Source organism: Rattus norvegicus, chromosome 1, assembly GCF_036323735.1.
Source record: "Rattus norvegicus strain BN/NHsdMcwi chromosome 1, GRCr8, whole genome shotgun sequence".
Lineage (NCBI taxonomy): Eukaryota > Metazoa > Chordata > Mammalia > Rodentia > Muridae > Rattus > Rattus norvegicus.
In genome coordinates this window covers 246172885-246244973 of record NC_086019.1, presented here as the reverse complement: position 1 = coordinate 246244973, position 72089 = coordinate 246172885, and the positions used below count along the sequence as shown (strand labels likewise).

At 40.5% G+C, this 72089-nt stretch overlaps 1 protein-coding gene and 1 pseudogene across 2 annotated transcripts; both read right to left on the bottom strand.

The window, feature by feature from the left end:
• Positions 1-33528: 33528 nt before the first annotated feature.
• Cyp2c11 (cytochrome P450, subfamily 2, polypeptide 11) lies at positions 33529-69758 on the bottom strand. 2 transcript variants are annotated; one of them, XM_008760364.4, is made up of 9 exons: positions 68541-68690; positions 67633-67795; positions 67327-67476; positions 59391-59551; positions 56212-56388; positions 49973-50114; positions 38311-38498; positions 34819-34960; positions 33529-34076 (listed from the first exon to the last, which is right to left on the bottom strand). In XM_008760364.4, the coding sequence occupies exons 1-9, from the start codon at positions 68568-68570 to the stop codon at positions 33865-33867; spliced, it is 1365 nt and encodes a 454-aa protein (XP_008758586.2). In that variant the 5' UTR covers positions 68571-68690; the 3' UTR covers positions 33529-33864. The 2 variants fall into 2 exon arrangements, with proteins under 2 accessions (XP_008758586.2, NP_062057.2); NM_019184.2 differs by lacking the exon at positions 68541-68690 and adding an exon at positions 69571-69758 and having other exon boundaries at positions 33532-34076.
• A 617-nt stretch (positions 69759-70375) lies between these two features.
• On the bottom strand, positions 70376-71667 carry Rpl27a-ps13 (ribosomal protein L27a, pseudogene 13; annotated as a pseudogene).
• Between the last annotated feature and the right edge of the window lie 422 nt (positions 71668-72089).

The window sequence follows — 72089 nt, the reverse complement described above, 5'->3', positions numbered from 1 at the left end:
GATTTATTTGAGTTAATTTTGTACCCAGTCATTTTGCTGAAGGTGTTTATCAGGTCTAGTAGTTCTCTAGTGGAACTTTTGGGGCCACATAAATATACAATCATGTCATCTGCAAATAGTGATATTTTGACTTCTACCTTTCCAATCTTTATCATTTTGATCTACTTTCGCTGTCTGATTTCTCTGGCTATGAATTCCAGAACTTATATTGACTAAGTAGGGAGAGAGTGGGCAGTCATGACTACTCCCTGATTTTAGTGGGATTGCGTCCAGTTTCTCTCCATTTAGTTTAATGTTAGCTACTGGTTTGCTTATATGGCTTTTACTATGTTTATGTATGGGCCTTGAATTTCTGTTATTTCCAGGACATTTATCATGAAGGGGTGGTGAATTTTGTCACATGATTTCTCAACATCTAATGAAATGATCAGGTGGTTTTATCTTTCAGTTTGTTTATATAGTGGGTTAAGTTGATGGTTTTTCCATATATTAAACCATCCCTGCATGCCTGAGAGGAAGCCTACGTGATCATGATGGATGATTGTTTTTGATGTGCTCTTCAATTCTGTTTGCAAGAATTTATTGAATATTTTTGCATCAATATTCATAAGGAAAATTGGTCTGAAGTTCACTTTCTTTGTTGGGTCTTTGTGCAGTTTAGGTATAAGAATAATTGGTGCTTCACACAAGGAATTTGGTAGCCCTTGGTCAGTGTCAATTTTGTGGAATAGTTTGGATAATATTGGTATGAGGTCTTCTATGAAGGTCTGATAGAATTCTGTACTGAACCCATCTGGACCTGGGCTCTTTTTGGTTGGGAGACCTTTAATGACTGCTTCTATTTCTTTAGCAGTTATGGGGTTGTTTAAATGGTTTATCTGTTTCTGATTAACTTTGGTACCTAGAATCTCTCTAGGAAATTGTCCATTTCCTCCAGATTTTCAAGTTTTGTTGAATATAGGCTTTTATAGTAATATCTGATGATTCTTTGAATTTCCTCTGATTCTGTAGTTATGTCTCTCTTTTCATTTCGGATTTTGTTAATTTGGACGCACTCTCTGTGTACTCTGGTTAGTCTGGCTAAGGGTTGACCTATCTTGTTGATTTTCTCAAAGAACCAACTTTTGGTTCTGTTGATTCGTTCTATGGTCCTTTTTGTTTCTACTTGGTTGATTTCAGCTCTGAGATTGATTATTTCCTGCTTCTACTCCTCCAGGGTGTATTTGCTTCTTTTTCTTTTAGAGCTTTTAGGTGTGCTGTCAAGCTGCTGATATATGCTCTCTCCTGTTTCTTTCTGCTGGCACTCAGAGCTATGAGTTTTCCTCTTAGCACAGCTTTCATTGTGTCCCATAAGTTTGGGTATGTTGTACCTTCATTTTCATTAAATTCTAAAAAGTCTTTAATTTCTTTCTTTATTTCTTCCTTGACCAGATTATCATTGAGTAGGGCATTGTTCAACTTCCATGCATAAGTGGGTATTCTTTCCTTATTGATATTGAACACCAGCTTTTAGTCCATGGCGGTCTTATAGGACACATAGAACTGTTTATATCTTTCTGTATCTGTTGAGGCCTCTTTTGTGCCGGATTATATGCTTAATTTTGGAGAAAGTACCATGAGGTGGTGAGAAGAAGGTATTTCCTTTTATTTTAGGATAGAATGTTCTATAAATATCTGTTAAGTCCATTTGGTTCATGACTTCTCTTAGTCTGTCTACATCTCTGTTTAATTTCTGTTTCCATGGTCTGTCCATTGAAGAGTGTGGGGTGTTGAAATCTCCTACTATTATTGTGTGAGGTGCAATGTATGCTTTGAGCTTTAGTAAGGTTTCTTTTATGTATGTAGGTGCCCTTGTATTTGGAGCATAGATATTTAGGATTCAGAATTCATCTTGGTGGATTTTTCCTTTGATGAATGTGAAGTGTCCTTCCTTATCTTTTTTGATGACTTTTAGTTGAAAATTGATTTTATTCGATTTTAGAATGATACTCCAGCTTGCTTCTTCAGACCATTTGCTTGGAAAGTTGTTTTCCAGCCTTTCACTCTGAGGTAGTGTGTGTCTTTGTCTCTGAGGTGTGTTTCCTGTAGGTATCAAAATGCTGGGTACTCATTACATATCCTGTTTGCTAATCTGTGTTTTTTTATTGGGGAATTGAGTCCATTGATATTGACAGACATTAAGGAACAGTGATTGGTGCTTCCTTTTAAATCTTTGTATTTGGAGGTGAGATTATGTTTGTGTGCTTCTCTTTTCTTTATTTTGCTGTAAAACAATTAGATTCTTGCTTTTTCTACAGTGTTGTTTGCTTCCTTGTGTTGGGCTTTACCATTTATAATTCTTTGTAGGGTTGGATTTGTAGAAAGATATTGTGTAAATTTGGTTTTATCATGGAATATCTTGGTTACTCCATCTATGCTAATTGAGAGTTTTGCTGGATACAGTAACCTGGGCTGGTATTTGTGTTCTCTTAGGGTCTGTATGACATCTCTCCAGGATCTTCTGGCTTTCGAAGGCTCTGATGAGAAGACTGGTGTAATTCTCATAGGTCTGCCTTAATATATTACTTGACCTTTTCCCCTTAGTGCTTTTAATATTCTTTCTTTTTTCGTGCATTTGGTGTTTTGACTATTATGTGACAGGAGGAGTTTCTTTTCTGGTCCAGTCTATTTGGAGTTCTGTAGGCTTCCTGTATGTTTATGGGCATCTCTTTCTTTAGGTTAGGGAAGTTTTCTTCGATGATTTTGGTTTTGTTGAAGATATTTACTGGTCCTATGAGCTGGGAGTCTTCACTCTCTTCTCTACCTCTTATTCTTAGGTTTGATTTTTCTCATTGTGTCCTGAATTTTCTATATGTTTTGGGCCAGTAGCTTTTTTCGTTTTACATTATCTTTGACAGTTGTGTTAATGATTTCTATGGAATCTTCTCCTTTTGAAATTGTCTCTTCTATCTCTTGTATTCTGTTGGTGGTTCTTGTATCTATGGCTCCTTGTCTCACCCTTTGGTTTTCTATATCCAGGGTTATCTCCCTTTGGGCTTCCTTTATTGTTTCTATTTCAATTTTCAATTCCTTCACCTGTTTGATTGTGTTTTCCTATAATTCTTTCAGGGATTTTTGTGTTTCCTCTCTAAGGGCTTCTACTTCTTTACTTGTGTTTTCCTGCATTTCTCTAATGGAGTTCGTTATGTCTCTCTTAAAATCCTCCATCATCATGATCAAATGTGATTTTAATGACAATGGAGGACTTCAAGAAAGACATGTAGAATTAACCAGACTGATACGGCCTCTGGGTTCCCGTAGAGGAGGGCCCAGGAGCAGCAGGTCCCCTGCGTCTGAGACACCGCCAGAACCTGAAGGAAACGACCAGGTAAACAGTTCTCTGCACCCAAATCCCATGGGAGGGAGAGCTAAACCTTCAGAGAGGCAGACATGCCTGGGAAACCAGAAGAGACTGCACTCTGCACACATTACTGATTCCAGAGGAAAACACCAAACGCCATCTGGAACCCTGGTGCACGGAAGCTCCCAGAAAGGGTGGCGCATATCTTCCCGGTGGCTGCCTCCGCGGAGAGCTCATAAGCAACATCCCATGAGCAAACTTGAGCCTCGGGAGCACAGGTAAGACAAACTTTTCAGCTGCAAGTGACCTGCCTGGTGAACTCAAGACAAAGGATCACAGTAACAGCTGAAGACCTGTAAATAGGAAAAACTACACGCCTGAAAGCAGAACACTCTGTCCCCATAACAGGCTGAAAGAAAACAGGAAAACAGGTCTACAGCACTCCTGACACACAGGCTTATAGGACAGTCTACCCACTGTCAGAAACAGCAGAACAAAATAACACTAGAGATAATCTGATGGCGAGAGGCAAGCGCAGGAACCCGAGCAACAGAAACCAAGATTACATGACATCATCGGAGCCCAATTCTCCCACCAAAGCAAACACAGAATATCCAAACACACTGGACAAGCAAGATCTAATTTCAAAGTCATATTTGATCATGATGCTGGAGGACTTCAAGAAAGACATGAAGAACTCGCTTACAAAACAAGTAGAAGCCTACAGAGAGGAATCACAAAAATCCCTAAAAGAATTCCAGGAAAACATAAATAAACAAGTAGAAGCCCATAGAGAGGAGTCACAAAAATTCCTGAAAGAATTCCAGGAAAACACAATCAAACAGTTGAATGGATTAAAAATGGAAATACAAGCAATCAAGAAAGAACACATGGAAACAACCCAGGATATAGAAAACCAAAAGAAGAGACAAGGAGCTGTAGATATGAGCTATACCAACAGAATACAAGAGATGGAAGAGAGAATCTCAAGACCAGAAGATTCCATAGAAATCATCGACTCAACTGTCAAAGATAATGTAAAGCGGAAAAAGCTACTGGTCCAAAATATACAGGAAATCCAGGATTCAATGAGAAGATCAAACCTAAGGATAACAGGTATAGAAGAGAGTGAAGACTCCCAGCTCAAAGGACCAGTAAATATCTTCAACAAAATCATAGAAGAAAACTTCCCTAACCTAAAGAAAGAGATACCCATAAGCATACAAGAAGCCTACAGAACTCCAAATAGATTGGACCAGAAAAGAAACTCCTCCCATCACATAATAGTCAAAACACCAAACGCACAAAATAAAGAAAGAATATTAAAAGCAGTAAAGGGAAAAGGTCAAGTAACATATAAAGGTAGACCTATCAGAATTAACCAGACTTTTCGCCAGAAATTATGAAGGCCAGAAGATCCTGAACAAGTGTCATACAGGCCCTAAGAGAACACATATGCCAGCCCAGGTTACTGTATCCTGCAAAACTCTCAATTAGCATAGAGGGAGAAACCAAGATATTCCATGACAAAACCAAATTTACACAATATCTTTCTACAAATCCAGCACTACAAAGGATAATAAATGGGAAAGCCCAACATAAGGAGGCAAACTATACACTAGAAGAAGCAAGAAACTAATCGTCTTGGCAACAAAACAAAGAGAAGAAAAGCACACAAACATAACATCACATTCAAATATGAATATAACAGGAAGCAATAATCACTATTCCTTAATATCTCTCAACATCAATGGCCTCAACTCCCCAATAAAAAAACATAGATTAACAAACTGGATACGCAACGAGGACCCTGCATTCTGCTACCTACAGGAAACACACCTCAGAGAAAGACAGACACTACCTCAGAGTGAAAGGCTGGAAAACAACTTTCCAAGCAAATGGTCTGAAGAAGCAAGCTGGAGTGGCCATTCTAGTACCAAATAAAATCAATTTTCAACTAAAAATCATCAAAAAAGATAAGGAAGGACACTTCATATTCATCAAAGGAAAAATCCACCAAGATGAACTCTCAATCCTAAATATCTATGCCCCAAATACAAGGGCACCTACATACGTAAAAGAAACCTTACTAAAGCTCAAAACACACATTGCACCTCACACAATAATAGTAGGAGATTTCAACACCCCACTCTCATCAATGGACAGATCATGGAAACAGAAATTAAACAGAGACGTAGACAGACTAAGAGAAGTCATGAGCCAAATGGACTTAACAGATATTTACTGAACGTTCTATCCTAAAGCAAAATGATATACCTTCTTCTCAGCTCCTCGTGGTACTTTCTCCAAAATTGACCATATAATTGGTCAAAAACGGGCCTCAACAGGTACAGAAAGATAGAAATAATCCCATGCGTGCTATCGGACCACCACGGCCTAAAACTGGTCTTCAATAACAATAAGGGAAGAAAGCCCACATATACATGGAAATTGAACAATGTTCTACTCAATGATAACCTGGTCAAGGAAGAAATAAAGAAAGAAATTAAAAACTTTTAGAATTTGATGAAAATGGAGGTACAACATACCCAAATTTATGGGACACAATGAAAGCTGTGCTAAGAGGAAAACTCATAGCGCTGAGTGCCTGCAGAAAGAAACAGGAAAGAGCATATGTCAGCAGCTTGACAGCACACCTAAAAGCTCTTGAACAAAAAGAAGCAAATACACCCAGGAGGAGTAGAAGACAGGAAATAATCAAACTCAGAGCTGAAATCAACCAAGTAGAAACAAAAAGGACCATAAAAAGAATCAACAAAACCAAAAGTTGGTTCTTTGAGAAAATCAACAAGATAGATAAACCCTTAGCCAGACTAATGAGAGGACACAGAGAGTGTATCCAAATTAACAAAATCAGAAATAAAAAGGGAGACATAACTACAGATTCAGAGGAAATTCAAAAAATCGTCAGATCTTATTATAAAAGCCTATATTCAACAAAACTTGAAAATCTGCAGGAAATGGACAATTTCCTAGACAAATACCAGGTACTGAAGTTAAATCAGGAACAGATAAACCAGTTAAACAACCCCATAACTCCTAAGGAAATAGAAGCAGTCATTAAAGGTCTCCCAACCAAAAAGAGCCCAGGTCCAGACGGGTTTAGTGCAGAATTCTATCAGACCTTCATAGAAGACCTCATACCAATATTATCCAAACTATTCCACAAAATTGAAACAGATGGACCACTACCAAATTCCTTCAATGAAGCCACAATTACTCTTATACCTAAACCACACAAAGACCCAACAAAGAAAGAGAACTTCAGACCAATTTCCCTTATGAATATCGATGCAAAAATACTCAATAAAATTCTGGCAAACCGAATCCAAGAGCACATCAAAACAATCATCTACCATGATCAAGTAGGCTTCATCCCAGGCATGCAGGGATGGTTTAATATATGGAAAACCATCAACATGATCCATTATATAGACAAACTGAAAGAACAAAACCACATGATCATTTCATTAGATGCTGAGAAAGCATTTGACAAAATTCAACACCCCTTCATGATAAAAGTCCTGGAAAGAATAGGAATTCAAGGCCCATACCTAAACATAGTAAAAGCCATATACAGCAAACCAGTTGCTAACATTAAACTAAATGGAGAGAAACTTGAAGCAATCCCACTAAAATCAGGGACTAGACAAGGCTGCCCACTCTCTCCCTACTTATTCAACGTATTTCTTGAAGTTGTAGCCAGAGCAATCAGACAACAAAAGGAGGTCAAGGGGATACAGATCGGAAAAGAAGAAGTCAAAATATCACTATTTGCAGATGATATGATAGTATATTTAAGTGATCCCAAAAGTTCCACCAGAGAACTACTAAAGCTGATAAACAACTTCAGCAAAGTGGTGGGGTATAAAATTAACTCAAATAAATCAGTAGCCTTCCTCTACACAAAAGAGAAACAAGCCGAGAAAGAAATTAGAGAAACGACACCCTTCATAATAGACCCAAATAATATAAAGTACCTCGGTGTGACTTTAACCAAGCAAGTAAAAGATTTGTACAATAAGAACTTCAAGACACTGAAGAAAGAAATTGAAGAAGACCTCAGAAGATCTCCCATGCTCATGGATTGGCAGGATTAATAGAGTAAAAATGGCCATTTTACCAAAAGCAATCTACAGATTCAATGCAATCCCCATCAAAATACCAATCCAATTCTTCAAAGAGTTAGACAGAACAATTTGCAAATTCATCTGAAATAACAAAAAACCCAGGATAGCTAAAACTATCCTCAACAATAAAAGGACTTCAAGGGGAATCACTATCCCTGAACTCAAGCAGTTTTACAGAGCAATAGTGATAAAAACTGCATGGTATTGGTACAGAGACAGACAGATAGACCAATGGAACAGAATTGAAGACCCAGAAATGAACCCACACACCTATGGGCACTTGATTTTTGACAAAGGAGCCAAAACCATCCAATGGAAAAAAGATAGCATTTTCAGCAAATGGTGCTGGTTCAACTGGAGGTCAACATGTAGAAGAATGCAGATCGATCCATGCTTATCACCCTGTACAAAGCTTAAGTCCAAGTGGATCAAGGACCTCCACATCAAACCAGACACACTCAAACTAATAGAAGAAAAAGTGGGGAAGAATCTCAAACACATGGGCACTGGAAAAAATTTCCTGAACAAAACACCAATGGCTTATGCTCTAAGATCAAGAATCGACAAATGGGATCTCATAAAACTGCAAAGCTTCTGTAAGGCAAAGGACACTGTGGTTAGGACAAAATGGCAACCAACAGATTAGGAAAAGATCTTCACCAATCCTACAACAGATAGAGGCCTTATATCCAAAATATACAAAGAACTCAAGAAGTTAGATTGCAGGGAGACAAATAACCCTATTAAAAAATGGGGTTCAGAGATAACAAACAATTCACAGCTGAGGAATGCCAAATGGCTGAGAAACACCTAAAGAAATGTTCAACATCTTTAGTCATAAGGGAAATGCAAATCAAAACAACCCTGAGATTTCACCTCACACCAGTGAGAATGGCTAAGATCAAAAACTCAGGTGACAGCAAATGCTGGCGAGGATGCGGAGAAAGAGGAACACTCCTCCATTTTTGATGGGGTTGCAGACTGGTACAACCATTCTGGAAATCAGTCTGGAGGTTCCTCAGAAAATTGGACTGCTATACCTCTCTTGGGCATATACCCAAATGATGCCCCAACATATAAAAAAGACACGTGCTCCACCATGTTCATCGCAGCCTTATTTATAATAGCCAGAAGCTGGAAAGAACCAAGATGCCCTTCAACAGAGGAATGGATACAGAAAATGTGGTACATCTACACAATGGAATATTACTCAGCTATCAAAAACAACGACTTTATGAAATTCGTAGCCAAATGGCTGGAACTGGAAAATATCATCCTGAGTGAGATAACCCAAACACAGAAAGACATACATGGTATGCACTCACTGATAAGTGGCTATTAGCCCAAATGCTTGAATTACCCTAGATGCCTAGAACAAATGAAACTCAAGACGGATGATCAAAATGTGAATGCTTCACTCCTTCTTTAAAAGGGGAACAAGAATACCCTTGGCAGGGAAGAGATAGGCAAAGATTAAAACAGAGACTGAAGGAACACCCATTCAGAGCCTGCCCCACATGTGGCCCATACATATACAGCCACCCAATTAGACAAGATGGATGAAGCAAAGAAGTGCAGACCGACAGGAGCCAGATGTAGATCGCTCCTGAGAGACACAGCCAGAATACAGCAAATACAGAGGCGAATGCCAGCAGCAAACCACTGAATTGAGAATAGGTCCCCCGTTGAAGGAATCAGAGAAAGAACTGGAAGAGCTTGAAGGGGCTCGAGACCCCATATGTACAACAATGCCAAGCAACCAGAGCTTCCAGGGACTAAGCCACTACCTAAAGACTATACATGGACTGACCCTGGACTCTGACCTCATAGGTAGCAATGAATATCCTAGTAAGAGCACCAGTGGAAGGGGAAGCCCTGGGTCCTGCTAAGACTGAACCCCCAGTGAACTAGACTGTTGGGGGGAGGGCGGCAATAGGGGGAGAGTGGGGAGGGGAACCCCCATAAGGAAGGGGAGGGGGATGTTTGTCCGGAAACCGGGAAAGGGAATAACACTTGAAATGTATATAAGAAATACTCAAGTTAGTAATAAAAAAAGAAAAAGAAAAAAAAGAATAATAAAAAAAAAGAAAAAAAGTAGGGATCTATTTTCAATCTCCTATTCATAAATATCTAGTTTCTTAGCAGTGCTTTTTGATAAATGTTATTATTTCAACATGTATATTTACTGTTTTTGTTATAAATCACATGGCTCAAGCCACACTGGCAGATATTTTGGTCTTCGAATTCATTAATCTACATGACTGAGTATGATCTTAATCTATTCATGAATTCAATTTAAAAGAATGTTATTAAGAATCTTTAAATCTGTTCATTGGGGAAGTGATCTATTGTACTCTTCCTTTATTTAGTTCCTGTTTATTTTCAGTAGCCTTGTAATTCTAGCTTCACTGAATGAGTTCAATACTTTTCCTTACCTTTCTAGTTTAGAAAACAGTTTGAGGAACATTGATGTTAGCTCTTCTTTAAATGCTTTGTAGAGTTGATACGAAATCCTTCTCATGGCCTTTTTTTGTTAGGAGACTTATTTCTGCTTTAATCTCATTGTTTGTTCTTGATATTTTTAAGAATTTTGTCTTCCTAATTTTACTTGTAACCCAGAGGATTGCTATTTATCTTGTTTTATTTAATTTTTTATTAAAAATTCAAGAAACATCAAAAAAAAGAATTAACCAGACTTCTCACCAGAGACTGTGAAAGTCAGAAGATCCTGAGCAGATGTCATATAGATGATAAGAGAACACAAATGCCAGCCCAGGTTACTATATCCAGCAAAAATCTCAATTAACATAGATGGAGAAACCAAGATATTCCAGGACACTACCTCAGAGTAAAAGGCTGGAAAACAACTTTCCAAGCAAATGGTCTGAAGAAGCAAGCTGGAGTAGCCATTCTAATAGTTGTATACAGACTAAGAGAAGTCATGAACCAAATGGACTTAACAGATATTTATAGAACATTCTATCTTCTCACTAGCTCAAGGTACATTCTCCAAAACTAAGCATATAATCAGGAACAAAACAAGCCTCAACAGATACAGAAAGATATAAACAGTCCCATGTGTCCTATCAGACTGCCATGGACTAAAAGCTGGTCTTCAATAACAATAAGGAAAGAATGCCCACATATACGTGGAAGTTGAACAATGCTCTACTCAATGATAATCTGGTCAAGGAAGAAATGAAGAAAGAAATTAAAGACTTTTTAGAATTTAATGAAAATGAAGGTACAACATACCCAAACTTATGGGACACAATTAAAGCTGTGCTAAGAGGAAAACTCATAGCTCTGAGTGCCAGCAGAAAGAAACAGGAGAGAGCATATATCAGCAGCTTGACAGCACACCTAAAAGCTCTACAACAAAAAAAAGCAAATACACCCAGCAAAAGCAGAAGGCAGGAAAAAAATCAAACTCAGAGCTGAAATCAACCAAATAGAAACAAAGAGGACTATACAAAGAATCAACAGAACCAAAACCTGGTTCTTTGAGAAAATCAACAAGATAGATAAACGCTTAGCCAGACTAACCAGAGTACACAGAGAGTGTGTCTAAATTAAAAAACCCAGAAATGAAAAGGGAGACATAAGTACAGAATCAGAGGAAATTCAAAAAATTTTTATATCCTACTACAAAAGCCTATATTCAACAAAACTTGAAAATCTGGAGGAAATGGACAATTTCCTAGAGAGATTCTAGGTACCAAAGTTAATCAGGAACAGATAAACCATTTAAACAACCCCACAACTCCTAAAGAAATAAAAGAAGTCATTTAAAGTCTTCCAACCCAAAAGAGCCCTGGTCCAGATGGGTTTAGTGCAGAAATCTATCAGACCTTTATGGAATACTTCATGGCAATACTATCCAAACTATTCCATGAAATTGGAAGAGATGATGCGCTACCAAATTACTTCTATGGTGCCACAATTACTCTTATACCTAAACCACAGAAAGACCCAACAAAGAAAGAGAACTTCAGACCAATTTCCCTTATGAATATCGATGCAAAAATATTTAATAAAATTCTTGCAAACAGAATTCAAGAGCACATCAAAACAATCATCTACCATGATCAAGTAGCTTCATCCCAGGCATGCAGGCATGGCTTAATATACGGAAAACCATCAACATAATCTGCTATATAAACTAACTGAAAGAACAAAACCACATGATCATTTCATTAGATGCTGAGAAAGCATTTGACAAAATTCAACACCCCTTCATGATAAAAGTCCTGGAAAAAACAGGAATTCAAGGTCCATACCTAAACATAGTAAAAGCCATATACAGCAAACCAGTCGCTAATATTAAACTAAATGGAGAGAAACTTGAAGCAATCCCACTAAAATCAGGGACTAGACAAGGCTGCCCACTCTCTCCCTACTTATTCAATATACTTTTCAAAGGCCTAAGCAGAGCAATCAGAGAAGAAAAGGAGATCAAAGGAAATAGATTGGAAAAGAAGTAAAAATATCACTATTTGCAGACGATATGATTGCATATTTAAGTGATCCCAAAAGTTCCACCAGAGAACCTGATAAACACCTTCAGGAAAGTGGCTGGGTATAAAATTAACTCAAATAAATCAGTAGCCTTCCTCTACACAAAAGAGAAACAAGCCGAGAAAGAAATTAGGGAAATGACACCCTTCATAATAGTCCCAAATAATATAAAATACCTCAGTGTGACTTTAACCAAGCAAATGAAACATCTGTATTATAAAAACTTCAAGTATCTGAAGAAAGAAATTGACGATCTAAGAAAATGGAAAGATCCCCCATGCTCATGGATTGCCAGGATTGATAAAGTAAAAATGGCCATTTTACCAAAAGCGATCTACAGATTCAATGCAATCCCCATCAAAATTCCAACCCAATTCTTCAGAGAGTTAGACAGAACAGTTTGCAAATTCATCTGGAATAACAAAAACCCAGGATAGCTAAAACTATCCTCAACAATAAAAGGACTTCAGGGGGAATCACTATCCCTGAACTCAAGCAGTATTACAGAGCAATAGTGATTTAAAAAAAAAAACTATGGTATTGGGACAGAGACAGGCAGATACACAACTGGAATAGAATTGAAAACCCAGAAATGAACCCACACACCTATGGTCACTTGATTTCTGACAAAGGAGCCAAAACCACCCAATGGAAAAAAGCATTTTCAGCAAATGATGCTGCTTCACCTGGAGGTCAGCATGTAGAAGAATGCAGATTGATCCATTCTTATCACCCTGTAAAAAGCTTTAGTCCAAGTGGATCAAGGACCTCCACATCAAACCAGATACACTCAAACTAATAGAAGAAAAAGTGGGGAAGAATCTCAAACACATGGGCACTGGAGAAAATTTCCTGAACAAAACACCAATGGCTTATGCTCTGAGATCAAGAATCGACAAATGGGATCTCATAAAACTGCAAAGCTTCTGTAAGGCAAAGGACACTGTGGTTAGGACAACACAGCAACCCACAGATTGCAAAAAGATCTTTACCAATCCTACAACTGATAGAGTGCTTATATCCAAAATATACAAAGAACTCACAAAGTTAGAATGCAGGGAGACAAATAACCCTATTAAAAAATGGGGTTCAGAGCTAAACAAAGAATTCACAGCTGAGGAATGTCGAATGGCTGAGAAGCACCTAAAGAAATGTTCAACATCTTTAGTCATAAGGGAAATGCAAATCAAAACAACCCTGATATTCCACCTCACACTAATCAGAATGCCTAAAATTAAAAAGTCAGGTGACAGCAGATGCTGGCAAGGATGTGGAGAAAGAGGAACATTCCTCTATTGTTGGTGGGATTGCAGACTGATACAACCATTCTGGAAATCAGTCTGGAGGTTCCTCAGAAAATTGGACATTGAACTGCCTGAGGATCCAGCTATACCTCTCTTGAGCATATACCCAAAAGATGCCCCAACATATAAAAAAGACATGTGTTCCACTATGTTCATAGCACCCTTATTTATAATAGCCAGAAGCTGGAAAGAACCCAGATGCCCTTCAACAGAGGAATGGATACAAAAAATGTGGTACATCTACACAATGGAATATTACTCAGCTATCAAAAACAATGACTTTATGAAATTCATAGGCAAATGGACGGAACACAAAAATATCATCCTGAGTGAGGTAACCCAATCACAGAAAAACACACATGGTATGCACTCATTGATAAGTGGCTATTAGCCCAAATGCTTGAATTACCCTAGATGCACAGAACACATGAAACTCAAGGATGATCAAAATGTGAATGCTTCACTCCTTCTTTAAAAGGGGAACAAGAAAACCCTTGGCAGGGAATAAGGAGGCAAAGTTTAGAACAGAGGCAGAAGTAACACCCATTCAGAGCCTGCCCCACATGTGGCCCATACATATACAGCCACCAAACTAGATAAGATGGATGAAGCAAAGAAGTGCAGGCTGACAGGAACCGGATGTAAATCTCTCCTGAGAGACACAGCCAGAATATGGCAAATTCATAGGCGAATGCCAGCAGCAAACCACTGAACTGAGAATGGGACCCCCGTTGAAGGAATCAGAGAAAGGACTGAAAGAGCTTGAAGGAGCTTGAGACCCCATATGGACAATAATGCCAACCAACCAGAGCTTCCAACGACTAAGCCACTTTCCAAAGACTATACATGGACTGACCCTGGGCTCCAACCGCCTAGGTAGCAATGAATAGCCTAGTAAGGGCACCTGGGAAGGGAAAGCCCTTGGTCCTACCAAGACTGAAACCTCAGTGAATGTGATTATTGGGGGAGAGCGGTAAGGGGGAGTATGGGGGAGGGGAATACCCATATAGAAGGGGAGAAGGATTTGTTAGGGGGATGTTGGCCTGGAAACCGGGAAGGCAAATAACAACTGAAATTTAGATAAGAAATACCCAAGTTAATAAAGATGGAGGGGAAAAAACTAGGGTGAAGTTAAGGAGAAACATTCAATGTACATGATGTGTATAAAGGGAAATGCTGACAGAGACTGCACTGAAGTGATTACATGACCAGGGATGATAAACATCTCCAACAATCAAGCCAATAATCTTTACATGACTAAAGTATCTTTCTTCTACTCTCTCCTTTTCTTTATCTTTATTAAATTTGTGTATTTCTTATTTACATTTCAAATATTATTCCCTTTCCCTGTGTCCATGCCAACATCCCCTAACCCCTCCCTCTCCCACTCTGTATGGGTGTTCCCCTCCCCATCCTCCCCATTACCGCCCTCCCTCCAAGAATCCCATTCACTGGGAGTCCAGCCTTGACAAGACCAAGGTCCTCCCCTTCTACTGGTGCCCTTACTAGGCTATTTATTGCTACCTATGCAGTTGGAGCCCAGGTTCAGTCCATGTATAGTTTTTTCTCTCCTTTTTACCTCCAGTATTAATCTACAGGAAGTCCATAACTCTCCAGCATGAGATAAACTAAGAGGTCAAGGAAGTTCAGTGAACCAGAGACAGACTAGAGTCACTCCCTGATACTTCTACCACTAACAGTTGGCCTCAGGAATACAATCAAATTTTACTACCAGGAAGGGTTGAAGTATATTGTGAAATGCAATTCTACATTTTATGGACAAATACTTACATATAACAGTGGTCAGATGACTCCTATAAAGTTATGTAACCATCTTCTACAAGGTACAATGCCAGATTGGTAGATGGTGATATTATTGAACATGACAACCCAAACGAATTATATTTTATACACACTAGTTTTGAATCATCTTAATAACCCAACCTACACTACTTTCAAAGGTAGAGCACCAGCTTCAGCTAGCCCTAGTCTTTGATTTAGAATCCTCAATTCTCAGATATTTCTGTCAGCATCTCTTCTCCTAAACATTCTCTAACTTTGCAATCCTAGCTCCTGCTAGGGCTGAAGAGGTTGCTAAGTGGTTAAGAGCACTGGCTGCTCTTCCATAGGTCCTGAGTTCAATTCATAACAACCAGATGGTGGCTCACAACCATCTATAATGTGATCTGATGTCCTCGTCTGGCATGCAGGTGTATGTTCAAATACAGCATTCATATATTAAAAACTTATTTAAAAAAGAATCACTGTAGGGTGATGATATGAAAATGAACTTTGATTGGCAGGCAATCCTGTTATTGATAGAAGGATTCCAACAGGCCCCTAGACACCTGTCAAGAACCTACCTTTGCAAGTACCAAGGCAGTGCTTGGATTTTTGTGATTTCATGGTTTCCAGGTATTTGTATTCTCTTGAAGACTAAAGTGATAGGTGAGAGAGGTACAGAGGGTCAGAAAACTAAACAATAGTATGTAGCAGGGGGCAATGAAGAACCGAGGATAGCCACCAGAGAGGGTCCCAGACACCAGCGAAACATGAGACTCCCAAGAGCCAGTGGGGATGACTTTAGCTGAAATGCACAGAGAAGGGGAAGATAGATCCTGTAGATACCTCCTCCAAAAGATAGGCACAGCCTCCAGCTGACAGATTGGGACACCCACCCATCTCAACGTTCTTTTTTCTTTTTTCTTATTGAATTTTTTATTTACATTTCAAATGTTATTCCCCTTCCCAGTTTCCTAGACATAAGCCCCCTATACCGTCCCCCTCTCCTTCTTCTATAAGGGTGTTCCTCTCACAATGAAGCCCCCTTCAAAATACCCCTGATATTCGCCTACACTGAGGGTTCCAACCTTCGCAGAACCAAGGGCTTCTCCTTCCATAGGTGCCCAACAAGGACATCCTTTGCTACATATGCAGCTGGAGCCATAGGTCAGTCCATGTATAGTATTTGGGTAGTGGTTAACCCTGGGACCCTGGTTGGTTGGCATTATTATTCTTATAGGGTTGCAAGTACCTTCAGCTCATTCAATCCTTTCTCTAATTCCTCCAACAGGGTTCCTGTTTTCAGTTCAATGGTTAGCTCGCAGCATTAACCTCTGTGTCTCAGTTCAGGTCAGCATGCACTTCTTAGCTTCATCAATCTTATCTAGTCTTACTGGATGGATATATATGAGGCACATGTGGAGCAGTCTCTGAATGCCCTTTCCTTCAGTCTTTGCTAGAAACTTTGCCTTGATATCCACTCCTATGAATATTTTTGTTCCCCCTTTTAAGGAGGAGTGAAGAATCACATTGTGGTCATCCTTCTTCTTGAGATTCAGGTAGTCTGTGAATGGCATCTTGGGTAATTGGAGCTTTTGGGCTAATAGCCACTTCTCAATGAATGCATACCATGTGTGTTCTTTTGTGATAGGGTTGCCTCACTCAAGATGATATTTTCTATTTCATTCCATTTGCCAATGAATTTCATGAAGTCATTGTTTTTGATAGCTGAGTAGTACTCCATTGTGTAGACACACCACAATTTCTGTATCCATTTCTTTGTTGAAGGGCATCTGGGTTCTTTCCAGCTTCTAGCTATTATAAATAAGGCTGCTATGAACATAGGGGAGCATATGTCTTTGTTGTATGTTGGAGCATCTTTTGGGTATATGCCCAGGAGTGATATACCTGGGTCCTCAGGCAGTACTATGTCCAATTTTCTGATGATCCTCCAGACTGATTTCCAGAAAGGCTGTACCACTTTGCAATCCCATCTACAATGGAGGAGTGTTCCTCTTTCTCCACATTCTTGCCAGCATCTGTTGTCACATGAGTTTTTGATCTTAGGCATTCTTACTGGTGTGAGGTGGAATTCCAGGGTTGTTTAGATTTGCACTTCCCTGATGACTAAGGATGTTGAAGATTTCTTTAGGAATTTCTCAGCCGTTCGATATTCCTCAGCTAAGAAATTTTTGTTTAGTGCTGTACCCCATTTTTAATAGGATTATTTGGCTCTCTGGAATATAACATCTTGAGTTCTTGGTATATTTTGTATATTACCCCTCTATCAAATGTAGGATTGGTAAAGATCTTTTCCCAATCTTTTGGTGGGTGTTTTGTCCTAATGACAGTGTCCTTTCCCTTAAGAAAGCTTTTCAGTTTCATTAGGTTCCATTTCTCAATTCTTCATTTTAAAGCATAAACCATTGGTGTTCTCTTCAGGAAATTTTCCTCAGTGACATGAGTTTGAGGCTCTTCCTCACTTTTTATTCTATTGGTTTGAGTGTATCTGGTTTAATGAGGAGGTCTTTGATCCACTTGGACTTAAACTTTGTACAGGACAATAAAAAAATGAATTGATTTACATCTTCTACATGTTGACCTCTAGTTGAACCAACAAAATTAGTTGAAAATGCTATTTTTCCATTGGATGGCTTTAGCTCCTTTGTCAAAAGTCAAGTGACCATAGGTGTATGGGTTCATTTCTGGGTCTTTAATTGTATTCCACTGATATATCTGCCTGTCTCTGTACCAATACCATACAGTTTTTATCACTATTGATCTATAATACTACTCAAGGTCTGTGATGGTGAATCACACAGAAGTTCTTTTAATGTTGAGTATACCTTTCGCTATGCTGGGGTTTTTTGTAATTCCAAATGACTTTGCAAATTGCTCTTCGTAACTCTATGAAGAAATGAGTTGGAATTTGGATGGGAATTGCATTGAATCTATAGATTGCTTTTGGCAAAATGGACATTTTTACTATATAAATCCTGCCAATTCAAAAGCATGGGAGGCCTTTTCATCTTCTGACATCTTCTTCAATTTCTTTCTTCTGAGACTTGAAGTTCCTGGAATACATATCTTTCTCTTGTGTGGTTAAAATCATACAGAGGTATATTATATTATTTGTGGATATTGTGAAGGGTGTCATTTTCCTAATTTCTTTCTCAGCCTGTTTATCCTTTGAGTAGAGGGAGACTCTTGATTTGTTTGAGTTAATTTTATACACAGTTGCTTTGCTGAAGCTGTTTATCAGACACCTAAAAGCAAAGAAGCAAATACACCCAAGAGGAGTAGAAGGCAGGAAATAATCAAACTTAGGACCAAAATCAACAAAGTAGAAAGAAAAAGGACTATACAAAGAATCAACAAAAGCAAGAGCTGGTTCTTTGAGAAAATCAAGAAGAAAGATAAACACCTAGCCAGACTAAGCAGAGGGCACAAAGAGTGTGTCCAAATTAACAAACAGGGAGACATAACAACAGAATCTGAGGAAATTGAAAAACACATCAGATCCTATTAGAAAAGCCTTATATTCAACAAAACAGCAAAATCTGGAGGAAATGGAAAATTTTGTAGACAAATATCAGGTACCAAAGTTAAATCAGGAATAAATAAACCATCTAAACAACACCATAATTCCTAAAGAAATAGAAGCAGTTACTAAAAGTCACCCAAGAAAAAGAGCCCAGGACCAGATGGGTTTATCGCAGAATTCTATCAGACCTTCTTAGATGAACTCATACCAATACTGACCAAACTATTTCACAAAATAGAAACAGACAGAGCTCTACCAAATTACTTCTATGAAGCCACAATTACTCTTATACCTAAACTACACAAACACCCAACAAATAAAGAGAACTTCAGACCAATATTCCTTATGAATAACAACACAAAAATATTCAACAAAATTCGTGCAAACAGAATCCAAGAATACAACAAAATGATCATCCATCATGATCAAGTAGGCTTTATCCCAGGTATGGAGGAATGGTTCAATGTATGGAACCCATCAATGAAATCCACTATATAAACTAACTGAAAGATAAAAACCACATGATCATTTCATTAGATGATGAAAAGGATTTAACAAAATTCAACACCCCTTAATGATAAAAGTCCAGGAAAAAACAGGAATTCAAGGCCCATATGTGAACATAGTAAAAGCCATATACAGCAAACCAGTAGCTAAAATCAAACTAAATGGAGAGAAGCTTGAAGCAATCCCATTAAAATCAAGGACAAGACAAGGCTACCCACTCTCTCCCAACTTATTCAATATACTACTTGTTGTCCTAGCCAGGGCAATCAGACAACAAAAGGGAGTCAAAGAGATACAAATTGCAAAGGAAGAAGTCAAAATATGACTATTTGCAGATGATATAATAGTATACTTAAGTGACCCTAAAAGTTCCACCAGAGAACTACTAAGTCTGAAAAACAACTTCAGCAAAGTGGCTGGCTATAATATTAACTCAAACAAATCAATAGCCTTCCTCTACACAAAAAATATGCAGACTGAGAAAAGAAGTAGGGAAACAATACCCTTCATAATAGTCCCAAATAACATAAAATACCTCAGTGTGACTTTAACCAAGCAAGTGAAAGATCTGTATGATAAGAACTTCAAGTCTCTGAAGAAAGAAATTGAAGAAGATGGAAAGATCTCCCACGCCCATGGATTGGCAGGATCAATATAGTAAAAATGGCCATTTAACCAAAGGCAATCTACAGATTCAATGAAATTCCCATAAAAATTCCAATCCAATTCTTCATAGAGTTATAAAGAAAAAATTGTAAATTCATCTGGAATAACAAAAAACCGAGGATAACTAAAACTATCCTCAACAATAAAAGGACTTGTGGGGGAATCACTATCCCTGACATCCAGCAGTATTACAGAGAAATAGTGATAAAAAGGTATGGTATTGGTACAGAGACAGGCAGATAGACCACTGGAATAGAATTGAAGACCCAGAAATGAGCCCACACACCTATGGTCACTTGATTTCTGACAAAGGAGCCAAAACCATCCAATGGAAAAAAGATAGCATTTTCAGCAAATGGTGCTGGATCAACTGGAGGTCACCATGTAGAAGAATGCAGATCAATCCATGCTTATCACCCTGTACAAAGCTTAAGTCCAAGTGGATCAAAAATCTCCACATTAAACCAGATACACTCAAACTAATAGAAGAAAAAGTGGGGAATAATCTCGAACACATGGGCACTGGGGAAATTTTCCTGAACAGAATACCAATGGCTTATGCTCTAAGATCAAGAATGGACAAATGGGATCTCATAAAACTGCAAAGCTTTTGTAAAGCAAAAGACACTGTCATTAGGACAAAACTGCAACCAACAGATTGGGAAAAGATCTTTACCAATCCTACATCTGATAAAGGGCTAATATCCAAAATGTACAAAAAACTCAAGATGTTAGACTCCAGAGACCCAAATAACCCTATTAAAAAATGGGGTACAGAACTAAACAAAACATTCTCAGCTGAGGATTATCAAATGACCAAAAAGCACTTAAAGAGATGTTCAACATCCTTGGTCATCAGGGAAATGCAAATCAAAACAACACTGAGATTCTACCTCACACCAGTCAGAATGGCTAAGATCAAAAACTCAGGTGACAGCAGATGCTGGCGAGGATGCGGAGAAAGAAGAACACTCCTCCATTGTTGGTGGGATTGCAAACTGGTACAACCTCTCTGGATATCAGTCTGGAGGTTCCTCAGAAAATTGGACATTACACAACCTAAGTACCCAGATATACCTTTCTTGGGCATATACCCAAAAGATACTCCAACATACAACAAAGACACATGATCCACTATGTTCATAGCACCCTTATTTATAATAGCCAGAAGCTGGAAAGAACCCAGATGCTCTTCAACAGAGGAGTGGATTCAAAATATTTGTTAAATCTACACAATGGAGTATTACTCAGCTATCAAAAACAATGATTTCATGAAATTCATAGGCAAATAGAATGAACTAGAAAATATCGTCCTGGGCACAGATTTTCCTGGTTACTGCCGCCGCCCAGAGCTTGTAGGCAGCACCCCACAAGCAAACTTGAGCCTCGGGACCACAGGTAAGACCAACTTTTCTGCTGCAAGAGACCTGCCTGGTGAACTCAGGACACACAGAGGCAAAATTCCTCAAGGACCGGGCACTTCCAGTGTTTACCAGGAGTCCCAAACCCGCAGATCCCGGCCCGCAGCAACTCTCTGCTCCCAAACCCCGTGGGAGAGAGACCTCACTGCCTAGTCAGGTGGGCACTCCTGAGGCTGCAGAGCGGAGGAGACCACCAACACTGCCCACCCCTGCCCACATCCCTGGCCCAAGAGGAAACTGTATACAGCCTCTGGGTTCCCGTGGGGGAGAGCCCAGGAGCAGCAGGACCCCTGCACCTGAAATACCACCAGAACCTGAAGGGACAGACAGATAAACAGTTCTCTGCACCCAAATCCCGTGGGAGGGAGAGCTAAACCTACAGAGAAGCAGACATGCCTGGAAAGCCAGAAGAGACTGCACTCTGCACACATCTCTGATGCCAGAGGAAAACACCAAACGCCATCTGGAACCCTGGTGAACTGAGGCTCCCGGAAACGGCGGCACAGATCTTCCTGGTTGCTGCCACCGCGCAGAGCTCGTAGGCAGCACCCCACGAGCAAACTTGAGCCTCGGGACCACAGGTAAGACCAACTTTTCTGCTGCAAGTGACCTGCCTGGTGAACTCAAGACACAGGCCCACAGGAACAGCTGAAGGCCTGTAGATAGGAAAATTACACGCCCGAAAGCAGAACACTCTGTCCCCATAACAGGCTGAAAGAAAACAGGAAAACAGGTCTACAGCACTCCTGACACACAGGCTTATAGGACAGTCTAGCCACTGTCAGAAATAGCAGAACAAAGTAACACTAGAGATAATCTGATGGTGAGAGGAAAGCACAGGAACCCAAGCAACAGAAACCAAGACTACATGGCACCAACGGAGCGCAATTCTCCCACCAAAGCAAACACGGAATATCCAAACACACCAGAAAAGCAAGATCTAGTTTCAAAATCATATTTGATCAGGATGCTGGAGGACTTCAAGAAAGACGTGAAGAACTCCCTTAGAGAACAAGTAGAAGCCTACAGAGAGGAATCACAAAAACCCCTGAAAGAATTCCAGGAAATCATAAATAAGCAAGTAGAAGCCCATAGAGAGGAGTCACAAAAATCCCTGAAAGAATTCCAGGAAATCATAAATAAGCAAGTAGATGCCCATAGAGAGGAGTCACAAAAATCCCTGAAAGAATTCCAGGAAAACACAATCAAACAGTTGAAGGAATTAAAAAAGGAAATAGAAGCAATCAAGAAAGAACACATGGAAACAACCCTGGATAGAGAAAACCAAAAGAAGAGACAAGGAGCTGTAGATACAAGCTTCACCAACAGAATACAAGAGATAGAAGAGAGAATCTCAGGAGCAGAAGATTCCATAGAAATCATTGACTCAACTGTCAAAGATAATGTAAAGCAGAAAAAGCTACTGGTCCAAAACATACAGAAAATCCAGGACTCAATGAGAAGGTCAAACCTAAGGATAATAGGTATAGAAGAGAGTGAAGACTCCCAGCTCAAAGGACCAGTAAATATCTTCAACAAAATCATAGAAGAAAACTTGCCTAACCTAAAGAAAGAGATACCCATAGGCATACAAAAAGCCTACAGAACTCCAAATAGATTGGACCAGAAAAGAAACACCTCCCGTCACATAATAGTCAAAACACCAAACACACAAAATAAAGAAAGAATATTAAAAGCAGTAAGGGAAAAAGGTCAAGTAACATATAAAGGCAGACCTACCAGAATTACACCAGACTTTTAGCCAGAAACTATGAAGGCCAGAAGATCCTGGACAGATGTCATACAGACCCTAAGAGAACACAAATGCCAGCCCAGGTTACTGTATCCTGCAAAACTCTCAATTAACATAGATGGAGAAACCAAGATATTCCATGACAAAACCAAATTTACACCATATCTTTCTACAAATCCAGCACTACAAAGGATAATAAATGGTAAAGCCCAACATAAGGAGGCAAGCTACACCCTAGAAGAAGCAAGAAACTAATCGTCTTGGCAACAAAACAAAGAGAAGAAAAGCACACAAATATAACCTCACATCCAAATATGAATATAACAGGAAGCAATAATCACTATTCCTTAATATCTCTCAACATCAATGGCCTCAACTCCCCAATAAAAAGACAGAGATTAACAAACTGGATAGGCAACGAGGACCCTGCATTCTGCTGCCTACAGGAAACATACCTCAGAGACAAAGACACACACTACCTCAGAGCGAAAGGCTGGAAAACAACTTTGCAAGCAAATGGTCTGAAGAAGCAAGCTGGAGTAGCCATTCTAATATCAGATAAAATCAATTTTCAATTAAAAGTCATCAAAAAAGAAAAGGAAGGACACTTCATATTCATCGAAGAAAAATCCACCAAGATGAACTCTCAATCCTAATTATCTATGCCCCAAATACAAGGGCACCTACATACGTAAAAGAAACCTTACTAAAGCTCAAAACACACATTGCACCTCACACAATAATAGTAGGGGACTTCAACACCCCACTCTCATCAATGGACAGATCATGGAAACAGAAATTAAACAGAGACGTAGACAGACTAAGAGAAGTCATGAGCCAAATGGACTCAACAGATATTTATAGAACATTCTATCCTAAAGCAAAAGGATATACCTTCTTCTCAGCTCCTCATGGTACTTTCTCCAAAATTGACCATATAATTGGTCAAAAAATGGGCCTCAACAGGTACAGAAAGATAGAATTAATCCCATGCGTGCTATCGGACCACCACGGCCTAAAACTGGTCTTCAATAACAATAAGGGAAGAATGCCCACATATACGTGGAAATTGAACAATGCTCTATTCAATGATAACCTGGTCAAGGAAGAAATAAAGAAAGAAATTAAGAAGGAAACAGACCGGATAAACAGTTCTCTGCACCCAAATACCGTGGAAGGGAGAGCTAAACCCTCAGAGAGGCAGACACACCTGGGAAACCAGAAGAGACTGCACTCTGCACACACATCTCGGACGCCAGAGGAAAACACCAAACACCATCTGGAACCCTGGTGCACTGAAGCTCCCGGAAACGGCTGCGCAGATCTTCCTGGTTGCTGCCGCCACAGAGAGCTCGAGGGCAGCACCCCGCGAGCGAACTTGAGCCTCGGGACCACAGGAAAGAACAACTTTTCTGCTGCAAGTGACCTGTCTGGTGAACTCAAGACACAGGCCCACAGGAACAGCTAAAGACCTGTAGAGAGGAAAAACTACACGCCCGAAAGCAGAACACTCTGTCCCCATAACAGGCTGAAAGAAAACAGGAAAACAGGTCTACAGCACTTCTGACACACAGGCTTATAGGGCAGTCGAGCCACTGTCAGAAATACCAGAACAAAGTAACACTAGACATAATCTGATGGCGAGAGGCAAGCGCAGGAACCCAAGCAACAGAAACCAAGACTACATGGCACCATCGGAGCCCAATTCTCCCACCAAAACAAACACGGAATATCCAATCACACCAGAAAAGCAAGCTCTAGTTTCAAAATCATATTTGATCAGGATGCTGGAGGACTTCAAGAAAGACGTGAAGAACTCCCTTAGAGAACAAGTAGAAGCCTACAGAGAGGAATCACAAAAATCCCTAAAAGAATTCCAGGAATTCATAAATAAGCAAGTAGAAGCCCATAGAGAGGAGTCACAAAAATCCCTGAAAGAATTCCAGGAAATCATAAATAAACAAGTAGAAGCACATAGAGAGGAGTCACAAAAATCCCTGAAAGAATTCCACGAAAACACAATCAAACCGTTGAAGGAATTAAAAAAGGAAATAGAAGCAATCAGGAAAGAACACATGGAAACAACCCTGGATATAGAAAACCAAAACAAGAGACAAGGAGCTGTAGATACAAGCTTCACCAACAGAATACAGGAGATGGAAGAGAGAATCTCAGGAGCAGAAGATTCCATAGAAATCATTGACTCAATTGCAAAGATAATGTAAAGCGGAAAAAGCTACTGGTCCAAAACATACAGGAAATCCAGGACTCAATGAGAAGGTCAAACCTAAGGATAATAGGTATAGAAGAGAGTGAAGACTCCCAGCTCAAAGGACCAGTAAATATCTTCAACAAAATCATAGAAGAAAACTTCCCTAACCTAAAAAAAGAGATACCCATAGGCATACAAAAAGCCTACAGAACTCCAAATAGATTGGACCAGAAAAGAAACACCTCCCATCACATAATAGTCAAAACACCAAACGCACAAAATAAAGAAAGAATATTAAAAGCAGTAAGGGAAAAAGGTCAAGTAACATATAAAGGCAGACCTATCAGAATCACACCAGACTTCTCGCCAGAAACTATGAAGGCCAGAAGATCCTGGACAGATGTCATACAGACCCTAAGAGAAAACAAATGCCAGCCCAGGTTACTGTATCCTGCAAAACTCTCAATTAACATAGATGGAGAAACCAAGATATTCCATGACAAAACCAAATTTACACCATATCTTTCTACAAATCCAGCACTACAAAGGATAATAAATGGAAAGCCCAACATAAGGAGGCAAGCTACACCCTAGAAGAAGCAAGAAACTAATCGTCTTGGCAACAAAACAAAGAGAAGAAAAGCACACAAATATAACCTCACATCCAAATATGAATATAACAGGAAGCAATAATCACTATTCCTTAATATCTCTCAACATCAATGGCCTCAACTCCCCAATAAAAAGACAGAGATTAACAAACTGGATAGGCAACGAGGACCCTGCATTCTGCTGCCTACAGGAAACACACCTCAGAGACAAAGACTGACACTACCTCAGAATGAAAGGCTGGAAAACAACTTTCCAAGCAAATGGTCAGAAGAAGCAAGCTGGAGTAGACATTCTAATATAAGATAAAATCAATTTTCAACTAAAAGTCATCAAAAAAGAAAAGGAAGGACACTTCATATTCATCAAAGAAAAATCCACCAAGATGAACTCTCAATCCTAATTATCTATGCCCCAAATACAAGGGCACCTACATACGTAAAAGAAACCTTACTAAAGCTCAAAACACACATTGCACCTCACACAATAATAGTAGGGGACTTCAACACCCCACTCTCATCAATGGACAGATCATGGAAACAGAAATTAAACAGTGATGTCGACAGACTAAGAGAAGTCATGAGCCAAATGGACTTAACAAATATTTATAGAACATTCTATCCTAAAGCAAAAGGATATAACTTCTTCTAAGCTCCTCATGGCACTTTCTCCAAAATTGACCATATAATTGGTCAAAAAACGGGCCTCAACAGGTACAGAAAGATAGAAATAATCCCATGCGTGCTATCGGACCACCACGGCCTAAAACTGGTCTTCAATAACAATAAGGGAAGAATGCCCACATATACGTGGAAATTGAACAATGCTCTACTCAATGATAACCTGGTCAAGGAAGAAATAAAGAAAGAAATTAAAAACTTTTTAGAATTTAATGAAAATGAAGGTACAACATACCCAAACTTATGGGACACAATGAAAGCTGTGCTAAGAGGAAAACTCATAGCGCTGAGTGCCTGCAGAAAGAAACAGGAGAGAGCATATGTCAGCAGCTTGACAGCACACCTAAAAGCTCTAGAACAAAAAGAAGCAAATACACCCAGGAGGAGTAGAAGGCAGGAAATAATCAAACTCAGAGCTGAAATCAACCAAGTAGAAACAAAAAGAACCATAGAAAGAATCAACAGAACCAAAAGTTGGTTCTTTGAGAAAATCAACAAGATAGAAAAACCCTTAGCCAGACTAACGAGAGGACACAGAGAGTGTGCCCAAATTAACAAAATCAGAAATGAAAAGGGATACATAACTACAGATTCAGAGGAAATTCAAAAAATCATCAGATCTTACTATAAAAGCCTATATTCAACAAAACTTGAAAATCTGCAGGAAATGGACAATTTCCTAGACAGATACCAGGTACCGAAGTTAAATCAGGAACAGATAAACCAGTGAAACAACCCCATAACTCCTAAGGAAATAGAAGCAGTCATTAAAGGTCTCCCAACCAAAAAGAGCCCAGGTCCAGACGGGTTTAGTGCAGAATTCTATCAGACCTTCATAGAAGACCTCGTACCAATATTATCCAAACTATTCGACAAAATTGAAACAGATGGAGCACTACCGAATCCCTTCTATGAAGCCACAATTACTCTTATACCTAAACCACACAAAGACACAACAAAGAAAGAGAACTTCAGACCAATTTCCCTTATGAATATCGACACAAAAATACTCAATAAAATTCTGCCAAACCGAATTCAAGAGCACATCAAAACAATCATCCACCATAATCAAGTAGGCTTCATCCCAGGCATGCAGGGATGGTTTAATATACGGAAAACCATCAACGTGATCCATTATATAAACAAACTGAAAGAACAAAACCACATGATCATTTCATTAGATGCTGAGAAAGCATTTGACAAAATTCAACACCCCTTCATGATAAAAGTCCTGGAAAGAATAGGAATTCAAGGCCCATACCTAAACATAGTAAAAGCCATATACAGCAAACCAGTTGCTAACATTAAACTAAATGGAGAGAAACTTGAAGCAATCCCACTAAAATCAGGGACTAGACAAGGCTGCCCATTCTCTCCCTACTTATTCAATATAGTTCTTGAAGTTCTAGCAAGAGCAATCAGACAACAAAAGGAGATCACGGGGATACAGATCGGAAAAGAAGAAGTCAAAATATCACTATTTGCAGATGATATGATAGTATATTTAAGTGATCCCAAAAGTTTCACCAGAGAACTACTAAAGCTGATAAACAACTTCAGCAAAGTGGCTGGGTATAAAATTAACTCAAATAAATCAGTAGCCTTCCTCTACACAAAAGAGAAACAAGCCGAGAAAGAAATTAGGGAAACGACACCCTTCATAATAGACCCAAATAATATAAAGTTCCTCGGTGTGACTTTAACCAAGCAAGTAAAAGATCTGTACAATAAGAACTTCAAGACACTGAAGAAAGAAATTGAAGAAGACTTCAGAAGATGGAAAGATCTCCCATGCTCATGGATTGGCAGGATTAATAGAATAAAAATGGCCATTTTACCAAAAGCGATCTACAGATTCAATGCAATCCCCATCAAAATACCAATCCAATTCTTCAAAGAGTTAGACAGAACAATTTGCAAATTCATCTGGAATAACAAAAACCCAGGATAGCTAAAACTATCCTCAACAATAAAAGGACTTCAAGGGGAATCACTATCCCTGAGCTCAAGCAGTATTACAGAGCAATAGTGATAAAAACTGCCTGGTATTGGTACAGAGACAGACAGATAGACCAATGGAACAGAATTGAAGACCCAGAAATGAACCCACACACCTATGGGCACTTGATTTTTGACAAAGGAGCCAAAACCATCCAATGGAAAAAAGATAGCATTTTCAGCAAATGGTGCTGGTTCAACTGGAGGTCAACATGTAGAAGAATGCAGATCGACCCATGCTTATCACCCTGTACAAAGCTTAAGTCCAAGTGGATCAAGGACCTCCACATCAAACCAGATACACTCAAACTAATAGAAGAAAAACTAGAGAAGCATTTGGAACACGTGGGCACTGGAAAAAATTTCCTGAACAAAGCACCAATGGCTTATGCTCTAAGATCAAGAATCGACAAATGGGATCTCATAAAACTGCAAAGCTTCTGTAAGGCAAAGGACACTGTGGTTAGGACAAAACGGCAACCAACAGATTGGGAAAACAACTCTACCAATCCTACAACAGATAGAGGGCTTATATCCAAAATATACAAAGAACTCAAGAAGTTAGACCGCAGGGAGACAAATAACCCTATTAAAAAATGGGGTTCAGAGCTAAACGAACAATTCACAGCTGAGGAATGCCGAATGGCTGAGAAACACCTAAAGAAATGTTCAACATCTTTAGTCATAAGGGAAATGCATATCAAAACAACCCTGAGATTTCACCTCACACCAGGGAGAATGGCTAAGATCAAAAACTCAGGTGACAGCAGATGCTGACAAGGATGTGGAGAAAGAGGAACACTCCTCCATTGTTGGTGGGATTGCAGACTGGTATAACCATTCTGGAAATCAGTCTGGAGGTTCCTCAGAAAATTGGACATTGAACTGCCTGAGGATCCAGCTATACCTCTCTTGAGCATATACCCAAAAGATGCCCCAACATATAAAAAAAGACACGTGCTCCACCATGTTCATCGCAGCCTTATTTATAATAGCCAGAAGCTGGAAAGAACCCAGATGCCCTTCAACAGAGGAATGGATACAGAAAATGTGGTACATCTACACAATGGAATATTACTCAGCTATCAAAAACAATGACTTTATGAAATTCGTAGGCAAATGGAGTGAACTGGAAAATATCATCCTGAGTGAGGTAACCCAATCACAGAAAAACACACATGGTATGCACTCATTGATAAGTGGCTATTAGCCCAAATGCTTGAATTACCCTAGATGCCTAGAACAAATGAAACTCAAGACGGATGATCAAAATGTGAATGCTTCACTCCTTCTTTAAAAGGGGAACAAGAATACCCTTGGCAGGGAAGAGAGAGGCAAAGATTAAAACAGACACAGAAGGAACACCCATTCAGAGCCTGCCCCACATGTGGCCCATGCATATACAGCCACCCAATTAGACAAGATGGATGAAGCAAAGAAGTGCAGGCCAACAGGAGTCGGATGTAGATCTCTCCCGAGAGACACAGCCAGAATACAGCAAACACAGAGGCATATGCCAGCAGCAAACCACTGAATTGAGAATAGGACCCCCGTTGAAGGAATCACAGAAAGAACTGGAAGAGCTTGAAGGGGCTCGAGACCCCATATGTACAACAATGCCAAGCAACCAGAGCTTCCAGGGACTAAGCCACTACCTAAAGACTAAACATGGACTGACCCTGGACTCTGACCTCATAGGTAGCAATAAATATCCTAGTAAGAGCACCAGTGGAAGGGGAAGCCCTAGGTCCTGCTAAGACTGAACCCCCAGTGAACTAGATTATTGGGGGGAGGGCGGCAAGTGGGGGAGGATGGGGAGGGGAACGCCCATAAAGAAGGAGAGGGGGAGGGGATGTTTGCCCAGAAACCGGGAAAGGGAATAACACTCGAAATGTATATAAGAAATACTCAAGTTAATAATAAAAAAAAAGAAAAGAAAAGAAAATATCGTCCTGAGTGAGGTTACTCAATTGCAGAAAAAAACACTTGGTATGCACTCATTCATAAGTGGATATTAGCCAAAATTCTCAAATTACCCCAGATTCAATCCACAGACCACAGGAAGCTCAAGAAGAAGGATGACCAAAATGCAGATGCTTCTACTCTTTCTTAAAAGGGGGAAAAATATCCATAGGAGGGGATATGGAAGCAAAGTTTAGAGCAGCAACTCAAGGAATGGCCATTCAGAGCCTGACACACATGTGGCCCATATATATATATATATATATATATATATATATATATATATATATATATATATATATATATATATATACAGCCAACAAAACTAGATAAGATTGATGAAGCTGGAAAATGCATGCTGAAAGGGACTGAATATAGATCTCTCCTGAGAGACACATCCAGAGCATGTCCAATACAGAGTTCAATGCTACCAGTAAACCACCGAACTGAGAATAGGACCCCCTTGGGGGGGGGGAATTAGAGGAAGGATTGAAGGAGTTGAAGGAGCTTACAATCCCATAAAAACAACAATGCCAACAGCCAGAGTTTCCAGGGACTAAACCACTACCGAAAAACTATACATGGATGGACCCAGGGCTCCAACTGCATGTGTAGCAGAGAATAGCCTTGTTGAGGCACCAGGGGAAGGAAGCCCTTGGTCCTACCAAGGTTGGACCCCCAGTGCAGGAGAATATTGGGGTGGGGCAATAAGAGGGATGTAAGGGGGGAATACCCATGTCAGGGAGGGTGAAGGGAGGGAATGGGGGCTTATGGACAGGAAACCAGGAAGGGGAATAACGCTTGAAATGTAAGTAAATAAATACACCTAATTTAAAAAAAAGAAAAGAAATGATCAACATCCTTAGTCATCAGGAAATGCAAATCAAAACAACACTGAGATTCTACCTCACACCAGTCAGAATGGCTAAGATCAAAAACTCAGCCAACAGCAGATGCTGACAAGGATGTGGAGAAAGAACACTCCTCCATTGTTGGTGGTATTGCAAACTGGTACAACCTCTCTGGATATCAGTCTGGAGGTTCCTCAGAAAATTGGACACTGCACTACCTGAGTACCCAGCTATACCTTTCTTGGGCATATACCAAAAAGATGCTCCAACATACAACAAAGACACATGTTCCACTATGTTCATAGCAGCCCTATTTATAATAGCCAGAATCTGGAAAGAACCCAGATGCCCTTCAACAGAGGAATAGATACAGAAAATGAGGTACATCTACACAATGGAGTACTACTCAGCTGTCCAAAACAATGACTTCATGAAACTCATAGGCAAATGGAATGAACTGGAAAATATCATACTGAGTGAGGCAACTCAATCACAGAAAAACACACATGGTATGCACTCATTGATAAGTGGGTATTAGCCTAAATGCTCAAATTACCCAAGATGCACAGACCACATGAAACTCAAGAAGGATGACCAAAATGCTAATGCTTTACTCCTTCTTCAAAAAAGGAAAGAAAATATTCATTAGAGAAGATAGGAAGTCAACTTTTAGAGCAGAGACTGCAGGAACAGCCATTCAGAGTCTGCCCCACATGTGACCCATATATATTACAGCCACCAAAACTTGATAAGATGGATGAAACTAAGAAGTGCATGCTGACAGGAACCAAACTAAATTTTGAATTGTGTTTAGGTATGGCCTCATAGACTCCTAGGTTTGTACAAGCCTATGGGTCCAGAGAGTGGAATGTGTTGGTTTGTATATGCTTGGTCCAGGGAAGGACACTATTAAGAGTTGTGGCTTTGTTGGAGTAGGTGTGTCACTGTGGGGGTGGGCTTAAATACCCTCAAACCTAGCAGCCTGGTAACTATTAGTCTACTAGCAGCCTTCAAATGAAAATGTAGAACTCTCAGCTCCTCCTGGCTGGATGCTGCCATGTTCCTTCCTTGATAATAATGGACTGATTCTCTGAACCTGTTAGCCAGCCTCAATTAAATGTTGTTCTTATTTTAAAAAGAAAAGAAAGGAGATAAAAAATTCATTTAGCACAGCCTGGTCTCAACTTTGCTATATAGCAGAGAATGATCATAGTTTTCTGATCTGCTCTCTACCTCCTAAGAGCTGAGATTATAGACATGTGTCACCACATAGAGTTTTATGCAACACTGAAGCTCAAGCGCACATCTTGGTGCATGTGCCATAGCTCTCTACCAAGTGAAGTACATAATCTACACCAAAACTGTGACTTTCTAAGTATGTGCTCATGCACAAACTTTTCTGTGGGTGTATGTTGTGGTATGTACATATGTGATGATATGTATGTATGCAACAAAGGTCACTCTTAGGGGTCATTCATCAGGTATCATCGACCATGTTTTGGTTTGGTTTGCTTTTTTGAGACAGGGGTTTCTCTGTATAGCCTTGACTGTCCTGGAACTCAATTGATATACCAGGATGGCCTTGAACTCAGAGATCCACCTGCCCCTGCCCCCAGTGTGGGATTGAAAACATCCACCACTGCCAGCTGGCTAGTTTGTTTTGAGCATGGTCTTATAACTTACAGGTATGTTAGGCTAGCTAGCCAGTAAGACCCAGGGACCCTCCCATCCCTTCTTCTCAGCACTAGGATTTTAAACATGCATTACCAAGCCTTGCTTTCTTTACATGGGTCTGGGTATTAAATTTGGATCCTCTCGCTTCCACAGCAAACACTTTATTAAATGAACCATCTCCTTGAACAAACACATAAAATATGAATCGACATAGATGTTAATTACTATTTAACTCTAAGTTGGAAACGGAAAGCAAAAAGAATATTCATTATCCCTACTTTGTGCTCACAGTAAACATCAAAGCTGAGGTATTAGCTCTAATCCCCAATGTTCACTGTGCATGACTAATCATCAGAATGATTCCCAAAGCCAGGAACTTTTCTTGGATACAATTTCTCTCCTTCAAATCCAAATGTGCAGTAACAGCCAAGAAAGCACTTCTGCCTTTGTCTTCCTCGGTCCCTTTTTGTATAAATGAAGACAAATATGGTCTCCTGAGAGTTTGTTTTCTTTACTTCTTCCTTACATTATACCCATTAAAAAAAAGAGTCTATGAACTGGTCCAAAAATTAGTATTTATTTAGCACATGAAGGGAACAGATGACTCTGAATTCTCATATTCTAAAATATTTTGCTTTTATATAGTGAAAACAGTATTAACAGTAATGAAGTCATACAAGTATTAGCACTAACTATGTAAGTACTGCATGGGAATGTCACAAGATATAGGGAACGTCACAAGATATAGGGAACAGGAATAGAACTATATATTGACTCAGGGAACTCAACTCAATGAGGTTTGATGTTCACTGGATCCGAAGGAAATGGGGATATGTGAGTTAAAGCTACTATAGTACCAAGAATGAAGTAGACAGGACCCTCAGAAGAGACATTACAGATGAGAGCTTAGAGAGTCTGCCCTTTGCACAGGAATAAAACAAGCCTCGTAAAAAGGGGGCAAATGGCCAAATCCACTGATAGCTGGTGTTGTGTCAATGTCTTTTACATCAACCAGAGACTTCAGGTTAAAATTCTGTAAAATGGTGGTGAAGAACAAAAACAGCTCCGTGCGAGCCAGGGCTTCTCCTGCACATATCCTCTTTCCTGTAATAACAAAGAAAAGAAAAAAAGAGAAAAAGACTTGCTCCTGAATTGTCTGCAGATTGTGCTGTGAATTGTCATGGAGATTCTACAGTAGTCAATGAGTTGTTCAGCATGTGGATAAAAGACACCCATATCAGGTTCTCAAACCCACACACAGCTCCACTCACCCATCTCCAATACCATGAAGTTGAAAGCTTCAAGCTGCCATTGACAAAGCAAGGTTCTGACATGCCCTCAGGAGCAATAGTGTCTCCTCTTTATGATCAGTACCGGATATTCTCCCTTATGCAAATATGGCATCCCTAGCACCCTGGCCCTGGCCAATGATTTACTTGCCCCAAAAGACTCTACCAAAGGTAGCCTTTGTTCCCCTCCATTAAGCCATACTGCCTCAGGTCTCTTCCACTCCTGGATGTCCTATCTTCCTTCCTCTCCCAGAATCCACTAACACGATCATGGCCAACCTCATTGGTATGAACAGGGATGTAGAGCCAGGGATGGCACACAAATATAATTTGCTTTCTTAACGTGGAAAAACTGTGCTAGACTCTACAATGCTCACTAATATGGTCCAATAAAGAATTATTATATGTAGAGGAAATATATAGTCATTAAAGTGGAAGTTCTTATGGCATATAAGCAGAAAATCTATTAGTCCTGGCAAAATCACCATAGAAATTGCATCTGATCCTAAAATTCGATTATGTCCTCCAAAGTACAAATGGAAATGAATTTCTTTTACCTGCTGAGAATGGCATAAAGTAGTCACTCTTCTTAAAGTTACCTCTCTCATCTAGAAAGTGACCAGGGTCAAACTTCTCTGGATTAGGAAATTCTTTGTCATCATGCAGTATGGATGACAGCGATACTATCACATTGGTACCCTGAAAACAGCCAACAGACATAATGAAAGCTGAATGAGAAGAATTGAAGGAACTCACCTAAACCGATCTACTTGACTTATGAATAAAAGTACTGGATTCAAAGCAGAGCAATGACATTTACACATAAACCAAACACAGAGATGAACTGACTCTAGATCCTCAGCTAGGGATGGAACTTCACACCCACCTCCCTTCTCCATGCTCTGGTTTGACCTCGAACAGAACTCATGCATGTTGTCACAACTGCTATCAGTTTATAAATATAATATCAGTCCATGCCCAGGAGATACTGGCACATAACTACCACCTCTGGTTCTTACAATCTTTCTGCCCTCTCTTCCACACTGATGCTTTATCCTTGAAAGAAGGAAGTGTGATAATGATATTCCATTTAGGAATGAGCATCCTGAGGTTTCTTATTCTCAGTATCTTGATCAGTTTTAAGTCTCTGTGTTGATCACCATGATTCTACGGCAAAGAAAGTTTCTCTGATGAAGTTAAGGAGTCAGTTTTCTTTGTGAATCAGACCTTGTTGGGCAACTACACCCCAGGAGATAGCTACATATCCACAAGTATGTGAGCAGTACTCATTGGACTCAATGTTGGTTTTTTGTTGTTGTTGTCCTTGTTGTTGTCATTGTTGTTGTTTTTTAAGAAGACACAAAATTGATGACATTAGTTTAATGCTAGTAGCAACAGCTTTGCTAATTTCATCTCCATTAGCAGTTAAAAAATTGAGTTGAAGGACTGAACACACTCTAGATATTACCAAGGTTAGACACCGGAGTCTGCCCTCACTGCTGTATTTATCACTTCTATTCTCATTTAACTCATATTGGCTATGGTTTTAGATGGAAATCTATGTTTATTCTGGAAAAGTCAGGATAATTGATAATCCTTTGCTTCAGCTTTCGTTAAATGAAGATCTGATATAATTAGTGATAACTTTGAATATGCCATTGAAGGTATATCATGACTTTTTGACCACTTATCATATATACTATATGCTGCTTATAATTTGATTATCACAGATGACCCCTACATTAAAAAGTACAAGAGAAATGAACACACATCATTCCACAACTCAGAATGATCAATTCAAGCACAGATTATCAATTAGTTGTACTAAGAGTGTTGTGCCCACTAAGTCCCAAAAGCTCCAGAGAATATAGCCCCACACCCATGCAGATGCTGATGACCCTCATCAAACCCAGAAAGTCATAAAACAAAACAGTAAGATATAAGAGTGGGAAGGGAAATTGTTAGAAGGGCTTTAGTGGAAGTCAGAGGAGATAAGGAAAGAGAGAGAGGATAAGTGTGCTCAGGCTGCATTATAGACATGAGAAATTGTCAAAACTAGATTTATCTTTAAAATGTTTAATTTTATAAGCTGTGGGTAAATTATTTAGAAAATAGAATACTCAGGCAATGATTGTCAAATAATAATTAAAATTCTTGATAAATTATTTGGAAAATAGGATACCCAAAGATTAAATTTCACATGAAAGAAGACAGGACAAAAGGCTTTGATTCTTCAAAACAATTGCTGTATCAAAAAAATCTTAATAGAAAGGTTCTCAATTTTAGAGAATGAAACTGAGGACTCCTTCCTTTGCTGCACTATGAGAAGTTTTCAAATCTATAAGAAAAAATCTTGGTATAACTAGAAAATGTTATCTTAAGCTATATAGAGGAAAATAGTATATTCATAATTTCTTCAGTGTGAATGTACTTATCAAATTGTAGCAGAACGTTTTCAATCTTGGGAAACATACATTAAAGTTTTTAGCTATTAAGTGTGATAGGTTTATAAACTAAAATATAGTTCTACACACTTTTATATCCCAAATGCATATGAAATATAAAAACAGACTTATATATCCCTTTATTTGCTTTTTAAAAAGATATTCTCCTAGTTATTTCAGTTATCAGCTTGACAAAACCCAGAGTTATGAGAGAGAACTTCATTGGTTGGGTATAAGTATCTGCATCTGTCTCTGTCAGCTCTTTGTTGGGCCTCTTGGAACTCAGCCATGCTAGACTCCTGTCTGTAAGCACACCATAGCATCAGTAATAGTGTCAGGCCTTGAAGGCTCTCCTTGAGATGGATTCTAAGTTGGGGCGGTCACTGGACCTCCTCTACCTCAGGATCTTCTCCATTTTTGTCCCTGCAGTTCTTTTAGACAGGAACAATTCTGGGTCAGAGTTTTTCACTGTGGGAAGGCAACCCCATCCATCTCCCCACTGTTGGGCATTTCATTTAAGGGTCAGTTCCTCTGACTCCTGAGATTCTCTCACCTCCCAAGTCTCTGGTACATTCTAGAGAATCCCCCTAACTACCACCCTCTGATATTGTATATTTCCTTTCATTCTGCTGGCCCTCGGGGCTTCTCTACTGTTCTACCACCACCACCTACCAATACCTAATCATGTGGGGGATCCTGTGGTTAAATTAGGGAAAGGCTGGAAGGAGTTAAGGAGGGGGGAAACCAGCAATCTCAACTAACCTGGACCACTGAGATCTCTGAGACACTGACCGGGCAGTGTACACTAGCTAGCCCAGGGCCCCAGACACATATAGTAGAGAACTGCCTGGTCTTGCCTCGGAGAAAGAATACACTGCTAACCCTGGATAAACTTGAGGACTCAGGGAGTGGAAGACCTGGCGGGATGAGTTGGGGATGGGATGAGACATCCTCACAGAGCCAGAAGGAGAGAGAAATGGGATGAGGAAGTGTCAGAGGGTGGACCAGGAGGGAGATAACAACTGGACTGGAAAAAATAAAGATAAATATTTTTTTAAAAAAGAGGAACTTCAAATGAAAAATTGTTTTGTTCAGATTGGCCTAATAGTATGCCTGTCTTGACTGATAGTTTATGTAAAAGGATCCAGCAAACTGTGACTGGTGCCAGAAAAGTGAGCCTGGGTTGGATAATAAAGCTGTCTCAACACTACCCACGAAAAGAACACCAGCAAGCAGCATTGCTCCAAGGCTTCTGCTTTAAGTCCATGCCCTGGAAGAGTGACTGCTCTTCTAGAGTTCCTGACCTAACTTTCCTCAATGATGGACTCTGACCTGTAAGATTAAATAAACTCTTTTGTCCCCAAGTTGCCCTTAGTCATGGAGTTTATAACAGCAACAAAATATCATGCTAGTAATCATTAATGAAAAGTTAGAAACTCAATAATTCTAAGATTATGTTATTAAAGAGCTATACTTTTGCTTTTAAGACATTTTTACATATTATTACTTTTAATTATCTTCTTAGAAATTTGCAACAATATGGGAAACCACAATGTGAATTTGGAAACTTCATCAACGCTGAGATGCAATGTGAAACAAGCTTACCTTGGGAATGAAGTAGTTTCTGAATTTTATATCACGTGTCACTAAATGAGGCAGGTTTGTGGGGACAAGGTCAATATATCTCTGGATCTCATGCACTACAGCATCCGTGTAGGGCATCTGGCTCCTGTCTTTCATGCAGGGGCTCCGGTTTCTGCCAATTACACGTTCTATCTCTTCCTGGACTTTAGCTAGTAAGACAAAGAAAATGATGTCATTGGAGAAAACTGGCACAACTGCCACATGTCAGTGTAGCATGGAGCATGAGAAAGTGTCCCAAAAGCATCATAGGCCTAAGTCCACCTACACTTTTAATGCCATAGGGAAATAGAACCTAAAAAACAGGCACTTACTAAGTAGATATACTTGTATATATTATCATACAGGATAATGAATGCAAATAAGATGTATTTGCATTCACTATACAGATGCCTTACAAGTATGAACTAAGAAATTACTGTCCCTGTCCCTGCAAAGACAAAAAAGCAGAAAGTGAGACTTAGTGTCATAAATACTTTCCAAAACAGACAAATTAAAACGCAGGAGAGCTGACTATTGAATTCTGCCAAGACAAGGTAAGCAAGTCCTTCACAACTCCGACTTTACAAATATGTCTGTCAGATATACTGGGCCAGAAGGCTGAAGACAGATACTCTAACTTTATAGAGATTGCTGGGTAGCTGTCCAGGCAGCCAGCTGTTTGTCAATTCTTGGTCTAGGAAGCTGCTTGCCTTCACATCCTACTTACTCAGGTAATATTCACTCTTTCTCAGGTCTCTGATGAGGTTAAAGACTAGTTATAGTCTCGCAATTAAGCTTAAGTTGTATAGGATTTAAGAAGATGTTTTATATCTAAAAGGATGTTTTGAGGTTTGTAATAATAGTTAGAAATTGAGATAAATACAAAACCATAAAATAGCCAAGATATGATAGATAAGTAAATATTTTCTATAATCGCAAAATACTATATACTTGTCATTATAAATGTAAATCTTACCTTATGGTTTTCATAATTGTTTCCTAATTGTCATATTTGTGTACAGATTTTGTTTAAAAGAGAAAGCCTTTTATTGGATGAAAAGGGGTAACTGTAGAGAAATTATCTTGTGTCTGTGGCACCTGTCAATAATAAATTTGATGGCCTATAGCTTAGGAAGGAAATAGGAAGTGAGACACTCAGAAGGCTGAGTGGGTGCTGGGACTATGCCAGGTGTGGGATATTTGGCCAAGAAGATATGATGAGATGGACATGTAGTACCTGAGCACTAGTAACAAGTCACACTGCAGAACATAGACTAGAATAAATGGGTTATTTTAAGTTATGACTCAGTCAGAGAAGTTTTTAGCCCTATAGCCAGGGTGTTTCTAAATATAAAAAAGAGTTAGTGCCATATCAAATTATCATAAGGTAGTAATTGAATTCTCCTGGCTGATGGATGTGTGTGTGATCTTATCTGAAAATTCCCATTGGTTGTCCCATTTGCCAAATGCAATAAACTCACTTTGAAACATTCTTTTTTTAAAGAATTATTTATTTATTTTTAGGCATATGAGTACACTGTAGCTGTCCTCAGACACATCACAATAGGGAATCAGATCCCTTTACATGGTTGCGAGTCACCATGTGCTTGCTGGGAACTGAACTCAGGACCTCCGGAAGAGTAGTCAGTGCTCTCAACCTCTATGCCATCTCTCCAACCCTTCTTTGGAACATCTTGAAGTATCTTAGGCAATTTATGTTCACATCCAGAGGTACTTCTGTTTCTATTGTTTTGCTATACTATTTACAAACAATTTCTCAAAGTCCCTTCTAAAAGAGATGATGAATCACATATTTATATATACATATAAAATAAACAATATACCCAAATAGACACTCCTCTCTGTCTGTCTGTCTCTCTCTCTGTCTGTCTCTTTGTTCTGCTCTCTCTTGCATACACTCTCTCTCATGTAGCCACATACCCTCTCTCTCCTACCGTACAATTATAATTTTTCTCATATATATGCTCATTCTTATATCACTTTAATATTATGAATATTTCTTACAGGTAATATTTCTTGCATTATATGATTTATACATTCTTGGACACAAAAGAACTTATTTAAATTCCCAATATTAGATAATAGCTTTAAATTATCATAAATGCTCAAGTTTGCAGATTATTTTTGATTATCTAGATATAATTACCTAAGGATGATTTTAATTATCAGAATTTATCGGGTTGTCACTCATATCTCTCTTCTGTCTAAGATTCCTCATACCCACATATTCTACTGTCTCTCCTAAAGCCAGAATAGGAGGTATTGTTATGAGAAACCCTGGCACGGGGTTGGGGATTTAGCTCAGTGGTAGAGCGCTTGCCTAGGAAGCGCAAGGCCCTGGGTTCGGTCCCCAGCTCCGGAAAAAAAAGAACCAAAAAAAGAGAAACCCTGGCACTGCCCCTGAGTGCCTCCTCTACATGGGTCACTCACCACTCTCACATGTGTGGACCTATTGATAAGTGGATATTAGCCAAAAAGCTCAATTACCCACAATCCACAGACCACAGGAAGCTAAAGAAGAAGGATGACCAAAATGCAGATGCTCCCACTCCTTAAAAGGGGGGGGGGGGAATCCATGAGAGGGGGTATGGAAGCAACATTTAGAGCAGCGACACAAGGAATGACCATTCAGAGCCTGACCCACATGTGGTCCATATATATACAGCCACCAAAACTAGATAAGATTGATGAAGCTAAAAAATGCATGCTGAGAGGAACCGGATATAGATTTCTCCTGAGGGACACATCCAGAGCATGTCCAATACAGAGGTCAATGCTTGCAGCAAACCACCGAACTGACCAGAGTACTCCCTTGGGGGTAATTAGAGGAAGTACTGAAAGAGTTGAAGGAGCTTGCAACCCCATAAGAACAACAATGCCAACCAAACAGAGCTTCGAGGATCTAAACACTACCAAAAGACTATACATGAACTGACCCAGGGCTCCAACTTCATATGTAGCAGAGAATAGCCTTGTTGGGGTACTAAGGAAAGGAAGCCAGGAAGCCCTTGGTCCTGCCAAGGTTGGACCCCTAATGAAGGGGAATATGGGGAGGGGGCAGTAAGGAGGATGTATGGGGGAATACACGTATGGGGAGGAGGAGAGGAGGGGACAGGGGCTTATGGACAGGAAACTGGGAAGGGGAATAACATTTGAAATGTAAGTAAAGAAATATATCAAACCTCGATGATCCAGGCCTGCAGCTCACTGCTCCCAAACCCCGTGGGAGAGAGAGCTCACCGCCTGGACAGGTGGGCACTCCTGAGACTGCAGAGCAGAAGAGACCACCAATACTGCCCACCTCTGCCGACATTCCCGGCCCAAGAGGAAACTATACACGGCCTCTGGGAAACGGTAGATAGGGGCACTGGAGCTGCAGGTCCCCTGCACAGGAGACACCGCTGGAACCTGAAGGGAGTGGATTAACAGTTCTCTGCACCCAAATCCCGAGGGAGGGAGAGCTAAACCTTCAGAGAGGGAGACAAGCCTGGGAAGCAGGAAGAGACTACACTCTGCCCACATTTCTGACTCCAGAGGAAAACATCAAATGCCATCTGGGACCCTGGTGCACGGGGACTCCCAGAAAGGGTGGCAGAGGGCCTCCTGATTGCTGCCCTCACATAGAGCTCATAAGCAACACCACACAAGCAAACTTGAGCCTCGGGACCACATGTAAGACCAACTTTTCTGCTCCAGGTGACCTGCCTGATGGACTCAGGACACACGCCCACAGTAACACCTGAAGACCACTAGACAGGAACAACTACACGCCCAAAAGCAGAACACTCTGTTCCCATAACTGGCTGAAAGAAAACAGGAAAACAGGTCTACAGCACTCCTGACACACAGGCCTATAGGAAGGTCAAGCCACTGTCAGAAAAAGCAGAAAAAAGTAACAACAGAGATAATCTGATGGCAAGAGGCAACTGCAGGAACCCAAGCAACAGAAACCAAGACTACATGGCATCATCGAAGCCCAATTCTCCCACCAAAGCAAACACTGGATATCCAAACACAACAGAACAGCAAGATCTAGATTTAAATCATATTTGGTCATGATGCTGGAGGACTTCAAGAAAGACATGAAGAGCTCCCTTAGAGAAATGCAGGAAAACATAAATGAACAAGTAGAAGCTTATAGAGAGGAATCACAAAAATCCCTGAAAGAATTCCAGGAAAACACAATCAAACAGTTGAAGGAATTAAAAATGGAAATAGAAGCAATGAAGAAAGAACAGAGGGAAAAAACCCTGGACATAGAAGACCAAAGGAAGAGACAAGGAGCCATAGATACAAGCATCACCAACAGAATACAAGAGGTGGAAGAGAGAATCTCAGGAGCAGAAGATTCCATAGAAATCATCGACACAACTGTCAAAGATAATGTAAAATGGAAAAAGCTACTGGTCCAAAACATACAGGAAATCCAGGACCCAATGAGAAGATCAAACCTAAGGAGAATAAGTATAGAAGAGAGTGAAGACTCCCAGCTCAAAGGACCAGTAAATATCTTCAGCAAAATCATAGAAGAAAACTTCCATAACCTAAAGAGAGACATGCCCATAAGCATACAAGAAGCCTGCAAAACTCCAAATAGATTGGACCAGAAAAGAAACTCCTCCCATCGGATAATAGTCAAAACACAAAATGCACAAAACAAAGAAAGAATATTAAAAGCAGTAAGGGGAAAAAGTCAAGTAACATATAAAGGCAGACCTATCAGAATCACACCAGAATTCTCGCCAGAGACTATGAAAGCCAAAAGATCCTGGACAAATGTCATACAGGCCCTAAGAGAACACAAATGCCAGCCCAGGTTACTGTATCCTGCAAAACTCTCAATTAACATAGATGAAGAAACCAAGATATTCCATGAAAAAACCAAATTTACACCATATCTTTCTACAAATCCAACACTACGAATAATAATAAATGGTAACGCCCAACATAAGGAGACAAGCTACACCCTAGAAAAAGCAAGAAACTAAAGGCCTTGGCAACAAAACAAAGAGAAGAAGAGCACACAAACATAACGTCACATCCAAATATGAATATAACAGGAAGCAATAATCAATATCCCTTAATATCTCTCAACATCAATGGTGTCAACTCCCCAATAAAAAGACATAGATTAACAAACTGGATACGCCACGAGGACCCTGCATTCTGCTGCCTACAGGAAACACACCTCAGAGACAAAGACAGATACTACCTCAGAGTAAAAGGCTGGAAAACAAATTTCCAAGCAAATGGTAGGAAGAAGCAAGCTGGAGTAGCCAGTCTAATATCGAATAAAATCAATTTTCAACTAAAAGTCATAAAAAAAGATAAGGAAGGACACTTCATATTCATCAAAGGAAAAATCCACCAAGATGAACTATCTATGCTCCAAATACAAGGGCACCTACATACGAAAAAGAAACCTTACTAAAGCTCAAAGCACACATTGCACCTCACACAATAATAGCAGGAGATTTCAACACCCCACTCTCATCAATGGACAGATCATGGAAACAGAAATTAAACAGAGACGTAGACAGAGTAAGAGAAGTCATGAACCAAATACACTTAACAGATGTTTATAGACCACTCTATCCTAAAGCAAAAGGATATACATTCTTCTCAGCACTTTATAGTACTTTCTCCAAAATTGACCATATAATTGGTCAAAAAACAGGCCTCAACAGATACAGAAAGATAGAAATAATCCCATGCGTGCTATCAGACCACCATGGCCTAAAGCTGGTCTTCAATAACAATAAGGGAAGAATGCCAACATATACGTGGAAGCTGAACAAAGCTTTACTCAACGATAACCTGGTCAAGGAAGAAATAAAGAAAGAATTTAAAGACTTCTTAGAATTTAATGAAAATGAAGGTACAACATACCCAAACTTATGGGACACAATGAAAGCTGTGCTAAGAGGAAAACTCATAGCGCTGAGTGCCTGCAGAAAGAAACAGGAGAGAGCATATGTCAACAGCTTAACAGCACACCTAAAAGCTCTAAAACAAAAAGAAGCAAATACACCGAGAAGGAGTAGAAGGCAGGAAATAATCAATCTCAGAGCTGAAATCAACCAAGTAGAAACAAAAAGGACCATAGAAAGTATCAACAGAACCAAAAGTTGATTCTTTGAGAAAATCAACAAGATAGATAAACCTTTAGCCAGTCTAACAAGAGGACACAGATAGTGTGTCCAGCTTAACAAAATCAGAAATGAAAAGGGAGACATAATCAGAGGAAATTCAAAAAAATCATCAGGTCCTACTACAAAAGCCTATATTCAACAAAACTTGAAAATTTGCAGGAAGTGGACAATTTCCTAGACAGACACCAGGTGCCTAGGTTAAATCAGGAACTGATAAACCATTTAAACAACCCCACAACTCCTAGCAAAATATAAGCAGTCATTAAAGGTATCCCAACCAAAAAGAGCCCAGGTCCAGATCCGCTCAGTGCAGAATTCTATCAGACCTTCATAGAAGACCTCACACCAATACTATTCAAACTATTCCACAAAATTGAAACAGATGGAGCACTACCGAATTCCTTCTATGAAACCACAATTACTCTTATACCTAAACCACACAAAGACCCAACAAAGAAAGAGAACTTCATACCAATTTCCCTTATGAATATCGACGCAAAAATACTCAATAAAATTCTGCCAAACCGAATCCAAGAGCGCATCAAAACAATCATCCACCATGATCAAGTAGGCTTCGTCCCAGGCATGCAGGGATGGTTTAATATACGGAAAACCATCAACGTGATCCATTATATAAACAAACTGAAAGAACAAAACCACATGATCATTTCATTAGATGCTGAGAAAGCATTTGACAAAATTCAACACCCCTTCATGATAAAAGTCCTGGAAAGACTAGGAATGCAAGGCCCATACCTAAACGTAGTAAAAGCCATATACAGCAAAACAGTTGCTAACATTAAACTAAATTGAGAGAAACTTGAAGCAATCCCAGTAAAATCAGGGACTAGACAAGGCTGCCCACTCTCTCCCTTCTTATTCAATATAGTTCTTGAAGTTCTAACCAGAGCAATCAGACAACAAAAGGAGATCAAGAGGATACAGATTGGAAAAGAAGTAGTCAAAATATCACTATTTGCAGATGATATGATAGTATATTTAAGTGATCCCAAAAGTTCCACCAGAGAACTACTAAAGCTGATAAACAACTTCAGCAAAGTGGCTGGGTATAAAATTAACTCAAATAAATCAGTAGCCTTCCTCTACACAAAAGAGAAACAAACCAAGAAAGAAATTAGGGAAACAATACCCTTCATTATAGATCCAAATAATATAAAGTACCTCGGTGTGACTTTAACCAAGCAAGTAAAAGATCTGTACAATAAGAACTTCAAGCCTCTGAAGAAAGAAATTGAAGAAGACCTCAGAAGATGGAAAGATCTCCCATGCTCATGGATTGGCAGGATTAATATAATAAAAATGGCCATTTTACCAAAAGCAATCTACAGATTCAATGCAATCCCCATCAAAATACCAATCCAATTCTTCAAAGAGTTAAACAGAACAATTTGCAAATTCATCTGGAATAACAAAAAACCCAGGATAGCTAAAACTATCCTCAACAATAAAAGGACTTCAAGGGGAATCACTATCCCTGAACTCAAGCAGTATTACAGAGCAATAGTGATCAAAACTGCATGGTATTGGTACAGAGACAGACAGATAGACCAATAGAATAGAATTGAAGACCCAGAAATGAACCCACACACCTATGGTCATTTGATTTTTGACAAAGGAGCCAAAACCATCCAATGGAAAAAAGATAGCATTTTCAGCAAATGGTGCTGGTTCAACTGGAGGTCACCATGTGGAAGAATGCAGATCGATCCATGCTTATCACCCTGTACAAAGCTTAAGTCCAAGTGGATCAAGGACCTCCACATCAAACCAGACACACTCAAACTAATAGAAGAAAAACTGGGGCAGCAACTCGAACACATGGGCACTGGAGAAAATTTCCTGAACAAAACACCAATGGCTTATGCTCTAAGATCAAGAATTGACAAATGGGATCTCATAAAACTGCAAAGCTTCTGTAAGGCAAAAGACACTGTCATTAGGACAAAACAGCAACCAACAGATTGGGAAAAGATTTTACCAATCCTATAACAGATAGAGGCCTTATATCCAAAATATACAAAGAACTCAAGAAGTTAGACCACAGGGAGACAAATAACCCTATTAAAAAAATGGGGTTCAGCATTCTGGAAATCAGTCTGGAGGTTCCTCAGAAAATTGGACATTGAACTGCCTGAGGATCCAGCTATACCTCTCTTGGGCATATACCCAAAAGATGCCTCAACATATAAAAGAGACACGTGCTCCACTATGTTCATCGCAGCCTTATTTATAATAGCCAGAAGCTGGAAAGAACCCAGATGCCCTTCAACAGAGGAATGGATACAGAAAATGTGGTACATCTACACAATGGAATATTACTCAGCTATCAAAAACAACGAGTTTGTGAAATTCGTAGGCAAATGGTTGGAACTGGAAAATATCATCCTGAGTGAGCTAACCCAATCACAGAAAGACATACATGGTATGCACTCATTGATAAGTGGCTATTAGCCCAAATGCTTGAATTACCCTAGATCCCTAGAACAAACGAAACTCAAGACGGATGATCAAAATTGAATGCTTCACTCCTTCTTTAAATGAGGAAAAAGAATACCCTTGGCAGGGAAGGGAGAGGCAAAGATTAAAACAGAGACTGAAGGAACACCCATTCAGAGCCTGCCCCACATGTGGCCCATACATATACAGCCACCCAATTAGACAAGATGGATGAAGCAAAGAAGTGCAGACCGACAGGAGCCGGATGTAGATCGCTCCTGAGAGACACAGCCAGAATACAGCAAATACAGAGGCGAATGCCAGCAGCAAACCACTGAACTGAGAATAGGTCCCCTGTTGAAGGAATCAGAGAAAGAACTGGAAGAGCTTGAAGGGGCTCGAGACCCCAAAAGTACAACAATGCCAAGCAACCAGAGCTTCCAGGGACTAAGCCACTACCTAAAGACTATACATGGACTGACCCTGGACTCTGACCCCATAGGTAGCGATGAATATCCTAGTAAGAGCACCAGTGGAAGGGGAAGCCCTGGGTCCTGCTAAGACTGAACCCCCAGTGAACTAGTCTATGGGGGGAGGGCGGCAATGGGGGGAGGATTGGGAGGGGAACACCCATAAGGAAGGGGAGGGGGGAGGGGGATGTTTGCCCGGAAACCGGGAAAGGGAATAACACTCGAAATGTATATAAGAAATACTCAAGTTAATAAAAAATAAAAAAAAAGAAAAAAAAGGGGTAGCATCTTTTAGAGCTAAGAGTATGGCTACCCTTTGAGATGGCCTTCCACCTCCCAGGTAGGGGCCCACCAGAAACAGGCTTCACATATACTAGGCAGGTGCTCACCACTGAGCTATATCCCCAGAATAAATGGACAGTTGTTTATTTAAAAAAAAATGGGGTTCAGAGCTAAACAAAGAATTCACAGCTGACGAATGCTGAATGGCTGAGAAACACCTAAAGGAATGTTCAACATCTTTAGTCATAAGGGAAATGCAAATCAAAACAACCCTGAGATTTCACCTCACACCAGTGAGAATGGCTAAGATCAAAAACTCAGGTGACAGGGCTGGAGAGATGGCTCAGCGGTTAAGAGCACCCGACTGCTCTTCCAGAGGTCATGAGTTCAATTCCCAGCAACCACATGGTGGCTCACAACCATCTGTAAAGAGATCTGATGCCCTCTTCTGGTGTTTCTGAAGACAGCTACAGTGTACTTATATATAATAAATAAATAAATCTAAAAAAAAAAAAAAAAACTCAGGTGACAGCAGATGCTGGCGAGGATGTGGAGAAAGAGGAACACTCCTCCATTGTTGGTGGGATTGCAGACTGGTACAACCATTCTGGAAATCAGTCTGGAGGTTCCTCAGAAAATTGGACATTGAACTACCTGAGGACCCAGCTATACCTCTCTTGGGCATATACCTAAAAGATGCCCCAACATATAAAAAAGACACGTGCTGCACTGTGTTCATAGCAGCCTTATTTGTAATAGCCAGAAGCTAGAAAGAACCCAGATGCCCTTCAACAGAGGAATGGATATAGAAATGTGGTACATCTACACAATGGAATATTACTCAGCTCTCAAAACAATGACTTTATGAAATTCGTAGGCAAATGGAGGGAACTGGAAAATATCATCCTGAGTGAGGTAACCCACTCACAGAAAAACACACATGGTATGCACTCATATTAAGTGGCTATTAGCCCAAATGCTTGAATTACCCTAGATGCACAGAACACGTGAAACTCAAGACAGATGATCAAAATGTGAATGTTTCACTACTTCTTTAAAAGGGGAACAAGAATACCCTTGGCAGAGAATAGAGAGGCAAAGATTAAAACAGAGACTGAAGGAACACCCATTCAGAGCCTGCCCCACATGTGGCCCATACATATACAGCCACCCAATTAGACAAGATGGATGAAGCAAAGAAGTGCAGGCCGACAGGAACCGAATGTAGATCGCTCCTGAGAGACACAGCCAGAATACAGCAAATACATAGGCGAATGCCAGCAGCAAATCACTGAACTGAGAACTGGACTCACGTTGAAGGAATCAGAGAAAGGACTGGAAGAGCTTGAAGGGGCTCGAGACCCCATATGAACAACAATGCCAACCAACCAGAGCTTCCAGGGACTAAGCCACTACCTAAAGACTATACATGACTGACCCTGGACTCTGACCTCATAGGTAGCAATGAACAGCCTAGTAAGAGCACCAGTGGAACTGGAAGCCCTTGGTCCTGCTAAGACTGAACCCCCAGGGAATGTGATTGTTGGGGGGAGTGCGGTAATGGGGGGAGGATGGAGAGGGGAACACCCATATAGAAGAGGAGGGGGAGGGGCTAGGGGGATGTTGGCCTGGAAACCAGGAAAGGGAATAACATTAGAAATGTAAATAAGAAATACTCAAGTTAATAAAAAAAAAGAGGGGTTGGGGATTTGGCTCAGTGGCAGAGTGCTTGCCTAGGAAGCGCAAGGCCCAGGGTTCGGTCCCCAGCTCCGAAAAAAAAGAACCAAAAAAAATAAAAAATAAAAAAAAAGAAATCTATCTAATAAAAATTTTTAAAAAGAACAGGGAGCTGGTATAATTTTCTTTATAAAGTATATAATCTCCATTATTTTGTGATGAAGAAAGAAAATGCACTATGACACTGTATTCCTCAGGAAGACAAGGCAACAGTCTACACTTGTCAGTGACATATATGCCTGCTACAGACACCTCCCAGTAAATGCAGAGACATTTTCAGAGTAAGGTCTCTAAAATCAGAGCCTCATGCTTCTGCTACTGTTTGCATTGTCTTGTTTATCTCAGTCACTCCCCACTATTGTGAAAAATTGCCTCATTTTTATTTCTTACTCATATGTACATGTTACAGCTAGCAACAGAGCAAATTCAGTAATGGGGTCTCTGCAAGAGATTCAGTGAAGAGCATGGGTGGTGCCTTTCAAGCATTTATATTGAGTTCCCCCACCCTCTTGTCTTTAGTCGTACCTGTGACATCCACGTGTTTCAGCAGCAGCAGGAGTCCATACCTCAGAGTGGTACTTGTTGTTTCTGTGCCAGCTCCAAACATGTCAGTTACAGTAGCCACCAAGCTTTCAAGGGTAAACTCAGACTGCGGATTGTGCTTTTCCTAGGATTTATCTGGATATTACTTGGTTTGCTGGCATATTCAATTACAATCAATCAAAAATAATTGTTTGTTCTTAAAGATAAGAAGCATAAACAATGCAAAGTCTAGTACTAAAACTATAGTAACTAAACAGGAAAGCAGGAAGCATTATTAATTTACCCACTCCATATTTCCCTTCAAAATTGTTACAATTGTAGAATATCAATGTTCTCACCACAAATGATACTCATGAGAAGTAATGAATATGATAATTATTTGGTCATTTGATAACATTATGGAACAAAGATATATTACATTAGCTATATTTATATACACATATATAAAAGTTTAAAGCAATGTAGTCAGTTTTCCATCACTTTGACAATACAATAAGAATCATTACTAATTAGGAGGAAGAGTCACTGCTGCTATTGATCTAGCTGTTTGGTCCTGGACTGCTTGGCCCTGGAACACTGGGAACATAAGGAGACAGAACATTTTGGTAGAAAGAAATGCGGTAAAGCAGAGCTACTCACCTCTCATAGGCAGAAAGCAAAGAAAGGGGAAAGAGACAACGGTGACAGCATGACCCATAAAGGATAAATAAAGCCAAGCAGGTCTTTAGCACATGGTTCTTTGTTACACGTTTAAGAAAGGTCCAAGCCATAACAATGAAAATAATTCTTGTAAAGATGTTGCAACTAATCCTTTTGTTAAAGGATTTGTGCAGTTACAATACTGATTTCCTCATTATGAATGCTGAACTGTGTGAGACTAATAGTACTGTTAGAAATACAAATGTCAGTTGAGAAAGATGATAAATTATCATTGATATGTGAGATTCATTGAGAGAGAGAGAGAGAGAGAGAGAGAGAGAGAGAGAGAGAGAGAGAGAGAGGGAGAGAGAGAGAGAGGTGTGAGAACAGAGCCATGATTAGTCAGAACATGAATGGGAGAGCATTGGAAGGGATAGTGTCTCATTTTGAAGACAGCATGGCAGGGCCTTTGAGGGAAAGTGGCCTGCTTAAAACCTGGGAAGAAGTTTCATTATAAGGAATCAATTAAAACATAAAAAGGTACAGACACACAAGGTGAAAGATTGATGAAATCATCTATGAAACTCTCAAAGAACTAATAAAAACTACAAGAAGCCATATTTCTTTTACCTTCCAGGCTCTTGTGATGCTGTTCATGAGAGACATGTCCATGACAATGTGACAGGATACAAAGGGAGAGAGAAAGAAAGTTCAGAAACTGTAGAGGACATTCTGATTTTTTACAAGTTTTCTGGGACTGGCAGAAATTTCTATACATAATTCAGTCTGATTTAGTCTACATGAATCAATGCATGGAGAAAGGTACTTGGCCTGATCATAAATCTTACTTGAGATGTGTGTGTGAGTGAGTGAGTGTGTGTGTGTGTGTGTGTGTGTGTGTGTGTGTGTGTTGCAGAGAGGAGGACTATGTGTCTCCAGGGCTGCAGAGAGCATGACTTGATTTCTTCAAGCTGATGGGTCACTCTCATGAGTGACCAGTGATGAGGAGTAATACCTAAGGTTGGCCTCTAAACCACAGATGCACACATCTGTGCCTAAATGTATACCTATGCATACAAAAATACACACACACACACACACACACACAATTATGCACAGATAGTATCAAGCCATAGTTAATAAATGGCTAGATTATAAAAATATACTTAGGTTCAAGGAGCAACACCTGTTTTTAAATGCAGCACTAAGGCAAAAATCCTAAGGTAAGTAACATAGACCTTGTAGGTCACTCAGTGCACTGAGGTGAGCAGTCTTCACAGCATTATGGGAGTCTGTCTCAGTGGTAATGATAATCCTTACCAACCAGAAGACAGGCACAGAATGAGAGTAATTGACTTCTTTTCTCTGGCAGTTTCTTCCCATTGTTACCTCCTCTACATTTCGTTCCATATGACAACCTAACCTCCATTGAAAATGCTTTGATGGTCACCTTGTCAACACTTTGATATCACTTTGACTAATGAGCTTCACCTCTCTGTCTAATGATACAAGAGGGGACAAGAAATAGTGGCTGTCACATGCTGCCCTTCCTCTCCACACTCGGCTCTTTTTTTCTCCATCTTTATTAAATTGGGTATTTCTTATTTACATTTCAAATGTTATTCCCTTTCCCAGTTTCCAGGCCAAAAACCACCTAAACTCTCACCCTCCTCTTCTATATGGGTGTTCCCCTTCCCATCCCCCACCACCACCACCACCACAACAATCACGTTGACTGGGATTCCAGCCTTGGCAGGGCCAAGGGCTTCCCCTGCCACTGGTACCCCTTCTAGGCTATTCGTTGCTACCTATGCATTTGGAGCCCAGGGTCAGTCCATGGGTAGTGGCTTAGTCCCTGGAAGCTCTGGTTGGTTGGCATTATTGTTCATATGGGGTCTCAAGCCCCTTCAGCTCTTTCAGTCCTTTCTCTGATTCCTTCAACGGGGGTCCCGTTCTCAGTTCAGTGGTTTAATGATGGCATTCGCCTATGTATTTACCATATTCTGACTGTGTCTCTCAGGAAAGATAAACATCCAGTTCCTGTCAGCCTGCACCACTTTGCTTCATCCATCTTATCTAGTTTGGTAGCTGTATATGTATGGGCCACATGTGGGGCAGGCTCTGAATGGGTGTTCCTTCTACCTCTATTTTAATCTTTGCATCCCTATCCCTTCCTAAGGGTATTCTTGATCCCCTTTTAAAGAAGGAGGGAACATCCACATTTTGATCATCCTTCTTGAGGTTCATGTGTTCTGTGCATCTAGGGTAATTCGGCCATTTGGGCAAATATCCACTTATCATTGAGTACATACCATGTGTGTTTTTCTGTGAGTGGCTTACCTCACTCAGGATGATATTTTCCAGTTCCATCCATTTGCCTATGAATTTCATGAAGTCATTGTTTTTGATAGCTGAGTAATATTCCATTGTGTAGATGTACCACATTTTCTGTTGAAGGGCATCTGGGTTCTTTTCAGCTTCTGGCTATTATAAATAAGGCTGCTATGAACTTAGTGGGCATGTGTCTTTGTTATATGTTGGGGCATCTTTTGGGTATATGCCCAAGAGAGGTATAGCTGAGTCCTCCAGTAGTTCAATGTCCAATTTTCTGAGGAACCTCCAGAGTGATTTCAAGAATGGTTGTAGGGGTTGGGGATTTAGCTCAGTGGTAGAGCGCTTGCCTAGCAAGCGCAAGGCCCTGGGTTTGGTCCCCAGCTCCGAAAAAAAAAGAATGGTTGTAGTAGTCTGCAATCCCACCACCAATGGAGGAGTGTTCCACTTTCTCCACATCCTCGCCAGCATTTGCTGTCACCTGAGTTTTTGATCTTAGCCATTCTCACTGGTGTGAGGTGGAATCTCAGGGTTGTTTTGATTTGCATTTCCCTTATGACTGAAGATGTTGAACATTTTTTAGGTGTTTCTCAGTCATTCGGCATTCCTCAGCTGTGAATTCTTTGTTTAGCCCTGAACCCCATTTTTAATAGGGTTATTTGACTCTCTGGGTCTTGAGTTCTTTGTATACTCTCCATCTATGTTAATTGAGAGTTTTGCTGAATACAGTAACCTGGGATGGCATTTGTGTTCTCTTAGGGCCTGTATGACACTTGTTCAGGATCTTCTGGCTTTCATAATCTCTGGTTAGAAGTCTGGTGTAATTCTGATAGGTCTGCCTTTATATGTTACTTTACCTTTTTCCCTTACTGCTTTTAATATTTTTTCTTTGTTTTGTGCATTTTGTGTTTTGACTATTATCCGATGGGAGGAGTTTCTTTTCTGGTCCAATCTATTTGGAGTTCTGTAGGCTTCTTGTATGTTTATGGGCATCTCTTTCTTTAGGTTAGGGAAGTTTTCTTCTATGGTTTTGCTGAAGATATTTACTGGTCCTTTGAGCTGGCAGTCTTCACTCTCTTCTATACCTATTATCCTTAGGTTTGATCTTCTCATTGGGTCCTGGATTTCCTGTATGTTTTGGACCAGTAGCTTTTTCCATTTTACATTATCTTTGACAGTTGTGTCGATGATTTCTATGGAATCTTCTGCTCCTGAGATTCTTTCTACCTCTTGTATTCTGCTGGTGATGCTTGTATCTATGGCTCCTTGTCTCTTCCTTTGGTCTTCTATATCCAGGGTTGTTTCCCTGTGTTCTTTCTTCATTGCTTCTATTTCCATTTTTAATTCCTTCAACTGTTTGATTGTGTTTTCCTGGAATTCTTTCAGGGATTTTTGTGATTCCTCTCTATAGGCTTCTACTTGTTTATTTATGTTTTCCTGCATTTCTCTGAGGAAGTTCTTCATGTCTTTCTTGAAGTCCTCCAGCATCATGGTCAAATATGATTTTAAATCTAGATTTTGATTTTCTGGTGTGTTTGGATATTCTGTGTTTGCTTTGGTGGGAGAATTGGGCTTCGATGATGCCATGTAGTCTTGGTTTCTGTTGCTTGGGTTCCTGAGCTTGCCTCTTGCCATCAGGTTGTCTCTGGTGTTACCTTATTTTGCTATTTCTGACAGTGGCTTGACCTTCCTATAGGCCTGTGTGTCAGGAGTGCTGTAGACCTGTTTTCCTGTTTTCTCTCAGCCAGTTATGGGAACAGAGTGTTCTGCTCTCAGTCCTGTAGTTGTTCCTGTTCACTGGTTTTCAGCTGGCCCAGTGGGCAGGAACCAAAAGGGCCTGCCCCAACTTCTCCTAGGTCCCTGTGCACAGGGGGCCCACATGGCACTAGGTGTTTTCCTCTTGAGTCAGAATGTGGATAGAGAGTAGTCTCCTCTGGTTTCCCAGGCGTGTCTGCTCCTCTGAAGTTCTAGCTCTCCCTCCCATGGGATTTGGGTGCAGGGAGCTGTTTCACCAGGTCTGCTCAGATCCAGGTGCAGTTTGGAGTGCAGGGCTCCTGCAGCTTGACTGATCTAATCTTCCAATGCCCAGAGGCACTATACAGTTTTCTCTTGGGCCAAGGATGTGGGCAAAGGTGGGCAACAGTGGCAGTCTCTCCTGCCCTGCAGTCTCAGGATTGCTCACACTTCTGGGTGATCAGCTCTCTGTACCATGGGGTTTGGGAGCAGGGAGCTGTAGGCCAGGATCAGCGAGGTTTGAGCCCACAGCCAGCTCTTTATAGCTTCTTCTGTTCTTTTCCTCCCCTCAGTATGTCACTATTTCCCGAATGAACTGTATTAGTCCAGTCCTCCCTGATCTCTGGCTCCTAGAATCGTACTACCCCAATTCTGCAATTGTTCCTGAACCTTTCCTACCACTATTCTAATTGACCATGTCAATCCTTTCCTCCTGGTTAAACTTACCAAGGCACAGAATATTTCTTACTATTGAACTTTCCAACATAGCTCCTGCTATTTGCAGCATCCATCCCATTAACTAAAACAAAGCTAATGGACTATGAAAATGGACACCTAGAATTTATTTCTGAATCTACACATCTACCATCTAGACATTTATCAAGCTAAAGCAGGTACCATATAGCTCATCCTATAGAGTTTACAGGAAACTTATCCTGAGTATAATGTGCATTAGACTCTTATTCAGGCTTACAGATACAGATTCTCATGACAATATGTATGTTTGTAGAGTGCTTGAAAAACATGTCCCTCCTCATTTCCAACTATACTCAACTACAGATCCATCCGCCCCAACTCTTTACTGCATCACTTCATTGTGCCCAGGTGAAATCCTCTCCCCTCTTCCTGGATTAAAATACTCGAATATCTGTATCAAACTTCAGGTCATCCAGGAAACTTGCCCAGTGGGTTTCTTCTCCTTCTCCCACATACTCTGATATAACCATGTCCCCTTTTCTTCCAATGCTGGGTATTTTTAATGCCTGACTTGTTTTTCTACTTTACCTGGTACTTATCCTCTCTTGACTCAGACAGCTTGTTGATACTTAAAAGCTGTTCCCACATGTTCCAGTTATATAACAATGTAATTTTTAAACCGTTTATGGTTGCTAGTCCAGTTCCATGCACACAGAAAGTACTTCACTTAAAGTACTTCTTGCCTGAACAGTTATGCATTCTTAGTAATTACAGAAATCATCAACAAATCAGATAATGCAACACAACAAATAATATTTTACCTGTTCCATTTTGTTCAAGAAACAATCAATGAAGTCCCGAGGATTGTCCTTGTCCAAGGACTCTTGGTGTTCTTTTACTTTCTCCAAAACATAGTTTTTTATATAGAAGAAATTCTTAAGTACTTGGTTATGACTTCCAGGGAAGTAATCAATAATGGCAGGGAAAGTATTGCAGACCTTGAAGATTAAAGATCATTAATTAAACTCAAGTCATGAGTACCATGACCCTAGTTAGAAACTAGGGTGACAGCCACACATTAGGCAAAGCAAGGGGAGGGGGTCGAAGACACCAGTAGAACAAGGCCCACAGAATGTACTAAGCAGGAATCATAGGGGCTGACAGAGACTGGAGCAACAATCACAGAGCCTGTATGAGTCTGAGATAAATCCTCTGCACATGTTATATTTGTGTGACTTTGTGTTTTTGTGGGATTCCAAAGAATCTGAGAGGGCAGGATCTCTGACTTTATTGCCTGCTCTTAGGACCTTTTCTTCCTACTGTTTACCATCCCCAGCCTTAATATGAGAGTTTGTACCTAGTATAATTATAACTGGTTAAGTCATCTTCCATTGATATCCCTGGGGGGCCTGCTCTTTTCTGAAGGGAAACAAAGGAAGAGATCTGTGAGACAAGGGAGGAGGTGACTAGGGTGACTGGAGGGAGAAGTAGCTGTGGTAGGGATGTAATATATGAAGAAAGAATACATTTTTTTACAAACCAGGATAAACTTCAGGAGAAACATTTCAGTGTACACGATATGTATAAAGGAAAATGCTGCAAAGACTACACTGAACTGATCACATGACCAGGGATAATAAGCATCTCCAACAGTCAAACCAATATTTTTTTATATTACTAAAGCACCTTTCTTCCACTCTCTCCTTTATACCTCCAATCTTAAACTACTGGAAGTCCATAACTCTCCTGCATGAGATAAACTAAGAGATCAGGGAAGTTCAGTGAACCAGAGACAGACTAGAGTTATTCCATAATATTTCTACTGGGAAGGGCTCGAGGATATCATGAAACTCAATTCTATGGACATTTTATGGAAACATTTTATGGACAAATATTTATATACAATAGTGGTCAAATGATTCCGATAAAACTATGTAACTCTCGTCTACAAAGTAGGATGCCAGTTTAGTAGATGGTGATGTTTTTGAACATGACAACCCAACAGAGTTAGGTTTTATATACCCAGATGTCAATCATCTTAAAAACCCAACCTACTTTCTCAGCCAGAGCCTAGCTTCAGCTAGGCTGAGTCTTTGCTTTGGAAGCCCTAGTACTCAAAAGTTCCTGACAGCCTCTGTGCTCCCAAACATTCTTTAACTTTGATAACCTCAATGGCAAATTCACTGCTGGGACTGGAGAGATGGCTCAGCGATTAAGAGCACTGGCCACTCTTCCAGAGGTCCTGAGTTCAATTCCTAGTAGCCTCATGGAGGCTCACAACCACCTGTAATGTGATCTGATGCTGTCTTCTGGCCTGCACGTGTACATGCGAACAGAGCACTCATATACATGAAATAAATAAATAAACTCTTTAAAGAAAATCACTGTTAGGTGAAGGGATGAAAATGAACTTAGATTGGCAGACAAGCCTGTTATAGATAGAAGGATTGCAACAGTCTCCTAGACAGCTATCAAGAACCTGGGCATGCCTCTGCAACTACCAAGGTAATGCTTGGACTTTTGTGGTTTTATGTTTTCTAGGCATTTGTATTCTCTTCTGAAGAATAAAGTCCTCTGCTGTCTTAACACATCCATTATATCCCAAGATGACAGTAATGTGAAAACACACACACACACACATACACACATACACACATACGCATAAACCTAAAATCAAAAATTGTCTGAACTAACTTTATTAGAAGTATGGAAAGTAGTAACTGTTCACATAAACCAATGGAAAGTTGAGGGAAAAAACTAGGAAGGCATCGTAGCATTGCTTTGCACTTGTGTCACCTCTGCCCTGTCTTGGTGGCATCCATAACAAGAGTCCTGTCCCCAGTGTATAGTACTGTGGCTATTGATTCTGCCTGGGTGGTGGGGGTGATAGTTTTGTGTTTTAACCTAACAAGGGTCTAGGGGAAGAAGCTGAAATACTAGCCAAAGCATTTGTCTTTGTTTCACCTAACTTAGAACTCATCAGGGTGGAAACATTGTAAAGACTATCAAAAAACCTCAATATTCCTCCAGGCAGCATAGGGTCACCTGCGACCAAAGAAAACAATTACAGCTCCTGGCAGAACAGGAATAACCGGAAGAAGAGCTGGGGAGAGGCTGTCTTTGAAAAATCAGGACACTCAAAAACATCCATGTATACTGATGTTTCAAGAGCCATGGAACACCCATGACAGGTAAAAACTAAGAAAGTACCTGGGGAAAAGTTCTAAGCATGCACTTCTGCTGATTCCTTAACTCTGGGACTGGGACTAGGCATACAGCTAGTCTGGTGGGAACTTCTTCATGTCTCTTCTACTGTTCCACTCTTCCACTCCCTACTTCTCATCTTTTGCTTTCTTTGCTCTACTGTTTGTATCTCTACATTATCTCCTTCCTTCCTTCTCTTCTCTATTTTCCTTTCTGTCATCTTTAACTCTTACATAGGAGAGTAGAATCTGTCAGCAGCTAAAGAGACAGACACTTCGGAGAACAAGTATGATAAAACATATGGTTTAGGAATTTACTAATACTTTCTGCCTTCAGAACATAAAAGTACAAAGGAATATTTAATAACCTGCAACAACACCTGGGGATACAGCTTAGCAGTTAAGAGAACAAGCTCATCTTGAAGAACCGGAGTACGGTTCACAGAATCATAAAGCTCATAACCACCCAGAACTCCAGCTTTGGTTTCTGCAACACAACACACACACACACACACACACACACACACACACACACACACAGAGAGAGAGAGAGAGAGAGAGAGAGAGAGAGAGAGAGAGAGAGAAGGCAGAGAGAGAAGACAGAGAGAAATAAAGGAAGGAAGAAGGGGACTAGGGATGAAGGGAGAGAAGGAGGAAGGGAGGGAAGGAGGAAGTAAAAAAGAAAGTTGCACATTGCATCTCTGAAATGTCTGAAAAGGAATAAATCCAGATAATGCTGTGGTCTTCTCAGAGAAAAAACCTAGATGGCTTCTTAGAAAGAAAAGCCTTGACCTCACCTGTAGCCATGGGGAGCTGAAAAGCCTGAAGTTTTCATTAAATCTGTGCATCAAGTTAAGAAAAGTCGGATCTTTATAATCAAAGCGATTCTGGAAAATAATGGAGCATATCACATTGCAGGGAGCACAGCCCAGGATAAAGGTGGGATCAAAAGGGGCACCTAGGTAGTGGGAAATAGTAAAAATAAACGTTAATACATATACATAAAAGACTCTTTAATAGTATATTGATAATAGTATATATTTTATAAACTCTGAATTAATAAATTCCTAGAAGGACCCAGAGATATGCCTCAGAGGTTAAGGACACTAAATAGTCTTCCAGAGGACCCAGGTTCAAATACCAGGAGCAGCATGGCAGCTCACAGCTGTCTGTGACTCCAACATCTGACCCAGATGTAGATGCAGCAAAACACCAGTGCACATAAAATAAAGTAAAGAGATTAAAAATAAGAACATGCTTAACCAGGTGTTGATGGTACAGCCCTTTAAACCCAGCAGTTATGAGGCAGAATTGGGCATAGAGCCAGTTCTAGGAGAGCCATGGGCAGTTACATAAAGAAAACTTTTCTCAAAAATAAATTAAATAAATAAATAAATAGGTTCCTAGAAATACTCTATTAGGTAGAATTATGGTATATCAAAAACCAGAACACTGTTTTTTTAGACCTGATTTAATAACACCTTCTAATTGGGATGTAAAGTAAATAAATAAATGAATTAATGGGAAAAACCCAACTCCTTCTACCCTTGTTTCTGGATGGTTATCCAAACATTATATTAGTGTCTCTGCCTTTGTTTACACATTGGGCCTGAGTGACCTCTTTGGCAAGGAAAAGAAGAATGATGTGGAAATGATGTTTTTAAAACAGGTATTTAAATAGTGCTAGGCATGATAGTAGCCATCTGTAATCCCAGCACTCAGGAAACACAAGAGGAGAGCTGAGAGTTATCCAACACAACCAGTCTGAAAGTCCTAGACCTGTCTGAACTACACATCAAAACCCTTGTCTCAAAAGAAGGAGGAGAAGGAGGAAGAGGAGGAGGGAAGGAGGAAGAGGAGGAGGAGAAAGAACAGAAGAAGAAACACAAAGCAATTTTAAAGACCTAACAGTTACAAACACAGAATCACATCTCTCTAGAAAGCTTATAGATAATTAATAGAATTATAGAATATTAGTATAGGAAGGAAGAAAAGAATAATCTAACCATCTTTAACACAGATGAATATTTGAAGGAATTGCAAATATAACCAGCAGAAAAGAAGACCAAAAAAAGAAAGGTTGACCCAAATCCCATGGGAGGGAGAGCTAGACCTTCAGGGGGGCAGACACGCCTGGGAAGCCAGAGGAGACTACTCTCTGCCCACATTTCTGACTCTAGAGGAAAACACTTAGCTCCATCTGAGCCCCCTGTACACAGGGTCCCAAGAGAAGGAGGGGCAGGCCCTTATGGTTTGCAGCACTCACAGAGAGGTGAAACCTGGATCTGAGGAGTGACTTCAGGCCCAGGAGAGACCAGAGGTAAGACCAAATTTACTAATCCAAGTGACTGCCTGGTGGACTCAGGACACACAAAGGCAAAATGCCTCTGGGACCGGGCACTTCCAGTTTCTAGCTGGGGCCCGAACCTCCCTGATCCTGGCCCACAACTCCCCGCTCCCAAACCCGGTGGGAGAGAGAGCTCATCGCCCAGACAGTAGGGCACTCCTGAGACTGCAGGGCAAGAGAGACCTCCAGTACTGCAGAAGTGCAGGTCGACAGAAACCGGATGTAGATCTCTCCTGAGAGACACACCCAGAATACAGCAAATACAGAGGCGAATGCCAGCAGCAAATCACTGAACTGAGAACAGAACCCCTGTAGAAGGAATCAGAGAAAGGACTGGAAGAGCTTGAAGGGGCTCGAGACCCCATATGTACAACAATGCCAACCAACCAGAGCTTCCAGGGACTAAGCCACTACCCAAAGACTATACATGGACTGACCCTGGGCTCCATCCTCATAGGTAGCAATGAATAGCCTAGTAAGAGCACCAGTGGAAGGGCCCTTGGCCCTGTCAAGACTGAACCCCAGTGAACGTGATTGTTGGGGGAAGGGTGGTAATGGGGGGAGGATGGGGAGGGGAACACCCATAAAGAAGGGAAGGGGTAGGGGTTAGGGGGATGTTGACCGGGATCCCGGGAAGGGGAATAACAATCGAAATGTAAATAAGATATACTCAAGTTAATAAAGATAAAAAAAGAAAGAAATACTCAAGTTAATAAAGATAAAATAAATAAATAGATAAATAAATAAATAAATAAATAAATAAATAAATATGGGGCGAAAAAGACAGCTTCGTCTGCCCTAAATAAGTTAAATTTTTAAAAATATCATTAATAACACACAGGTCAAACATAAACGTTAAATTGCTAAGTAGTAACCATGTTCATAGTCCAGGGTGGAAAACTAACAAGAGGTTCCTATTGTGAAAATAACCTTTAATACCACCAGAGCCCACATTTTTATCAAAGCTCACCCTCTAGTGGACATTGATGCTATTGCATGAAAAACCATCAACATAATATAGGTAGTTTGGTGGTGGTGGTGGTGGTGGTGGTGGTGGTGGTGGTGGTGGTGGTGGTGGTGGTGGTGGTGGTGGTGGTGGTGGTGGTGGTGATGTCGTTGTTGTTGTTGTTTTGATGTCTTTTTTGGATTTTTATTTACTTACATTTCAAATGTTATCACATTTTTCTGTTTTCCATCCATAAACGCCCTATCCCATCCCCCTACTCCTTCTTCTATGAGGGTGTTCCCCCACCATCAACCCACCCCTTCCTGCCTCCCCACCCAAACATTCCCCTACACTGGGGGAAACAGCCTTGGCAGGACCAAAGGTTTCTTCTCCCATTGGTGCACCACAAGGCCATCCTCTGCAACATATGCAGCTAAAGCCATGTGTACTCTTTGGGTGGTGGTTTAGTCCCTGGGAGCTCTGGTTGGTTGATATTGTTCTTATGGGGCTGCAAATCCCTTACATTCCTTCTGTCCTTTCTCTAACTACACCAGTTAGAGCCCTGTTCTCAGTTCAACAATTGACTGTGAGCACCTGCCTCTGTAGTTGTCATGCTCTGGCAGAGTCTGTCAGGAGACACCTATATCAAGCTCCTGTCAGCATGCACTTCTTGGCATCCCCAATATTGTCTGGATTTAGTGGCTGTATGTATATGGGTTGGATCCCCAGGTGGGGCAGGCTCTGAATGTCCATTTCTTCAATTTCTGCTCCAAACTTTGTCTCTATATCTCCTCCAATGAATATTTTTGTTCCCCCTTCTAAGGACTGAAGCATCCACACTTTGGTTGTTCTTCTTCTTGAGCTTCATGTGGTCTATGAAAATCTTGGGTAATCCAAGCTTTGGGGACTGTATTCACTTACCTGTGAGTGTGTTTTTTTGTGACTGGGTTACCTCACTGAGGAAGATATTTTCAAGTTCCATCCATTTGCCTATGAATTTCATGAAATCATTGTTTTTGATAGCTGAGTAGTACTCCATTGTATAGATGTACCACATTTTCTGTATCCATTCCTCTGTTGACGGACATCTGGATTCTTTCCAGCTTCTGGCTATTATAAATAAGGCTGCTATGAACATAGTGGAGCATGTGTCCTTGTTATATGTTGGAGCACCCAGGAGAGGTATAACTGGGTCCTCAGGTAGTGCAATGTCTATTTTTCTAAAGAACCGCCAGAGTAAGTTCCAGAGTGGTTGTACTAGCTTGTGATCCCACCAACAATGGAGGAGTGTTCCTCTTTCTCCACATCCTTGCCAACATCTGTTGTCACCTAAGTTTTTGATCTTGGCCATTCTAACTGGTATGAGGTGAAATTTCAGGGTTGTTTCGATTTGCATCTCCCTGATGACTAAGGATGTTGAATATTTCTTTAGGTGTTGCTCAGCCATTCAATATTCCTCAGTTGAGAATTCTTTGTTTAGCTCTGTACCTCGTTTTTAATAGGGCTATTTGATTCTCTGGAGTCTAACTTCTTGAATTCTTTGTATATATTGAATATTAGCCCTCTATCAGATGTAGGGTTGATAAAGACCTTTCCCCAATCTGTTGTTTTCTGTTTTGTCCTAATGACAGTGCCCTTTGCCTTATAGAAGCTTTGCAATTTTATGAGGTCCCATTTGTCGATTCTTGATCTTAGAGCATAAGCCATTGGTGTTCTGTTCAGGAAATTTTACCCTGTGCCCATGTGTTTGAGACTCTTCCCCACTTTTTCTTCTAATAGTTTCATTGTATCTGGTTTTATGTGGAGGTTCTTGATCCACTTGGACTTGAACTTTGTACAGGGCAATAAGTATGGATCTATTTGCATTCTTCCACATGCTGACCTCCAGTTGAACAAGCACCACTTTTTTTAAAATGCTGTCTTTTTTCCACTGGATGTTTTTAGGAACACTCCTCCATTGCTGGTGGGACTGAAAGCTGGTAAAAACCACTCTGGAAATCAGTGTGGTGGTTCCTGAGAAAATTGGAAATAGTTCTACCTGAGGACACAGCTATACCACTCCTGGACTTATACCCAAAAGATGCTCCAACATATAATAAGGACACATGCTCCACTGTGTTTATAGCAACCTTATTTATAATAGCCAGAAGCTGGAAACAACGTAAATGTCCCTCAACAAAAGAATGGATACAGAAAATGTGGTACTTTGCCTAGCAAGCACAAGGCCCTGGGTTCAGTCCCCAGCTCCTAAAAAAAAAAAAAGAAAAAAGAAAAAAAGAAAAGAAAATGTGGTACATATACACAATGGAGTACTACACAGTGATTAAAAACAATGACTTCATGAAATTCACAGGCAAATGGATGAAACTTGAAAATATCAGCCTGAGTGAGATAACCCAAAGACAAAAGAACACATATGGTATATATTCACTAATAAGTGGATATTAGCCCAAAAGCCCACAATGCCCATAATACAACCCACAGAATGTATGGAGTGTAGATGAAGGAAGACCAGGGTGTGAATGCATCAGTCCTGAATTGAGGGGGGCCAGGATGATCAGGGGAGGTGGAAGGAAAGAGGGACCAGGGAGGAAGAAAGGAGGGGGATCAGGATCAGGGTCTGCAGGAGATGTGAGAGAGGTACAGAGGGTTAGGAAGTTGAACAAAACTATGTAGGGGGCGGGTGATGAGGAACTGGAGATGGCCACCAGAGGGTCCCAGACACCAGGGAACTGTGAGGCTCTCAGGACCCATCAGGTATGACTAGCCAAAATGTGCAGAAAGGGGGGGTGAGAAATCCTACAGAAACCTCCTCCAGCAGATAGGCATGGTCCCCAGTTGAGGGATGGGGACACCCACCCATCTCAAAGTTTTTAATCCAGAAATGTTCCTGTGCAAAGGAAGAACAGGGACAAAAAAATGGAACAAAGACTGAAAGAAGAGCCAACCAGGAACTGCCCCATCTGGGGATCCTTCATGTCTGCAGACATCAAACCCAACACTATGGCCGTGGTCAAGAAGAGAAGCTTACTAACAGGAACCCTGTGTGGCAGTTCCTGAGGAAGTCCAGGCAGCAACTGACCAATGCAGATGTGGATAGTTGGCACCAACCATCAAACAGACCTCAGGGAACCTGGTGGGGGAGCTGGCAGAAGGTCTTGAGGAGCAGAGGGGGATTGCAACCCCATTGAAAGAACAACATTGGCTGGCCTGACCACCTAGTTCTCCCAGAGTCTAGACCACCAACCAAGGAATGTACCTGGTGGATCTATGGCTCTAGATACATATGTAGCAGAGAATGGTCTTGCCTGACAGCAATGGGAAGGGAGGCCCTTGGTCGTGGAGAAGTTTGATGACTCAGAATAGGGGGATGCTGGAGCAGTGGGACAGGAGAGTGTGGGTAAGTGGGTGGGTGAGAACTCTCATACAGGCAAAGGGGAGGTGGGAGGGCAGAGGTGGGATGAGGGGCTGGTGGACAGGTAACCAGGAAGTGGGATGGGAGTTTGTGAAGGGGGTAATTAGGAAGTGGGATATCATTTGAGAAGTAAATGAATGGAATGATTAACAAAAAAAAGAATAGAGAGGCTGGAGAATGAGAAACAAATATAATTACATGGGAAGAAGAAACTCTAGTTCTCCAAAGCACAGCACAGTGGCTGTAGTTATATCAATTCCTTACATATTTTAAAGAACAGGTAGACAGTGATTCTGATTACCCCAAGAAGAACCGATAAATGTCTAAGGAGACAAAATGCTAGTTACTATGCTATCATTGCAAATATATGCATGTGCAATAAGCATGTACAATCATTGCTTATTAGTTTTAAAAGGTATTTGTGCACAAGTGATGGGGAATTCAACAGAAGAAGTCTATTTAGTAGTTAATAATACCTAAACCAGACCCCTTTTCTGTTTAAACACACCATAACACTGAGTTTCAAGATTACTTTTTAATTTCGGCATAGGAGAGAAAGAAATAATCACTGGAATCATTAATTTCAAATTTGGAGAAAGGGAGTTCTCAGTCAAAGTCTGATTCTCAATATCAAAGTCAGTTGGAATCCAAGCTGAAAATTGTATTTACTGTGACAATTACATCTCGGATGAGCACAGCCAAGAGTGGAGGGAGAGTAGGTAAAAATTATCATTAATATTCTAACTTAAAGTCTAATTGTTTCAAAAATCCAGCGAGAGTTTTGTTTTCATTCAGATATTGTGAGGTTTGCTGATCAGGATATCCTTCAACAGACTCTCCTAGAAAGGACAAAGACAGTTCCCATGGCATAGAAAGCAGACGGCCAAGGGAGAGCAGAGACCAGGCCTTTGTTGGAGTTTGTAGGCAAAGGGACTACTGAGACAGGAAAAGGCAGACTTTGTAAGTTTAGAAATGCAAAGTATGCAGAGACCTCTGAACCATGCTTGTGGTGGGTTCTTAACCATCCCTCGTCCTGGCTATAAATGGATTTACCCAGTGCATGGGAATGTACTAAAGGAGGTGGTTGAGGGCCATAGATGGAGCGGCTGGATTGTATGCCAAAAGCACGCTTTGGGGAAAGTATTTGCTATCGTTAGCTGTATTAGCTAGCCTTGAGAGGGGCAGCCCTAGATGTCATACCCTCATAAAACATAGAAGATAAAATTCACAATTAGTACAAAAATATAGATAGAGAATAACGTAAGGAGAACTTAAAATAGCGCCAACTTACAATTAGAGAAGTTGAGGTTAAACATTAATAATATTTATGATTTGGTTCAATAGATCAATTTAAAACTTCCCTTTTGTGATGTAGACAACTCGTAAAGTATGCAAACAATGAAGTGTACAGTGAGTAACGTGAAATAACTCGTGCTGACATCTTTCAGTAGCCAAAAACTGAGAAGCAAACCACAAGCACTCAAGGGGCATTAACGATGCCTAGAACTAGAAACCATGGGTGAACACCATTGCTGTAAACACTGCAGACACAGGCCTGTAAAGAACCCCAGACACGACTTTCAGGGAGGCCGAAGCTACAAACCAGAGCTATTAAGCAAAAACATGCACGTTTTCATGTTCCATGGAGTAACAGATAACTTCCATAATGTCATCTCACAAAGATGTCCCTAGTGAAATGTTCTAGAATAGTTAGCCAACAATTATGTCATGGAGAAACACTGCCAAATTTGATATATGATATTCAATCTTTCTGTCTGTGTGGCATTTTTGGAAAATAAAGTTTGGCACAAAACAGAATTTAATGAGGTTTATCCCCAACCCAGATGCACAGACATTATGAAAAGACATGGAAGGCACAGAGCTACAAAAGTTTCCTTGGATCTCTGTACCAAACCATTCCTCAAATGCCAAGCATTACCCTAAAAGTAAACTGTCCCAGAAGTGTTACCATGGAGACCATTACAGAAAGGAGCAAGCTGGTCAGGGACACTGAGCAACACCTACCTTTGCTCTTCCTCAGTTCCTCCACAAGGCACTGAGCCTCCTCTTGAATACGGTCCTCAATGGTCCTCTTGCCCATCCCAAAAGTCCTCAGGGTCATGATGGAGAAACGCCGGATCTCCTTCCATTGCATCCCATTGCTAAAAATGACTCCTACCAGAATGGGAAACAGAAACTAGTCAGGAGGCAGGCACAGAACTGACACATGGTGCTATCCTAATGGCTCTGAGCTGCCTGAAGAGCTCATTAAGTCTCATCTGCAAGGCCGAGGCTCAACACACACAAAAATACATTTGTACTCACACTTACCAAGGCCCTTGTTAACTCTTTCAGATACTGGAAAACTGCCTCTTCCAGAAAATTCCTCTCCTAGATCAACAAGAGCTTCCTTCACAGCTTCATACCCATGCAACACCACAAAGGGCTTCATGCCCAAATACAGAGTAAATATAGGGCCGTAGACTTTTGAAAACTGGAAAATTGAAAAAAAACAGAAAGAAAGAAAAGAGAGAGAGAGAGAGATTAAAATAACAGCAAAAAAAAATCAGTACATAGCCTAAATTGTTCACGATGTCATCATACTGTTGATGATTTTTTTTATCCTTATAAAACATCTTCAAATGTTGCTGGACTTCATACATAAAAATTGTGTTATTTTTAAAAGCTGCCACAGGCAGAATGATTCTAACTCATGATGAGAGAAATCACCACAGTTCACCAACACCTTGACCCCATTTGTCAATTGAACAGCTAAAAAGACTGGATCCCAGGGAATTTCAAATCCATCTCAAATGGATTTCAAATGCATTGTTGTTGTAAAATTATTTAAAAGAATGGATTTCTTTAACCTCACACTAGATCTGGCAGTGCAGTGCCCCAAAATATCTGGTAGATATTTTCATCTCAATCAGCAAAGCCTCTCACCCGCTCTGCTCCATCCCATATCACACTGGTGATGGCTTCTCTCTGAGCCTGGTAGCAATCTCTCTACCCATCTAGTTCCCAAGGCAGGTTGCCACCTTGCCAGAAACACATATCCCAGCTCCATGGTGGCCCAGTGTCTCTAGCCACTGCACACTCTCTTAAACACTCTCTTAAATCGCTACATGAAAGAACACACAATACAATAACCTCTGATCCAATTGATAAGATATAATTGCCCACCTAAACATACAAAGCCCTGTACACATCCATCCCTTAAGAATATTTGTAACGACCTGTAAATACACAGAGTAGAATCTTAACATCTGCCTCCATGTTCTCTCCGCAGCTTTTCTGCCTTCTTGTTCCAGTCTCTTCCTCTCCCCTCAAACTTTTCTCCTGCCCATCCTTCCTTCTTGTCCAATAACAAGTCTCGTTCTGTCTTGTACCTGCCTTCACCTGTATGACATCATTCTACATTACATGACTAGTAAATGAAAGACCCAAATTTGAACCCCACTTGGCTGATTTCTGCTACCTGGGCAGTCAGTTCCCAAAGCCTGTACTGGACAAATGTGCCAGTGCTTTGAACTTGCTTCAGGATCATCTCCTGAGCTCTTTTCAGAGCATTCTGTGTTTAAGAATTAGAAATCTACAATTTTTTCACTCTCTTGTGTATGGAGAGTTGTAAAATGCTTGCTGTGCAATCATCAGGACTGGAATTCAGAGTCCAGTGAATACATAAAAAGGTAGGTGTTCTCCAGTCAATAATCCCAGCCATAGGAAGGAACAGACAGGAGAATCCTGGGTCGTGAGGGTCACCCAGACTAGCCATTCACTGAGCTCTATGTTCAGTGACCAACCCAACCTTGTCTCAGAAAAAAAATCAACTTCAATCTCTGACTTTTTTTTTAAGACTTATTTATTTATATGAGTACACTGTAGCTGTCTTCAGATACACCAGAAGAGGACATCAGATCTCATTGCAGATGGTTGTGAGCCACCATGTGGTTGCTGGGATTATGAACTTAGGACTTTTGGAAGAGCAGTCAGTGCTCTTAACTACTGAGCCATCTCTCCAACCCAGCCTCTGGTCTTTTTACCCACTCTTGCAACCCTTACATCTACACACACAAACACACACACACACACACACACACACACACACACTCAGAGAACTGTATACACTACAGTATTCTACTGTTTCTGACAATGGCACTCTAAATGTAAGAACCTATGGGAATATTTGCTTTACAAGAAAACAGTTAAATGATAATAGTGATTAATTGTCTTTTGTAACAGTGGAGAAGCTTAAAAAACACTTACCTTTTTTATTGATTGGCCGATGTCCTTCATATATATCTGAAGGGTGTTTCCAATGATTGGGAGAGGTGTTGGACCAGGAGGGAGCTTCCCTCTCCCAAAGCTCTGTCTCCAGAGTGAGAGGAGAAGCAGAGAGGAGAGAGTGAGCACCAGGACTAGGACTGGATCCATGGCAGCCTTCTCAGGGAGACTCCTGTGAGCTTGCTGTCCAGGACTTTTATAATGCTAGCTGCCAATTCAACATGAGCTTCTGATACCTAAGTGACCAATCAACTAGATATGCTTTAATATTTCTTCTTTGTGGACCCTGACCTGTTAAAATACACAAGTGAAAACTGTTCTTCCTCTTTCTACTACCACAAATCTGTGTAACTAACCAGGGGTGGGACCCAAAGTTAGCTTCTTAGCATTCCTTCTTGGCTCTACCCAACTGTTACATAGCAACATCCAGACAAGAGCCTGGCTTGCCATAAAAATGACTAGCCTCTCTTTGCTCTCTAACCTTCCTCTCTCTCTCTCCCTCTCTCCTTCTCTCCTTCTCTCCCTCTCCCTCAGTCCCTCTTACCCTCTCTCTCTTTCCTCTCAAGTCCTCTCTCATCCTCTCCACATATTCCTGGCCTGCCTCTTCTCCTTTCTTTCCTCTCTCTCTCTCTGTACTTCTCTTTCTCTGCCTCAACTTCCTTCTCAACCCCCTTTCCCATGCCTCCAAATAAGCTCTCTTTTATACTAGACCCATATATGGCTGGTACCTCGGGGGAGGGGAGAAGGGGGAGATGTGGGCAGGTGTGCCTCAGCATGAGCCAACTAAGGCACCCCCTCCCATATCACTCATTTACTGTCTTTTTTTTTCTTTTTTTCAAATACCCCAGAGAGTTTCAACATACAATCTAAACTCAGGGCTAATCTAGTAAATCATGTTATCCAAAGATCATTGCATTCTTAGACTGAGTTTTAGCAGTGAAGGTAAACCATATACTTGTAAATAAAGTAATGTTTACACAGTAAATCTTCCCAGTTGTTAGGATACTTCCTTTAGCATGCTATAGTAATATTAGCCATGATTACTCACCAATTAAGTCATGTAATTAGCTCATATAATAAAGGTACCTTTTGCATACAAAGCCCTTTTAGCAGAGAATGCGGGATAACAGAATGGTCATAATGCCACTCACAGACATCACTTGGGATATACACCACACTGGTTTTTTATCTTATAGTTCAACCTTGTTTTGCCTCCATGTATGTCTGTGTGAGGGTCTCAGAAGCTGTGGAACTAGAGTTACAAACAGGTGAGATTCTCTGGAAGAGCAGCCAGTGCTCTTAACTGCTAATTCATTTCTACAATATTTTTTTTTCATGGAAAATGTTTGCATTTAATTAACCTCTGAAGTGACTTTAAGCCACCAGAACAGGCACCTCCAACACCCTTTATCTTCTCTTCAGCTCTTCTGCTGAAGAATTTGGCCTTCACGATGACAGGTTGCTTAGGAAGCTTCCCCTTCCTCAGAACTTTGTAGTAGCCTGATTGGAAAAACATCAATGATGGGAGCAGCTCCACTCTTGTTTTTTGCTGCATTGACACGTGTCTGCTGGCTGACCAACGTCCATAATTTATCCAGGTTGACAGTTGGGCAGAAGCTCTGGCTCCTCTTCAAGTGGTAATGACTCATGCCGACTTTGCCAAAGTAACCAGGATGATATTTGTCAAAGTTGATCCTGTGGTAATTGCGTGCCTCCAGCATTCCCGCGGCCTCCTGGGTGCTTGCGGTGCTTACCAATGCGACCGTGGCTGTGGCTCACGTGGCCCCGGAATTTCCGGGTCTTCCTCAGTCTGGATGGCATGGCGGTGGCCTCTACAGTATTTTTTACTGCTTAAAGTTTTACTTTTATTGCCTACATTTAAGGTGTGCAATAGGATACTCTGGTTTACATAATTAAGTGATTACTACCATCACACAAAGTGACATAATCCACCACTTTATGCCAGTTGCTTTTTCTTTCAAATAAGGCTGTGCCTCCTGGGCTTCTGTAAAAGGGAACCTAAATCTGTCCTTTCTCCAATTTACAATAAGATTTATTATTATTATGCCATACCTGGGTGCTAAACTCTGTGGAATATGGATACAATGCAGTGATAGCTTGTCCAGTATGCACAAGGTCTTAGGTTCATTCTACTCATATACAACACACACACGCACACACACACACACACACACACACACACACACACACACACACACCGCGAGCGCGCGCGCGCGCGCGCGCTAAGCCACCTGACACATAGTGGGAAGTAAACTCCAGGCCTCTCCAAGAGCAGTATGCACTCTTAACCACAGAGACATCTCCATCCCGTTTCTTTTTCTTTTTTTTTTTTTCAGGACTTGTTCAATTAACAGTATTCTTAATTAATTTATTTATTTTTATACTCCAGATTTTACTCCCCTCCCGGTCCACCCTCCAGACAGTTCCACATCCCATACCTCCTCCCACCCCTGCCCCCCTGTGTCTCCACAAAGATGTCC

Coding starts and splice junctions, on each gene's coding strand:
- Cyp2c11 (NM_019184.2), bottom strand. CDS start 69,738: ATGGATCCAGTCCTAGTCCTGGTGCTCACTCTCTCCTCTCTGCTTCTC. Junction 56,389..59,390: donor TCAGCTCCCCATGGCTACAG/GTGAGGTCAAGG, acceptor TTAATCTTCAAG/GTCTGCAATACTTTCCCTGC. Junction 34,961..38,310: donor GAAACTACTTCATTCCCAAG/GTAAGCTTGTTT, acceptor GGCTGTTTTCAG/GGTACCAATGTGATAGTATC.